The sequence below is a fragment of the Chelonoidis abingdonii genome, chromosome 8 (assembly GCF_003597395.2).
Source record: "Chelonoidis abingdonii isolate Lonesome George chromosome 8, CheloAbing_2.0, whole genome shotgun sequence".
In the NCBI taxonomy this organism is placed as follows: domain Eukaryota; kingdom Metazoa; phylum Chordata; order Testudines; family Testudinidae; genus Chelonoidis; species Chelonoidis abingdonii.
In genome coordinates, this window is record NC_133776.1 from 84,383,588 (window position 1) to 84,450,618 (window position 67,031).

At 40.5% G+C, this 67,031-nt stretch overlaps 2 protein-coding genes across 2 annotated transcripts in view; both read left to right on the forward strand.

The window, feature by feature from the left end:
- The first annotated feature begins 33,676 nt into the window (after nucleotides 1-33,676).
- Nucleotides 33,677-49,338, forward strand: LOC116819803 (homeobox protein CDX-1-like). Its single transcript, XM_032771814.1, has 3 exons — nucleotides 33,677-34,124; nucleotides 44,447-44,592; nucleotides 49,090-49,338. The coding sequence occupies exons 1-3, from the start codon at nucleotides 33,677-33,679 to the stop codon at nucleotides 49,336-49,338; spliced, it is 843 nt and encodes a 280-aa protein (XP_032627705.1).
- Nucleotides 49,339-58,103: 8,765 nt separating this feature from the next.
- The window catches only part of CDX4 (caudal type homeobox 4), a 9,364-nt gene continuing 436 nt past the window's right edge, over nucleotides 58,104-67,031 (forward strand). The window contains exons 1-2 of the mRNA XM_032771813.1: nucleotides 58,104-58,559; nucleotides 64,224-64,369. Of these exons, the coding sequence (XP_032627704.1) occupies nucleotides 58,133-58,559; nucleotides 64,224-64,369 (573 nt within the window). The 5' untranslated portion in view covers nucleotides 58,104-58,132. The remainder of the gene's footprint in view (nucleotides 58,560-64,223; nucleotides 64,370-67,031) is intronic.

The following is a 67,031-nucleotide window of genomic DNA, read 5'->3' on the forward strand; positions in this document are numbered from 1 at the left end:
AGTATCCTGGCTCCTGATTGGTCCTCTGGTCAGGAGACAGCCAGGCTACTGAACTTGTTAACCCTTTATAGTCAAGGGTTAGATTCTAATGCCACTGCCCCCCAAGTGGGCACAGGGTGAGACTGCAAGGAAGCCCTGTGTTGCAGTATGACTACAGCTATTGATTGTCTTTATCTGCCCTGTCCAGCTGCTACTATTGCATCCTATAGAGGAAGTTGCATACTCCAGTAGGACTAAAGAAGCACATAGGTGCTGGAACTAGAGGTGCTGGGGATGCTGCCACACCTCCTGGCTTGAAGTGGTTTCCATCATAAACAGGGTTTACAGTTTGGTTCAATGGCTCTCAGCACCGCCATTATACAAATTGTTCCAGCACTCCTGTACACACTCCTGTATTTTCTTTTCTGCTCTGAACAATTGCATTGTCCCTGCCATTAATTGAACTGCCTTGTAGCTGAAACCTTACAGCATTGTTGCTTTGGATGAAGCACAGTGCCCAGTGAGCATAGCAAAGGGAACTATTCTTCAGATGTGTCACACAGTAGAAAGGGAGCTAAAGGAAGTCACATGACCCATTGCAAGCCCCTCCTCCTGCTCCCCCTTTGTTAAAGGACAACTGCAAAGCTAATGAGAACAAGGGTGGTACTGCCAGTGACTCACTAATTCCGGCAACAACCAGCTGCCACCCGGTTGTGGAGATAGGAGTGGGTGGATGTGGAGGTGACTCAAAGCTGACGGGGAGAGTGAGCAGCTCAGGCTGAAGCTCCCAACATGGTGAGCTTGGGGGAATGAGGTTTAAATCACAATCTATAAAACTGCTGCCTTGGAAATGTTAAAGCTGAAATGTGTTTGCAAAATAGAGTCTGTCTTTGCCCTTTTAGACACATTGGTCTATGTATTAGTGCCTGTGCCTGAGACAGGGAAATTTGTTTGTACCTAGCTCATGACCACACAGATGCTTGCAATCCTGTTTTGGCAGCTTATAAGGGATGTGCTTGTTGTACACAGGGCCGTCCTTAGCCATAGGCAGAACAGGCAGCCACCTAGGGCACCACTAGGTCTGGGGGCACCACTCTGCTGGGAGCCTGGACAGACATACCTGGCAGGGGAGATACCATGATCACGGGAAGCAGTGGAGCATGTAAGAGCAGGGCTGCAGGGTCCTAGAGAGAGCAGAATGCAGCACAGTCTGAGGGAGGGGATTGGCTGCTGAGGTCTCTGGGAAGGGGTGGGGGAAGGAAATCACCTGTGAGTGTGACTCTTTCCCCCTGCGTGAAGTGAGGCAAGTCGGTGGCTTTGGCACCGGTATCCTTTGTTGTCTACCATAACGTCCATTCTTCTCCCCTCTGCCTCACGGACCACCCCCCTTTCTCCCTCCCCCCACACGGAGCACCCCTCTCTCTCCCCTCCCCTCTGTCAGGGATGGGTTGGATGAGGTGCTGGGAGGGGGTTGTCTGGCTGCCTGCTGAGGAATGAAAGTGAAAGTAACTCACTTCCTCCGCAGGCAGCCAGGATTGGAATGGTCACACAGGGCTGGGCTGGGGATAGCCAGATAGCATGTGCGAAAAATCAGAACAGGGAGTTGGGGTAGGGTGAGCAGATGTCCCAGTTTTATAGGGACAGCCCCAATTTTGGGGCCTTTTTCTTATATAGGTTCCTATTCCCCCCCACTCCCCATCCTGATTTTTCACACTTGCTGTCTGGTCACCCTAGGTGAGGGTAACTGGTGCCTATATAAGACAAAGCCCCAAATACTGGAACTGGCCCTATAAAATCAGGACATCTGGATCTGGTCACCCTAGCTAGGGAGCGTGTCTCTCCCCAGGGCTGGCAGTGATCCATCTCATCCAGGGGGAGCTGCACAGGGCAGGGTGAGCTGCTGTGGCTCCATCAGTGCCCCGTCCCTGAGATCAGATGCTGTGCTAACTTCACCATGGTCCATTGGCCTGGCGGTGGTGCCCATTGGCGTGTGATCGGACCTGAGGGTTTGCTGCTGCTGTTACCACTGCTGCACCTCAAGAGGTGGATTTTGGTTCTGCAGTTTTCCACCTATCTCTCCTCTACTGCCAGCTGCTGGACGCAGGCTGGGGCGGTGGCCAAGCATGGAACAGCAGTGCTGTGTTAACCATTTTAGATTGTCCATTTAACAAATTTGTTTGCCAAAAATGCTTGCTAACCAATCTCTGAATTAAATTTCAATTTTTTTTTAAAAAAATCATGTATCTAGCCAAAACAAAAATTAAGTTAGTTGAACAATGTATTTGTTGACAGTTTGATATGGGGGAAGGGTGGGCCATTTTCATCAGAAGAAACAAAGAATGTTACTGCTTTCCTTATACCCTGTTACAGCTAAATAGAGCCCTCCAACAATTGTAATATGCTCATTTCCTTACTAGTGTATAGAGCAGGGGTCAGCAACCTATGGCACATGTGCCAAAGGTGGCACGCGAGCTGATTTTTGATGGCATGCAGCGGTGGGCTGAGCTGCTCAGTCTGCCAGTGCTGTGGGGTTCCGGCTGCTGCCTCATTGCCATCCGGGGTCCTGGCCGCCAGCCCCACTCAGCACCCACTGATGGCCTGGGGACCCCTAAGGAATCCCAGGCTGGCAGCAGGCTGAGAAGACCAGCGGCTGAGACCCCAGCTGAGCCACTCAACCTGCTGTCGGCTTTGGGTTCCATTCACTCAGCTGATAGGCGGGCTGAGCAGGACTAAATTCAATGAAATAGGAAAGCAAGAGCAACTAATGACAAAGTGCAAGAACCTAGACCAGTGGTCCCAACCTTTTTCTTCTGGCGAGTGCCAGACAAAGGACCGTGGTGGCGGACGAGCATCCGCTGAAATGCTGCTGAAATTTGGCGGCATTTCGGTGGCGACACCTCTGGATGACACTGCTTTCGGCGGCAAACAGTGTCATCCAGAAGCGTCAGCACCAAAATGCCGCCAAAATTCAGCAGATGCTGAATTTCAGCAGATGCTCGTCCTCTGGCCAGTACACGGGTGTACTGAGAGGCCCCTGCAGGCGCCATGGCGTCTGCTGGCACTATGTTGGAGACCCCTGACCTAGAGAGCCTCCTGAAGCACGGTGATCGTTTTGATTTAAATGGACTTGAACTGTACGAAGAATTAAGTTGTTGCCACATGCAAAATCGATAATGGAGATTGTACAGTTTATTCATACCAGCAAACTTGTTGACATATATCCTAATATGTATATTGCCACTCGTATTCTACTGACAATTCCTGTAAACAGTATCTTCAGGAGAACGGAGTTTCTCAAAACTAAAGCTCTTTAAAAACTATCTCCGCTCTACAAGGAGTCAGGAACACTTGACTGGTCTTGTTGTTCTTTCAATTGAACAAGACATCACTTTGTCTTTGTCATACAATGACATTATCACTGATTTTGCAGCCAAAAAAGCCAGAAAGATTGCTTTTAATTAAAAACAAATCCTTGTTTCAAAACCTCTTAATATAAATTTCCAGTAAAACTGCTGATAAATTTTAAAAAATATATTATTTGCATCATTCTGTCAAATCAGAATTTTTTCTATAGTGCTACTTCTTTAGTGCTAGTCCATCAACATTACAGTGTGCTTAATTAAGTTAAACTGGTTTTAATAACATGCATGTGGCAAGTTTTCCAATACTGTAAGCTTATGTTTGTGTTAAGAGCAAGACAGGCACAGGGACACCAGTATAATAATCCTGCCTAGGGCACCATAAATCCTAAGGACGGCCCTGGTTGTACAGTACCTTCAGGAACCTATATTTCTTTTGCGACTCCTCTGTCTTCATCAGAAAGGTGCCTGTAAATAAATGCATGTCCCAGTAATAGTCTCCATTTCTCCTCTAGTTTGTATTACTCCTTATTACATACATCAATAATGCTGACTGTTCACACTTACATAACCCTTGTCATCCAAAGAGCTCAAAGAACTTTTTGGAGGAATGTAAGATCATTATCCTCATTTTATAGATGGAAAAATTAAGGCACAGAGAGGTTAAGTGTCTTGTGTAAGGTTGCAGAATGAGCCAGTGCCAGAGTCAGGACTAGAAGAGAGGTCTCCTGGCTCCCAATCTTGTGCTCTGACTACTTAACCACACTACTGATCATCCACTGTATCTCAACTAGAAAATACTTCCAATCTCACCCTAATTATCAGGAGATCTGGACACCATTTCTTGTCCCTACCCCCTACACACAATGAAAATGATTCCATCCCAAACCTTTGGGGAAAACAAAACCAACAACAGGGACCCTTGTTTCATCCCTCTGATCCTAAATATCAACCTTTCTATGACCTACAAAGCCACCAGAGGACTATCTCAGACTCTTGCTACCTGCCAAGTTGTGTCCAGACAGAGTAAACTTAGCAGAAATCCTACTCTATGGTCCTACTTATATAGTGTATGTTGCTATGTACTAATATCTATAGGGGAGCTATGCCAAGCTAGTCTCCAGCTAGAAGCCAATCTTTCTGTATGCTACAGGTGCTACAGGTCACCCTCTTATGTCCAGAAAGTCAGGTTACTCATGCTACGCACACGATCACCAGAGGGGAGTAAAAATAATACCCATATCTTCCATGATACATTGAATGTGCAAAGAAATAAATTCTACCTATCCAACCCCACCATTAAAATCTTCTCACCACAGAGACCTCAGGGAATACTGAGAATCCGTCTTCCTTGCTGATAATCACATGTGCTTACTAAACAAAAACAGACAAGGTAAAATAATTACAGTTAAAAATAGTCTAGTCACATGATGAGGTTTTATTTTCTCCTCACATCCCAAACACCATCTGTATGCCCTTAAAAAAAAGGAACATGCAGCCTAAAGCAGCTCATACTTATTTATATTTAATTTTTTTAAGGAAACTTGTCAAGTTAAAAAAATGGTTTAAAAATATTCTTTGCACAGACTGTACAATTTCAGATACTAAAAAAGAAATATTTTTAAAAAATCTGATTACTGTTAGCCAGCTGTTGTTTACTTTCTACAGCACTTTAATGGTCTAGTTTCATTTTTGTTCCTAGTCTGTTTCCATACACTTGTACAATGCTGTTGAGTTTGGGTTGCAAACTTTGCATGCAGGAGGATGTTTACATTTAAAAAAATACTCTCCTTTGTATTGATTATTATTAATTTCATGATACAACTTCTATTTGTATTACAAAACCTAGGTATAAGGGCTGAATTTGTTCAAAAACCCAGACCAGGAACCTTCTTCAGTGTTTGAACCTCATCTCGACTAGAAGTCAAGTATCATTCGTCCTTCCCTTAGCTCAGCTGGAGTTGGTGTGCAGAGGGGAAGCGCAAAAGGGATACAGCTTTTCCATTGCATGATGCCACCAAGCCATCAGTTGTTTTTCTGTAATTTACAATTAACCCGTAGAACTCTCTGCTGCAAGATATTTATTTATTCAAATTTGTTTACTACACTTATCGCAGGACGTAAGCACATTCTAAAACATACGAGTCAATGGCATACGAGTCAATGTAATATCCACCAAATTGTATAAAGAGTTAAACCTCACATTAGCTCTTACAACCACTCCCCAGGTTTTGTTATAGAAATGAGCCACTGGATGTAGAAACAGATACACTGTAATATCTGAGCATGAGGATGCAACATGTCTAAAATTCTCCATTGTAAACACAGAGGCACCACCAGCAGCTGGTCTCAAAGTTTGGTAGGATCTTCACATGATCACACTGGTAATGACAGTAGGAAACATTACACTAACACTTGCTAAACCAGATGACCTAATGAGAGAATACGAAGCTACATTTCATGGATTAGAGCTGTTTCCTGAGGAGTACAAGAACAAAGTGAGTACAACTGTGGATATCATAGTACGCATTCCATGGACAATGCCAGTTGTTCTGTGAGACCAAATGATGAAAAATATTTTGAGAATGGAAAAGTTAATGATAATTACTAAGGTATATATTCCTATAGAGCAGACAAACTCCATGATAGTAGTGGTGAAACCATGGCACAGGAGAGTTGTGACTGTAGCTCGATCTATGAGACATGAACAAGAGAATCAAGCAAGAATATTACCAGGTACATCCCTGATACAGTAACAAGTAAATTGGCTAACGTGCAGTGTATACCAGGATCTGAATACTGGAAAATAAATATAGGTAGAAATGTCAGTGCTTACTACATTTAATACCCAACATGGAACAGCATAAACATATGCCAGGATACATGAAGTTGTAGCCATTGCAGATGATATGCTGGTGTTTGGAGCACTATGGAACAAACTCTCAAGCTGGTATAAAGGCAACACAAATTAGTGCATATGGAGTCTTTACACTTTCCTCTGAAGCATCTAATACTGTCCAGAGTTGGAGACAGGATGCCAGTCTCAAAGAACTATTGATCTCTAGTGACACAGCAGTTCCTGTGACCCTAGGCCAGCCTGAGGTCTCTTTGCTTTTGCACATCACATATGGGGACTTCAGTGGAAGCATTCATAAACAGAGGAACATCTTTGTTTCCTGACTTTCAGGTCTTTGCACACAGGTTCCTTTCTCTCAGCACCATGAGTACTGCATGATGACCTGTCCAAATTCCAGGAATTCTGTGCCATACACAATCCACTTAGTCCCTGGAGGAGATTCTTTTATTCTGCTGCTCAGGAGTATAATTATTGTTCAGGGATCCACATCAACAGACAAAGCCAATTCTTCTCATTTCCACAGGCAATGCAATGGAAAATAAATCACTGTAATAAGTCTTTCAACAGGTGCTCTCAGTGCTCGGAGACCTGCTATCACCTTGGGGCATGCCAGCTGGCAATGAGAAAGCCACTTTGCTGAGTTTGGATTGAGTTGTGTGAGTGTGAATAGCTGGGATTCCCTGTTGCCTCGCTCAGTGACAGGATTGTCTGCTGAAAAGGCAGTAGTGGGTGCCAGCTGGAACTTTTCGCTTTTTGTGTCACTTATTCATCAGGCAAATCCAAATGCTTTCAGCAATCCCAGAAAGGCACTCTGGCATGTCCTGAAATCTCATTGCATCTCTTTCCAGCAATATGTTTGCAAATTAGTTAGCGGTTGGTTGTTTATATTAGGCTCAGTATATACATTGCACTGATCCAGAACCACAAGAAGGTGAACTTTTCCACTTGTATTCCCCAGGACTACCTAGGCCTTCCAACAAATCTTTGCTGCATCCTTCCAATCAGTTACTTGACCCAAGTTATATTGCACCATGATGGAATTTTGTGTTATACCCAACAAACAGAAGTGGTGAGTTTTGCCTAAAACCCAGTTTGGGAGCTACCGCTACCTAAGAGCAGCAAAGGGATTGAATCATAAGGAATGCCATGTTTGTACGAATGTTCCCCACTCCTTTCTCTTTAGAGTATCCTCACCAAGCAGTCATCCAGCTGATGCTGATGTTAAGCTGCCTGATGTGACTCAAGAGCACAAGTGCCTACCTCAGGGCAGATTGTTAGGAAGCAAGGGGAGGGATAGCTTAGTGGTTTGAGCATTGGCCTGCAAAACCCAGGGTTGTGAGCTCAATCCTTGAGGGGTCCATTTGGGGATTGGTCCTGCTTTGAGCAGAGGGTTGGACTAGATCATATACTGAGGGCCCTTCCAACCCTAATAATCTATGATCTAAGGCATAAACCCCAAATTGGTTGTGAGTTCTGAACTTAGATTTCACCAACCAATTATCAAGTGTAGACTCCTCAGGCACTGTAACAGCTTTAACATGGAGTCACAGACAGTCCCTTCAGGCACTCCAATCTATCTCACCACTCAGGTTAGCACACCTTTGTGATAGATGGTCCCTTACCCCAAGAATTACAGCAATGTTCAGGTTACTCCTAGTTCCAATAGCCGACTCGCTTACCCCAGGTCAATTGTACTTGAGATTTCAAACCAAAAACATTTGTAGCTAATCCTATAATAAACTACATAAAGATTTATTAAATAGGAAAAGAGAACGAGAGTTATTTACAAGGTTAAAGCAGGTAAACATATACACAAATGAGTTACAATCTTAAGTTTCAAAAAGTAATAGAAGCTTCTATAATAAGCAAGATCTGTATCTCCTTTAGGGCTAACCCAGGCTACCGGAGAACTCTTGCTTATGCCTAGCAAACCTTGTCCCCAGAGTCCAAACAGCATAGGGATACCCCTTTTTGTAAGGGGCTTTTACCCCCCCGCCCCTTTTCACTTTTGCTCTGAGCTGCAAATTCAGCTAAGAACAGGAATCATTTACATGACTCATCTTTGTGACAGGGAAGGCAGAACAACCAACATCTACTGTCTTCTTTAACGTCCCACCACTTTTCCTGTTGGACAAGACATAACACTTTTGGTTGGAGATCACCATTTCACACTAGTTAATGTCTCTCTCCTATCTGGTGATTTGCACAGTCACAGAGACTCACAGTACAAGTGCTCATAATTTACCTTACAATAAGGGATATAGATGTTATAAGTGAGATTAATGCATGTAACGGCAATAAAGTCTCAACACTGAGCACATTCTTATAATTCTAATACCTATTTTAACAATACTAATGCATAGATGAGCCAGACTGATTCCATCTATGTATTTGTCAGAGTTCCATTGAGACATGGGGTCTTTGGCATGAGCTAACACCTGGCCTGCTGGAGTCACTGTTGATATTTCCCAAAGGAAGATCCCCCTTCCCCTCAAATTCAATTCTCTGCTAAGGACTCCTGCATATTCTGCATGCATGGAAATCTTACCAGGCCATCTCATCTCTTCTAGGGACATGTGTGGTACTACTCTTAATCTGTCTTACGAAGTCAACTGATGTTATTGGGGTTTGTGTGTTGGAGCAGCCAGTGCATGTGCACTCACAGAGAGAGAGATAGGTGGCACTTACTACTGTGTTTAATTCCTCCGCCGTTAGTTCCCAGGCACTATGACATACGTACTCTAGGCATCTTCCTACTCCATACCCCAACTTTAGGGTCAAATGCTCCACACCCCTCCATTCTTGTGTAAGATCTGAGTAAGTAGGTTTGTGTGGGGGGATCTAACCAGAGCTAGGGTGGAAAGTATCTTCTGCCCTAACCTGGTGTCTTGCGCATGATTAGGTATGTGCCCTACTGTTGTTATATTGGCTCGTGGCTGTAGTAGTATCAGAGGCCTGTAAAGGGATGGTTTAGGGCCAGAGATCTGTTTAGTGGTGGATCCACTTGCTACTTCCTCATCATACTTCCTAACATCACTTTTTCAGAGAATCCTCAGTGGCCTTTCCCTGTGCTCTCCATACTCAAAACTCAGTAGACATGGATGGAGTCATGGATGGGACAGGAAATTAAAAGGGAAAAAGTATCCAGAACAAGACTCCTCTTTTTTTTTTTTTTGAAGGAGGAGCTAGGGAGAAGGGTCTGGAAAGGGGTCTCAAAAATATTTTACATACAAAAGCCCCCTCCTGCGACGAGACTTGATGTATCAAATGCCAGCTCCAAATTCCACTGATGATCCATGAAGTAGTACGGAATCCAGTCATAATTTCATTGGTGATACTGGAGGCAGAATGGAATCTATATCCCTCTTCAATAACTGTGCAAAGGTAATAGGGACAAAAAAAGTAGTAACTGCTGGCGTACGTCACTAACATGAGCAGATAGCTTTCTTGAGGAAGAGGCTGCTATTTTTAGTCAATTGTCAGAGAAGAACCGCACTTTAGCATATGCCTGGAACTTGACAGACCTACCAAGAGTTGATATTATAAGCTATAGATGGCTCATTAAACTTTTGCACCAAGACTATAGTAGTTTTGGTTTGGGTTGGATTTTTTTCATAAGATTTATTTATCTTTCAAAGCAGGAGCGGATGCACGGGTTGGTCACTGCATAATGAAAACTTTGTTTTATTTGTATTTGTGCATCGGTCAGCAGAGTTAATATCTAAAAGTGGTTTATAAAAAGAATTGTCCTGATGCTTAGAACTTAGTCTGCATTTGAAGTGCCAATGTTAGTGGATGATAAGATAAATCCTTAGACAAAGGAAAGAAAACAGGTTCCTTTTAACATTTCCTGCTAGGGCTTCCTTTTCTTGCAAACCTTCAAAAGACAAGGTTTTGTTATTACGGCTTTTGATAACGTTTCAGATCCAGGTTCAGAAATCTCAGTAACAATCTTTATTGCCATCCAGTCCATGACCTGCCCTTCCTGTTTTCCAAAAACAAAATGTTATGTTTATTTTGATAAAAGGGATATCCTGTTTTAAGGCTTTTATAAAGAGAGACACACACACAGACTGGGGCCTCAAATACTATTTCCTGTGCCCTAAATGAAATAAAGAAACTGTTCTAAACAAAGAAGGAAATATGGCAGAAGAAAAACATTTGAGAGTTAAGATCAATGAAGTTCCTGAAGAATGAATATTACATAGATGATTATGGCTATTCTTTTAAAGGGAAGGTTATAAATATTATATATGAGAGCCCCTTTTCTGTATTAGACCTGGACTACTATTATTATTTTTTATCACAGTAGCACCTAGGAGCCTCAGTCATGGACAGGGACCTCATTATGCTAGGTGCTGCACAAACACAGAACAAAAACACAGTCCCAGATCCAAACAGCTGATATAATTTAGGACCACTTAAATAAATATTGAAAATGTTCTTGTCCCTAATGGTGATCCTCTTGGATAGGCTTTTTTCTCATCATCAGAAACATTAACTTTGTAAAACCTATTTATTTATTTTGGAAGTTTTAACAGGTTTACAAGTCGTTATCACACATTATCACAAATAACCTTACAACAGAAAGCTTTTTTTAAGAGGAACATTCAATGATAGGATCATCAGGTTATTTAACAGGGTGGTACTAACTTACAGTGTGTGCCTCTTTACACTACCCATAACATGCCGTTTCTGGTGATTTTATTAAATAGTGAGAACTCTCTGAATGCACATCTATATCGGATCACGTTATATCGAGGTAGAGGTTTATTTAATAAATCAGGCATGTCTATCACATGTTAATTTTCAAAAAAGTTGGGTGGGTGTGCTAGTTTGAGTTATTTGCTGGCGGTATACTTTGAGTATTGAATCAATGGATTTTTTTTTTTTTGGTAGATTTGTCAGATGTCATTTGTTGTTAATAGCCAAAGTAATCTCCATAATAGTCGATATCTAAGAGCTTTTGAATGAAGGGCTATAATTGACCCTGAGAACAGGATAGAGAGGTTAAAAGAACAGTTCTCTCAAAAGTGATTTGTTAAAAATGGCTTTGTGGGGTGCTAACTTTGTCTCTGAATGTTTCCTGTATTAATTGTGCTCAGTTTCCCCCCTAAAAAATTTTTTTCTGACCAAGAGCCCTGCAAACTCAGCTCAGGCCCACAGAGTAAAGTTGGGTCCTTTTCTGTTCACTCCAATATCACCAGCAATAGAGATTCTGCAGGAAAAATAAGGACCTTAGCTGCACCTATGCAATCCCATCATCTTCAGATTAGGTCCTCATTGTCACTTCAGAAGCCCCATTGCTTTGTGAACATTTGCACAGGTGTGACTGACGAACTTAAAAAACAATTTGGATGGTAATATCCAAGAAGGAACAGACTCTGGCTCCCTCTCCCTCAGCTAAATTGGCTCTGCAAGACTAGGACAAAAAACATCAAACCATAATTTTTATTTTATTTTATTTTTGAGTGACTAAAATCAGTAGGTATGATCCTGAACTCACATGAGGAGCAGATCTGGTAGAGATTCATTTTTCAGATTGGAATCGTTATGTATCATTTGTATTACAGTAGCTTCCTGAGGCCCCATTCAGAATCAGGCCTCCACTGTCCTGGGAGTTGTTCACACGTAAAATAAAAGAGAGTGTAACAAGTAGGAGAAGGAGAAACAGAGTATGATGGCAGGAACACATGGCTGCACATATTAGAGGCCTATATGGTATGGGGGCTTCCAATCTTTGTATTTAATAAATAAAGTAAGTGATTAATAATCTCCAAGAACTACATTTTATGGATTCAGCCTAGTTGCTGAGAACAGTAGCTGGCTGCAGTGTTGGGAATCTGCTAAGGCCTATGTTCCCAGTGTTCAAGAAGGAGCCCAGTATGTCAGATGATGGGAAGCTGGACTACAAGAAAGAGCCCGTGGGGGTCACAAAAGAGCTCATTTACTCACTCAAAGGGAATATGTTCTAAATCAAAGCAGGCCTGTTTACTTGGGCATCTGAATTGCAGCACTGAACTGATGCTAAGATATTCATAATCCATTTTTAATAATGTTCAATGATAGATCATTATGGATGGAGCTTCTGTGGGATTGGACCTAGCTCTCCCCTCCAGAGAGAGAGAGATGTTAGCATTCTTCTGACCCCACACTAGCTCAGGAAATTTCTCATGATAGCTGAAAGCACAGACTACCTACAAAGAGAGGATAAGAGGAGACATTACACGGCAATTCCTCATTAACTGAAACAGTCTAGTCTGAGAAACAACAAAGGTCAAAAAATCCAGTCATTTGCAATGTGTTAGGAATGAAAACTCTACAGACATGACCCTTCATACAGTGTCAATCCATCCAGCCTGTTTAAATCACAAACAGGCATCAAAGAAGCTCTCCAGTCCAGGCTGGCTTGCTGTACGGATTTGGAATGCTGTTACTAGTGAAGGAATGACATTAGGATATGTTATCTCAAAATTAAACTATTCTGGACTGCAATGTGCTAGATTTCCCAGAAATTCCAAATAACAAGGCCATTAGCTGATGTTCACAGCCGGGTCCTGAGAAGCCCTGCACAGAGAAATAGCTAGGGCATCAATCAGCTGGGAATGGGAGAAGCTTGAATAGTTGCTAGTGTAAAGTAGTGTTGATCTAGTCTAAAGCACATAATAAATCATATAGCAAGGAGCATTGGCTAGTGGAATCAGAGCTCATGGGTTCAATTCCTGGCTCTGTCACAGATTCACTCTGTGCCCTCGGCCAATTCAGTGGGCCCATCTGCAAAATGACACTAAGCTCTATGTCACAAGGGTGTTGTGAGGTTTAATTTACTCATGACTGAAAAGCGCTTTGGACATTTTTGGATCTAAGACAATATGGAGGTGTAAAAGTATTAATGTTTATTGTGTATTTACTCTTTGGAGACGGAAAATATACGCATACGATCTTCTCCATAGGTTCGCAAAGTACTTTGAGATGCTTGGATTTACGGTGCTATATGACTGCAATGTATTAGCATTGTCACTCACATAGTTAACTCTTTGGAGACTGCAGACACACATACATATCCTTCCACACAGATATGCGGCTGCCCACCTACAAAGTACCAGCATTTTGATGCTATGTGAGCATCATAGCAAAAGAATTACATGGTTGTTTTAACACCCGCTGGGCAATTAACTGCATACATGTTCTAGTTTCTATAATTCCCACCAAAGGCTAAAACCCTTAAACCGTCAAGAGCATATCTGGAAAGTTAGCAGTAGGACACCAGAGGTCTCCACTGTGACCTCCAAGCTTGTTTTAGGCTGTGCTGGTTTACGGATAACCAGCTTTTAACACTATACCCATTTTGAGTTGTGATGACTTCTCACTCTCAAACTCGGAATGGAAGTTTTTAATCCCCCTCTGCACTGCACTTTCTCTCTTAAGATTTATGACTCACTGCTAAGTGGTGTCACTGAGGGCGTCTCATGAACTGCGACAACCACGTGCTGCAAATGGCCCTTTCAACCCTGCAGGCTGTGTGGAACTAACGGCACTGGTACAATAATTCTGTTTACTTGGCAATATTCATGAGATTTCCTGCATGAAACTGATGGCTATTGAGAAACGCCTGCCACAGCAACATCAAGTGCTGTTTAGTTACACAATGCCTTTGATATCCTGCCACATTGGCAAGAGCCATATCGTGCTGGTTACAGAGCTGAAATGTATCTCTGTGCTACTTGGCAGGGGACTGAGCCTGACTTGGGGTTATAACATCTAATTTTAAGCCCTTCTGTGGCAAAGAAGCATCAGAGCAGACACACACACCAAGAGAGAAAGAACTTACTGAAAAGCCACTTTGTGCCCCCTAACTGCTGTGATTTATAAACAGCACCTTCTTAAACCTACTCTCAGATGCTGAACTACGGGCCACATTTGGAAATTAATTAAAGAGAATGTAAACTGATGGAATTTACTCCTTCATCTAGCATTCTGTCCATGTAAACTATATTAGTTTTAGACTTTCTTGCACTAAGACTTGAGCTACACTTGGCAATATAGGTATGTTGGTCAGGGATGTGAAAAAACCACACCCCTGACTGACACAGAGATGCCTACTTAACCCCCAGCCTAGGATTATTTACATTGATGGAACAAGGCTTCTGTCGACATAGCTACCATCATTTGGGGAGGTAGTGTGGTGTTCCCATACTGACTGAAAAACCACTTCTGTAGGTGTAGGCTGTGCCTGCACTATACAGTTATGCTGACATAGCTATGCTGACATAGCTAGGCCAATATAGTCTCTGTAGCATAGACATGCCTTCAGGTAGAACTTCTCAGACTCCCAGAAACCACATCACCTTCAAATTCAGCCCACTGAGTCAAACTGGAGTCTAAACTGGCATATTTTACATACTGAGGGGGAACAGAAGAAGGTGTAAGCCATACCATTTAGACTTACCCATGAATTTCATTCCTACATCTTAAGTGGATAAGAACATAACATACTGTGATAAGCATCTGTCTCAAATCTGGACCTTAGCGTCCAAAATCTGGGTGCTTTCTATGAACTCCCCCAAGCTTTTACCAGCTTGGATCTTATCTCGCTGCCACCATCCGAAGTTTTTCCAGGGTTTCGGCCCCCTCTCGGGTTCCCCAACCTTTCCTTGGGGGACCCCCTCTCTGGTCTCCCCAACTTCCCCTGGAGAGACCCCCAAGACCCAGAAGTCTGAGTCTTAACGGCAAGGGAAATACCTTCCTTCCCTTCCCCCTCCCTCTCTGGGCAACCTGAGGGAGTTGATGTAATCTCTTTACATCACAATACCAAGAAAACCTGTCTCCGTCTTCACAAAGAGACAACCTTAAGCACAAGGGAACAGAGCTGATTCTTTCTCTCTTTCCCCGTAGCTTTTTTTCCCGCCCTGGGACAATAGGAGAATTCAACACAGAATGTAATGTTTCCCCTCCCCCTGTCTTCCCTTGAGAGAAGACAGTATACCTGGTACAGAAATTTCTATCCCCTCGCCTAACTAGGAAAAGAAATTCAACCAGTTCCAAAAAAAAAAAAAACTTTATATAAAAAGAAAGAAATTACATAGACTATAAACTAAACTCTGCATTAAGAGATCAATACAGGGATATTGCTTATAAGAAAATATGAATAAACAGTCTGATTCAAAAAATAGCCAATTTAAACCAGTCCAGCAATTACACACATGTAAATACAACTTACAATATCAACCTATTGCTTTCCTTTTGTACCTCACACTTGGTAACAGAAGAGTTAGAAAGAAGCTTGGAGGTAGAAGAAGATGTTCTCACCGTAGCCGGGAGAAACAAAAGACACAGAGTCCCCAATTCCCTCCCTGACTTTTAAAAATCCAGTTTTCTGATTGGTCCTCTGGTCAGGTGTTTGGTTCCCCTTTGTTCACCCTTTACAGGTAAAAGAAAAATTAACCCTTACTATCCATTTATGACACATACACACAGCCGTACGAGTCAGACCAAAGGTCCATCTAGCCCAGTATCTGTCTACCGACAGTAGCCAATGCCAGGTGCCCCAGAGGGAGTAAAGCCAACAGGCAATGATCAAGTGATCTCTCTCCTGCCATCCATCTCCATCCTCTCATGAAGCAGGCTAGGGACACCATTCTTTACCCTTCCTGGCTAATAGCCATTTATGGACTTAGCCACCATGAATTTATCCAGTTCCCTTTTAAACATTGTTATAGTCCCAGCCTTCACAACCTCCTCAGGTAAGGAGTTCCACAAGTTGACTGTGCGCTGTCTCCATATCTCCATTCATGCAATGTCAGGAGTAAAAACTTCCGATCAAAGTAAAATTCCCTAGTCCCTATTCTGGAATTTAAAAGCGTACATCAGGATGGTGGTGTCTGGGTCAAAAGGCTTTGCAGCAAAATGAAAATGGAATACAGTGGAGCAATTCTGACATTTTCTTTTTACTTGTAATGTTGAAACTGCTACTGAATTTTCTCCCACCACAGCCTCTCTGCCTCTCAGGTGTGTAACCCACTAGTGACATAACAAAAAAGTACAATGGGAAGAAAGGGGGCGGGAGAGGAGATGAACAAGGAGGAGAGACTTGTGGTGACAGCATTGGACTCTGGCTTTGGAGATTTGGTTGAGTTCCCTGCTCTGCCACTTAATCTTTCTGTGCCCCAACTGCTCCTCCATAAAAAGTGGATAATGCTTTCATACCTTACATGGGTGTTGTGATGATAAATTAATTAGTGTCTGTGAGGTGCTCATATACTACAGCAAGGGTGGCCATATAAGGAACTAGACAGATTCAGGAAAAGCGGATTTGGGATGTTAAGCACAGAAAATGTACAAACACACTTTGATAGCCATGATTTTTTTATTCCCAAAATACTCTCGCTGTATATTATTATACCAAGTTATTTATAAATGCTGTTTGTAGAGGTGTTTATGCAGGTGATCATCTGTTCCCAAAATATCACATGCTCAATTCATCAGCCATGTCAATTCTGGTGTAACCAATTAGGTTTGAGCAAAATACTCATTTAGGTGATGGAAGTGTAAAGATTAAAATTATTTGTAAAGTACTTTGATATCCTGGAATGTCATGTACTATAAAAGTCTGAGGTATTATTTTATAGTCTATAACTGTGGACACAAGAATTGCCTTGCACAATCAGAATAATGGGCCACTTAGGGTACGTCTGCACTACGGGATTATTCCGATTTTACATAAACCGGTTTTATAAAACAGATAAAACAGATTGTATAAAGTCGAGTGCACGTGGCCACACTAAGCACATTAATTCAGCGGTGTGCATCCATGGTCCAAGGCTAGCGTCGATTTCCGGAGCGTTGCACTGTGGGTAGCTATTCCGTAGCTATCCCATAGTTCCCGCAGTCTCCCCCGCCCCTTAGAATTCTGGGTTGAGAGCCCAGTGGCTGATGGGGCAAAAATCATTGTCGCGGGTGGTTCTGGGTAAATGTCATCGGTCATTCCTCTCGGGATGAAGCAACAGCAGACAATCATTCGTGCCGCTTTCCCTGGATTGCCCTGGCAGACAGCCAATAGCATGGCAACCAATGAAGCCCGTTCCAGTCTTTTTTTTTTTTCTTTAACAGTCACCGGTATGTTACTGGAATGCCGCGACAGAGGCGATACCTCCAGCGCTACAAACAGCAGCATTCATTGCTTTTGCAGATAGCAAGAAGACGATTATCATCCGTTCTGTATACCGTCTCGCTGGCGTAACTGGCAAAATGGAGATGACGGTTATCCCTGTCCTCTGTACCTGTCGGCTGCTATCATGGCCCCTGGCCTGAGATCGGCCGGGGGCGCAAAAAGCAAAACGGGAATGACCCCCGATCAATCGCCTCCTTTAACAGTTTCTAAAAATGAAGAGTCATCCTGCTAGAATATGGGGCAAGTGTAACTAAAGACCATGTATAGAGACACAATTCTCCGTGTCAGATTCCGCAGAAATGGGATGAGCTACATTGCCATTCACGGGGTGCCCTGCCCAAACAACTCCAACCCGTTGCTTCCCTTGCCTCCCCCACCTTCCTGGGCTACCGTGGCAGTGTCCCCTACCATTTGTGTCGTCGATGAAGTAATAAGGAATGCACGGAAATAAAAACACTGAGTTTTTTTAGTTGACATTAAAATGAGGGGGGCAGCTCCCGTGCTTATGACAGTTCGCCAGGCAGGACTATAAGCGTTGCAAGGAGAAAGAAGCCACAGCAATGCCGCTTGTCCTGAACAGTCCAGGCAGGACAGAATCTTTTTCTTTACACAGGAAGGGGGAGGGGGCCTGATGGAGCTTCAGCCCCCAGGTTGCTTATGATTGATGAGACCGGGTAACTCACGTTCTGTACCAATTATGGGAATGAACCAGGAGAGTCACTTCCTATTTTACCACAGCGCCCCCGGTCCAGCCTCACCGAAGCCAGCCAGGAGCACTCACGGAGTTGATAACAAGAGGACGGTTACACAGTCCTAATGCGACCATCTGCCACCGTGCAAGGAGAGAGGAATGGAAGAACTGCTCTTCACCGCTGCAGCATCAACGTCTACCACAGCATTCAGTAGCACCATAAGGTGCACACTGAAGAGAATCAAGAAATGATTTCTTTCCCTTTTTCACGGACGGGGTGTTTAAATCCACGAGCTATTACCGTGAACACACGCTGGACAATTTTGAATTGAAATCTAACAGGGCAGGAGCTCAGCCAAAGAATGCAAATACTTTTCAGAGACTGCTGTGGACTGTGGGATAGCTGGAGTCCTCAGTACTCCCTCCCTCCATCAGCGTCCATTTGAGTCTCTGGCTTCCCGTTACGCTTGTCACGGCGAGCACTGTGTTAGCCTGGAGATTTTTTTTTCAAAACTTTTGCATTTTGGTCTTCGTAACAGAGCTATTGATAGAAACAAGATTTGTTGCCCCATACAAGCCATCAGATCCAGTATCTCCCGTACGGTCCATGCTGGAGCTCTTTTTGGTTTGGGACTGCATTGCCACCCGTGCTGACAGAGCTCCACTCTGGGCAAACAGGAAATGAAATCAAAAATTTCGGGGGCTTTTCCGTTACCTGGCCACCGCATCCGAGTTCAGATTGCTGTCCAGAGCGGTCACAGTGGTGCACTGTGGGATACCGCCCAGAGGCCAATACCGTCAATTTGCAGGCCACACTAACCCTAATCCGATTGGTATACCGATTTTATGCTACTATACTCTCGCAGGCGACTTTAAAGACCCTTTTATATCAATGTAAAGGGCCTCGTAGTGTGGACGGGTACAGCGATAAATCGGTTTAACGCTGCTAAAATCAATTTAAACGCGTAGTGTAGACCAGGCCTTAGTCAAGTATCCTTCACAGCAGTGAGAACGCAGAACTGAATATTCCAGAGGAAATGAGATGTGTACAATAAAATCACACAACACATAGAGAAAATTTCTGCCTAACCCCAGGCAACTTAAAGACTGAAGCATGAGGATTTAGATCCCTTACACTTGTGTTTAACAACAGTGAATATTATTATTCATACAATTATCAAATCTTGTTCTGAATCCTTCTAAGCTCTTTGGTCTCAAGAATATCATGTGGCAGTGACATGCTAATTGTACTTATGCAAAAAAAAAATGCTGCAGCCCCTTCTCTCTGCTCCTCTGAAGCAAAGCAGAGAGCTCTCTGGGACATATCTTTCCAAAAAAATAAAATGTTTTGCCTCTATTTTTTTGCTTGTGTGACACCTGATGTTCTGAGGATTAGATCTAGGTTACTGAACATCTGACTCCCAGCTACCAGAAAATTAGAAAACTTAGGCTGCAACAAAAAGAGGCAGTCGTGTGACGAAGAGAGGTATGGTACCTTCCACAAGAGGCAGATTTTTGTTTCACCACCCACACATTTCTATTTTTAAATCAGGCTTTTGCTTCACTTTGCAGATGCTGTGCAATTTAAGCAACAGCTGTACATTTACAAACCACCTACACAAGACACTTCAGAGTTTCTTCTTTCAGGGTGACACTGGAGGTTTCACTCCAACACTGAACTCACATATGCTTCCAGCTGACACTGGGATTTGCTGAAACCCATTGAACAGATCAGAATGAGTGAAGCAAAAGTATTGGATTTATTTTTAATAATCCTATTCCATTCATAGTGAATTTTTAACCATGTTAATTACTAGCCTGCTAACTCTGAATGGCTTCCTTCAACAAAGAGATTGTCAAAATAAATGGCTTAAAGGCTTTTGTGGCTTCACTGAACAGTTTTGGCTCCTAACATAGGCTGCTCAGTTAGAAGTCTCTTGACTATAGCCCTATGTGAATACAAAATTTGTATCTGCATCCAGTCCACAATCCACAAAAATGGTCCGCAGATATCCGCGGATTTGCACGGCTCTACTCTTCACTCAAAAAGGCCTGGAAATTTAAACAGATGACAATAAATTTTCCCCTGTAACTAGAGCTTGTTGAAAGAGACATAATTCAGCTAATTCTTCTTCGATTGTTGTACAGTAATGTGTGTGGAGTTATCCGTCTGAGTACTTAGATGGACCTCATTACAGTAATCTCTGTGCAGTTCATAATGGATTTTATCCTCCCACCACCACTGTGAAGCAGGGGAGTACTATCCCTATGAGACAGATGGGGAACTGATGCAAAGGGTAAATTAAGTGACTAGCCCAAGTCTGTGGGTTGAACTGGGAATTGAACCCTGCTCTCCTACATTGCTGTTTAGTGCCTTAACCACTAGAGCATCCTTCCTGACCTCATTAAGGTCCCTGTGCAAAGAAAGAATTTAAGAGGCTGAACATCACCAGTAAAGTGCTAAGTGACAGAAGTGAGGTGGTGTATTTATTGGAACAAGAAAGTGATTTAAGATTACCACTAAATCCACTTCAATGAAACTTGACTCCTGGTCTGAGGTGAAAGGGTAGTGCTTTATCTGTCTCCCAGGTTGATCAGCGCCTGTGCTATGGTGGAGACATAGCCTTATTAGGTACTATCCCTACTCTGCTTTTACCCATGTTTGAAAACACTATTTGTCCTCTGGTTAAGCATGGTTCCAACCAAGCTGGTTTCAAACACGGCTTGGCTGGCTAGTGTAGACAAAGCAGGAATCATTCATTGTCCTCACTGATTTTTCTCATAAAATTTCCTACTGGGGCAGGTATCATATATGTCTATTTTGTGGGAGTATTTAGTTTGTAAAGTGCTTTGAAACTGGGATGAAACACACCTGGTAAGTTCAAAACACTACTTTCTAAATGGGCTATTATTATTGGGTTTCCTTTTTACTTTCCTCCTTTCAATCTCCCATTTCTCTTTATGTTGTTTCTTCTCTTTCTCCATTATTTCCCTCTTCACTCTACTCTGTTGCTGTCAGTTTTTGGGAGAGGGCAACATTTTATTTATATCTGCTCTACCTTCCTCCTCTGCTCAGTGGGCAGGTAGAGCCGAGACAGCATGGGAAATGAGCTGGGGCAGGGGGAAGCGGAGGCATGGGGTGTGCCAGTGAAATATCATGCCAGCTCATGTACCCTCCATCATAAAGAATATCAGTCCCCTGATTTGGTTGCTGCTTGGACACATAGCAGAGAATTTGCTGTTTAAACAGTATTACAAACTTTGATTTGTGGAGAAAGAAGGAACATTTTTTTTATTTTATTTTTCCAATAGCAAGATGATTTTCCCCGTTTTTAATGTTTGGGTTAGTTCAACTTTCTGCAACATTGGGTTGGGTATTTAATCTGTGATTCATGTAAAAGATACCAGCAGCTGTAAAAGATGCATCAGAGCCACAGCAAATTGAACCTTCTTTATTTTGGTCACTTACCAGCTGTAATCTACTTAATTCTAATAGCAGGTGATTTAGGGGCCTAATAGGAAGTGCAGTGTTTGCTTCTGCTATGTATTAAAAGTGCCATCTAGTGGAGAACATTATGTTAAGGAGAAGTTATTTCTATGAATGTTCTTTAGTTAAATGAATAACTCTGTAGTATGCAGTGCTGCTGTTGCCATTGGTCCCAGGCTATTAGAGACACAAGGTGAGTAAGATAATATTTTATTGAACCAACTTCTGCTGGTGGAAGAGCCAAGCTTTCAAGTTTACACAGAGCTCTTCTTAAGGTCTGGGAAACTTACCCAGGGGGCAAGTCTACACTTAAAATACTGTATCAGCACAGCTGCATCTGTGCAGCTGTATCGCTGTAGTGCTTTAATGAAGACTCTCTATGCCACCAGGAGAGAGCTCTCCCGTTGGTTTAGTTAATCCACATCTCTGAGGGGTGATAGGTATGCTGGTGGGAGAAGCTCTCCTGTGGACATAGCACTGTCTACATGGGGGATTAAGTCATTTGATGGGGTGGATCTTTCACACATCTGAGTGACATAGTTATACCGATATAGGTCTGTAGTGTAGACCGGACCTCAGTGTCACAGACAAATACAAGATGGAATAGATTGTTTAGCATAAGCAGTTAACACATATCTCAAGAGACCATTCAAGGTGAAGTGGCTGGGATACACTTTAACAGACTCAAAACCATTTTCACCAAACAAGGACACTTCATCAGAGAAGTAGATCTCATCATGGAACAAGCCACTCAAATATCCTCGAGAGAACCTGCTTCAGTACAGAAATAAAAAACCTCTCCAACCATACACCCCAGTTGTCACCTACCAAACCATACTAGAACTCATATGAGGTATCATCAAACTACTACAACCCATACTCAATGGGGAACCCATCCTGAAAGAAAATTTCCTGAATCCTCTCTTCTGGCCTTCAAACAATCCCACAACCTCACAAAATTAATCATCAGAAGCAAGCTCCCTACAGACCAGGACACACTAACTCATACTGGCATCAGACCCTACCAGAATAACAGGTGCAAAACCTGCAGACATATCTCCACACTACAATGATCAACACTCCCCGCCCCAACACACCTTTTCAAGATCCAAGGGTCCTACACATCTATCACAATGTGATAGTCACCCCTTTTTGTCAACTGTTGAGAATAGACCACTTCCACCTTAACTGAATTAGCCTCGTTAGCACTGACCCCCTACTTGGTAAGGCAACTCTCATCTTTTCATGTGCTGTAATATTTATACTGCTTTCTGTATTTTTCACTCCATGCATCTGATGAAGTGGGTTCTAGCCCATGAAAGTTTATGCCCAAATAAATTTGTTAGTTTCTAAGATGCCACAAGGACTCTTTGTTGTTTTTGCTGATACAGACTAACATGGCTACCACTCTGAAACCTGTCACAATGTGTGATGTATCTCACCCAATGCACTGCATGCCCCACTAGCAACTATGTAAACCAGACAGACAATCATTATGTTCTCCAATGAACTCACACAGGAAAATGATAAAAGACAAAACACCATATCACCTCTGGGTGAACACTTTTCACAAAACCATCACTCTATATCTGACCTATCTGTCCTCATCCTCAAAGGAAACCTGCACAGCACTTTCAAAAGACGAGCCAGGGAGCTTAAATTCAGCACTTTGCTAAACACTAAAAATCATAGAATGAATAGAAACACTGGATTTATGGCTTACTACAACAATCTATAACTCACTAACAACACCCTTTCCTACTGCTTCCCTCTCCCCTTTCCTTTCCTCCCTATTATTGGACAGGTGTTAATGGACCATTTCACCTTGAACGGTCCCTTGAAGTATGTGTTAATTACTTACATTAAACAATCTGTTCCACCTTGTATTTAGCTATGATACTCTGAAGTTTCCCAGACCTGAAGAAGAGCTCTGTATAAGCTCAAAATCTTGTCTCTCTCTCTCTAATACAAGTTGGTCTAATAATAGATATTACCTCACCCACCTTATAACTCTGTAGTGGCCGTGACAGGGAATGTATCTGTAGTTTATCATAGTGGGTCACCTAACTGCAGTCTACATTATTCCCTTAAAAAAAAAAATTACTATCTGATTGTCCTCCATGTGCCAGAGCACTGCAATTGGGAACTAGGTTGTAGAAATCCACATTTGGACCTCAAGGCCAACGTCTAACTGCAAACTGGTACATGTGCCTCAGATGACATAATTCATGGTCTAAGGATACCCCTGTTCCTGAAGAACGCCAACCCATTACTTTGGGCATGAAGTACTTCACCCAGCAGATGGGATTTAAAAGTCAAGGTGTCACTTTCTCATATGTGAAAAAAAATGTGGCTTTTATCCCAATTGGATAAATATGGATGGAGATCTGAGACATTCCCTCTACTCAACAGTAGTGCTACACACATATACACAGGTATGTAAATATGTCAGTCCAACACAATGTTAGGTCACATTTTTCCTAGCTCCACTGGTCACAGAATTCATCCATTAGCCCACCCCAGTGAATGTAGATTCTTCACAGGGAGGAAAGGCCTTCCTTCATGCCTCAGGCTTGTTGGCATTTTAGATACAAAGTCACCTGCATGGAACTCTTGCCTGTGGGCTGGATTTTTCCACCCCTTCCTCTGGGCATCAGATTGATTGGGGGAGGGCTGGCATGACTTCAGAGACACAAACTGACAAGGCCTCAGACACTGGTCACGAATCCTTCTGTACTTTGTTCTGGAAAGTTTATCAGGCAGAGCCCAATGTTTTCGTGTCACACTTGGTAGTGGTTTATCATGTTCAAATGCATGAGTTCCATCACTTTCAATCAAATCACATAAGTAAGTGGCATGACTCACACAGCCTGATGAAATCCAGCCCAGTGTGAGGTGTTAAAAATTCAAAGCATAGCATGTCCTGAAAATAACAGTTAAGGAAAGAGATGGCAATGTTATGACGATGGTTATGTGGTTATTTCTTCCCATTTGCATCCTACCTGCTACATCAGTAAACATTTGTTATACAATTATTACCCATTGTCTCATGCATCGAAAAAGAGAATTACTTACAATAAAATTTCTCTGTCAGCTTTCATCAGAACACTTTATAAACATTTATCAAACTAGACCAACACCCATCTGAAGTGATAAGTATTACTGCCATTTTACAGATGAATACTTTGAAGAAAAACAATTAAATGACAGCCCCAATATCACAAAACAAGTCAGTGGCAAAGGTGGGAAATAGAACCCAGAAATCCTGATGCTCATTCTTGTCTTGCAACCAGTACACCACACTGACTATCCATTCAGAGATTTCAGCTCTCTCTTTACAAAAAAAAGAGAGGCAATGGACTCCTGAAATGTCAATCAATTACACAGCAACAGTAGAGCCTTTTTGAACTGTATGAATATCTATTAATACAGAAGAAAAATGCTTAAAAACCAAAACTTCTTGTTAACAGAATACAGCACTGGCCCAACAGGATTGTGGGTCTCACACACCAGTACTCTGCACCTTGTGTAGCCATTTCCAGCAAAGCACAGTGGCTGTACTAGCATTCTCATCTGATAGCACTTTATACGCATTTTGTACTGTTGTAAATGACTGCATAAGGTGCAGGATAAGAGAGAGTCAGTCCTTACTGCATCACACAGGGCAGATGTCTGGAGCTCAAACAGCTTGACATTATGGATCAGAGAATCTGTCTTGGTACATTTCACACCTGATGACATCTAGTGGAAGAGAAAAGCAGTTATAGACTACGCGCCGTATCGGCGCGTTAAAATCGATTGCTCGGGGATCGATATATCGCGTCTGATCTAGACGAGATATATCGATCCCTGAGCACGCTTATATCGATTCCAGAACTCCACCAAACCCAACGGAGTTCCGGAATCGACATGGTGAGCCGCGGACATCGATCCCGCACGGTGAAGACGGGTGAGTAAATCGATTTTAGATATTCGACTTCAGCTACGCTATTCTCGTAGCTGAAATTGCGTATCTAAAATCGATTTTACCGCGTAGTGTAGACCTGGCCATAGAGACAAACTTGAAAAAGCCTTGCATGTTCTCTGAATGCACTACTTCAGATTTTTAGCACATAGGTGTTCCACTTAGCTGAAGTAGCATGGCAAAAATCACCACAATCAAAAAAAAACAGAACAAAACATTACTGCATATAGTTCTCCCCGCTGGGAGAGGATGAGAGAACAAACAAGTGACAGATGTTAATCACATCACTTAATGTTCTACTTCTAGGTGCTCAGACAATACAATACTAAGCACTTCAGTATAAGAACCTATTGAACAGAATGGAACAATTAGAACAGAATAGAATGCAGCGACCATACCAAGAATTTTGAAATGTAGAATAAGGGATGTATCCACTGAGACTTTCATAGGAAGTATTTCCCTGTGATTCAGACAGTTGACCACTAGCTGTCCCCATTGCTTCACACAAGTCAAAGGACCAATGTCTTGCAGTTAAAAGAAACCCTGACTTTGTTTTCCAGTGCAACATCTGTCTTCAAAATCCATCTTGCTGCTGCTCCTGGGGAAAGTGAACAGCTCATAAGAAAATAAAAGGAGGTGCCATGGTTGTATTTTCCCTTCTACAGCACACCCTGTAACTATTTTTCTCCTTCTTATTCGTCTTAAAAATAAAATGACAGTCACTGCTGCTTTTCCAGGACTACTATAAAATGTTTTATGGAACAAAAAGGCCAAATTCACAGGGCCATCCCAGTTGCATTTATTTGTGCTGCTGTTAAATTTGGCCCCAATGTTTCCAAAATGAAACAGAAGCAAGCTCACCATCTGATGTTAGCCTTATTATACTGGAGCTGCATCAAAGCTCTTCCTTCTTTTACACAGGGCAAGGAGACAGGAGAAAATCTAAATATAAACATTACCAGAAAGAGGGAAAAGTTACACAAATAAATATTTACACCTTAAACCCCAGAATGCTGCCAGTTTCTAGCTAACCAAGTGGATCCCCAGGAGAACAAGTGTGGGTCTGCATTCTCCAGGGACATTTGTGTGGTTAGAGATTTGGAAGAGATCAGCTTCAGAGGTTCAAAAAGTCACTTCTTCAGATCTATTACGCTATGGAATAGCTAAAGAAAGCAGTGGAAGCCCGATCATTTAGGAACAGAGGAACTGCCAGACCTGGATCAGATCAATGCAATGATCTTGTCTGGTATCCTGTCTCTGATAAAGGTCAGTACCAGATGCTGCAAGGAAAAGTAAAACCTAAATAGTGGAAATTTTTTTCAATAAATGCTTCTGGGGAAAGTTTCTTCCTAACCCCAGACTTTTAAAACTATTAGAACTAAGCAGTTGAGAATGTTTTGTAGAGAAGCCATTACTTTGGTCAGAGAAAGGGAAGGAATGACAATGAGAGAGGTGATCAAACGCCAAAATACGGATTTAAGACTTTCCATATTGGGAAGAGTATGGATTTGTGGGTTGTTTGAGATTCATCTCTATGCTTAATATTCCTTTCTTTCTAGTTTCTATGACTATCTGTTATTTCCACCTGCACTTTGGCTGCTTCTTGGCATGACTCCAAAACCCAGGGCTGTTACCCACTTTACTAGAGCTACAAGGCTTCAGTTTTCTCAGAGAAATACAGACTGTCCTTGATACGCTTGGAGATTACATCCACAGATGGAAGAGGAAATAAGTCCTTTTATGCTATAATGCTTAAGAATGCCTTAACAACTCACAAAAAAAGGTCAAACGTTGTTCACTAAATGCAATAACTGGTTAATTTTAAGATTTATTTTTTTCCCATGCTTTTGTGGATCATAACAATCCAGTCCTATTATTGGCTAATCTATCTAGTGATCAAAATTAGTCAACAGCTCTCACAGCCAAACACAAAGGTTTTGGGTGTCAGACCCAGTCACCCAAATATTATAACTCAGGGGGAGGATACATGCATTCTGAGTGAAAGATAAGCATTTGATCCAATCACACAATATAATTCTGGAAGCTTTGCACATACTAAAATGTCAAAGACATTCAGATCAGACATTCAAATTCTCCTCCCTTGTGCTGTTCACATACATGGCCTTGTCTACTATAGTAAAATTAGGACCCATAATTCACAACCAGGGCAGCTACAATGTGGGTGGCAGCACAGTGAAAGCTGTGTTGTAGAGAGGGATCGTGTTTTTTTCCCACTGTGTCACTTAAGGCTATGAGTAGGGAAACAGTGAAACCACTACTTACTACAGTACACATATTAAAGGTAGATGTGATACAGGCTGCCTGTCTGGGTCACTGAAGCGCATGAAATTATTTAGATCAGAGTGTGCCCCTTTGCTAGCAGAGCCAATCAAAGACAACAAACCAAGAGACTACTAGGGTTATATTTTCCCTCAAAACATATTCACGGGGAGTGGAGTGGAGGAAGGGCCTGATCTTGCAAAGGGTTGAGTTTCTTCAGCTTCCATTCAGGAAGGAACTTTCTCCACTCGGCAGCTCTCACTCACATACTTCAAATGATCAAACCCCTGGAAGGTTTCTGGTAAGGAGCATCTATTTGGTCTGGTAATGAAAAATATACCAATAAAGCATCTAGTATACAAGAAAGATTCCCAGACACCCCTCCCCCAGCAAGTGACACACATCTCAGTCCCCCTCTGCTCTCACATTTCCCCTGAATACCCTAGATCAATATCTTCCCCCATACAAAGTATCAGAACAAATACTGCCCACGCAAAAAAGGGATTTTAATGATATATTCCCATTAAATATAACCATGTCTGCTTTGAGGCAGAACAGCAGGCTCTACCAGTGATGAGATATGGCTATGAATAGCTGGAAGGGTCACTATACTAAACAACAGACATGTTTTTTCTTCAGTGGAAAAACCAACTAATGTTTTACTAGATTTTACGAGGCCCAAGTCAGCTTTACTAGACATATATGAAACATCACTGCCTGATTCTTGGTGCAGAAATCTTAGCATCATCTATGGGAGTTTTTCACAATGATGGAGCATAAAATATATCCCTAAAAGGTTTAAGCCTGAGTTCCTGATCCACCAGCTGTGGAAGTAGCATGGTTCAATGCAAAAACCTCATTTATATCTTATGCTGCAGGCACCTCAGAAACCAAACCCAGCTCCGATAGGAATTGTGGATAAATCATCATCTGGTTGGAAAGAGGCTGCACTATATCTGCTTCCCTTAAAGATCCCTCCACAACTGGACAGATAACAGAAATTGCCCAATGCATCAGGTTGGGATTTTCATCCCTTTTTTTGTTTGTTTAATCAAGGTTGGTGGTTTTCAGGTGGGAAACTATAGGGGAAAGGTGCTCTGTTTTCAAGATGAGATACTGAAGCAATCTTCGTTACTGCATACAGTAACGTGGTGACTTACTGCTTGATTAACCAGTCTATTTTGGGTTGAGTGGTATGTGTAGGGGGCAGGAAGCTAGTGCCCTAGGAACAGATGCAATGAAAGCATGATCACCCACCAACACAGAGCACAACAGAGGGACTCCCAGATGGTGTCAGAACAGATGCTCATCAGGAGAAGCCTCAAGAGTCAAATATATCTGAATCAATGCCATTCAGTACCCCAAAACAATATAAAAATCACTGGAACAAAGAAAACTTGAAGCAAACCCCCCCATCCAAATGGTCTCAAATGTGGAGGGGGGGAGTTCAGAATCCACACATGGATCTGAAATTTGCAAGTGGCCTGAACTAAAACCCTGGATCTAAAATTCCCCAAACTTTCAACTGTTCAATTTCCAGATCCCAGTTAGGAGCCTCTTTCTAAATAGCATCAAGTCTTAGGCCTCAGAAACTTTGGCTAACTCAAGTGGGCTAAAAAACCATTATCTGTTGACTCTCTCTGTGAAGTGAATTGAGATTCTTGTTGTTACGAATGTTTAGATGTATTGAATTAGTACAACATAATTAAATAGATTCACATGCTGTTTCATACAGAAACTATGTAGTGGCAGGGAACGCCTTCAGGCTGACTATTTCCTGCATTATCTTTTGTCTTTCTGATTTCCCTTTGATGTTAAGTATTTTTAGTTTTAAAAATTCTTAGCTTAAACCAAAAGTATTTTTCTCAGCATGACAGATTTTCAAGAAGGGTTATACTACGTGTGAGCAATTTTTGGTAAGATAAAAATACACAGATATGTCTACATATCTCTACATAAACTAAAATCCAACAAAAAATAAAAATATAGATGTGTGACACAACAAAGACACAGAAAAATGCAGGAATAAACAATAGGAATGTATTTGTCTAGACACAGGCTGCTCTTTGCTCCTGATTCTGGGAGTCATGTTGCAAAACCAGAACAGAAAGTGGAAAGCCTCATTATTCCCAATTTATAAAACAGGGAGTTTTTATCATAACAGATAAAGTGATTGATTAAAAAAAAACATTATATACAAGTCAATAATCTTTATACTACACCACGTAGGAACTCCACATTTAAGAGTGACCGCAACAGACTGATAGGAAACCTCATTTTTCCTTAACTCTTTTGCTTTAAAAGATTGGCATTGGCTAAAGAATTATATATTTCCTTACTCATAAAAATATAGAAAGATGATAACAAATGGGGCAACAAATAAGCCAGCCATCCTATCACCAGTATGATCCAAAACAACTCTCTCTTACAACATTACAACAGTAGTGTAGAGAATTGTAACATTGCTATAGTCTAGGAAACCAAATAGTCCAGAACACTGGGGAAGAGGAGATCACAATCCAAAGTATGCTGCTGAGGCCAATCTGCCCTGCAGTGTTTTTGGGCCATTACTTTATTATATTCCTAAGGGTTACAGGGCTATAATGCTGAATACACATACTGAAAGCAACTGGGGAGGGCTGGGACGGATGCTACAGTAAATGAGCTCCACTCCAGCTGCGGCTCCTTCCTCTGGCTGATTTATTGTTACCCCTGCATTTGAGGGGGTTATGTTGTGTGAGTGTTTTTAAGGGGAGAGGTACAAAAATAGGTGGGGGGGGGTTAGAAGAACGGAAACTTAAATGACATTCCAGCAAAGAGCAAGCAATCTTTCTGTTAAGCCATTTCACTAAGGGCCCTATCCTAACAGCTATTAAGTGCCCACAACTCTCATTGACTAGATCCTAAAATTGTTTCCAAGGTGCTGGAAGGGGGAGTCAAACACTCTAGAGAAATCCATGAAGGAAGTTAACAGAATCGGGTCCTAATCATGTTTTGGGCTTAAAATATGTTGCTACTATAATGATTGGCACCCTACAAACACTAGAAAGGTAATTAGAAAGATAAATTAATATGGCTTGATCTTGCTGTTAAAGATAAAACCAAACTATATTATAAACATATTCTCTCCCAACAGGAGCCGATTTCTCTGATGGTATAAATTGGCATAGCTCCACTGACTTTATGGAGCTGTGCCAGTCTACAACACCAGAGAAGTATGCCCTAGGACTGTAACATGGTTCCACAATACAGCTTGAACCCATCTATACAAGGAACTCTATGGCCCTAATCCATACAGATGGATTTTATACCAGTGCGCGGAGTCCTGTTGACGTGCCTGCCACCCACATGGATGGATCAAGTGTCATATAACAACATGTTCAAGGCTCTGCCATGTACAGATGAATGACTGACCCATAAGCCATCATTTATTCAACAAGTTTGACTTCTTTTTGTGTTTGTGGATTATCCAGATCCATTTCCTCAAATGTATTCATTATTCATTTCTCTCTGTTTTCCTTTAACTCTGTGGATTGACCAAGAACAGTTCTGTGCAATTATTTGATACCTATTGGTTAAATTTGATTGGCCAAATAAGTCACATGGGTACCTGGGCTAATTGGATGAATTTAAGAGCCATTTTGTTCTGTGATTGTACAGCACCTAGCACAATGGGATCTGGTGTATCACTGGGGCTCCTAGGTGTGATGATAATACAATAAATAAATATGCATGTGAACAAATGCAAAATTTAATTTCTGCAAACATTTGACCCCAGGATTTTATAAATTCCTTTTCAACAAACAGTGATGTGCATACTAACTGGAAGCAAACTGCAAAGGGGCACATGGCTGCCGAAGTGAATGAATTTAACATTTTTAACAAATATTCATAGGAAATAGTTTGCACCGCTCACCCAGCACTACTAACATTTTCTAAAAAGATTCCCACAAACACAGATCCAGGACCTAATGTGGCCAGGGCCTGAGGCTATTGATCTCTCGTAAGAGGAAACTGCAGAGGTGTTGTCAGGTGTGTGATGAGATTCTTTCCTTCTGGGAACCAGAAGGAGGGACCTGTAAGTTTAAACAGTGTCAAAGTGCAAAAGACCCTTAAAGAAAAAATACACCTCTGAACAAAGGAAGAAGTCATTATACTTTGCACCTGTTTAACAGACATATCCCTTTAACATGTCAGCTCATTAATAACGGTGCAATTAAGTATCACATCATTAAAGGGGACACTGCTTTCCCAAAAACTAAAATACAATGCATTTTCATTAGGGACAGTGCCGAGGTGTATCCCTCATTTATAAAAATTTATCCCCTCTCCCCTCACTGTTGACTATAAACAGTCCCTTAGAAGCTTAAAAGTGGGAATTTTTTTAATTGCATTGTTTTCCTCTATTAATACCGTATAGATTTGTTATTGTATGGTTGCTCATGAAAGTGGAGCTGTTCATACAATTTTTTTTCCTCAAAGATAAAGGGCCAGATTCTGCTACACTTATTGATGCTTGTGGGGTAAGGTGCTACTCATTGTGAGTAACAGTATCAGAATATGGCCCAAAGAGCACTAAAAAGGGTTTATTTAGGGAAATTACAGATAAGCAATCACAACTTATGTGGAGGTGATGGTAAATTTGGGGCTCCTCTGAATCTTAACAGAGTGTCTTTCTGTTAAACTTCTGGGTGTGATTACACAATCCTTATTCACAACAGCTAAGCACTTATACCTAGGAATACACTTACTGACATCAAGGGGACTAGTCATGTGAGTAAACACTATGTCTTCTTGTGTATGTCCTTAACAATGTGATACAGGTTAGAATGAATAGAACTGCTGTTGCTTGTGAGTACTCACTAACCTGAGTAAGGATTGAAGTCAATGAGACAGCTTGTGTGAGCCAACTGAGTATAGTTGTATAGTATAGCCCTTAGATTTCAATATAAAAGAGAATTTTTGGCATTGAACATTCTGGCTCTTTACCAGAGAAGGAACTACTGAACTGACAGATATCTGGTTTTAGACAAGTGTAACTTAGGCCATCTCTACACTACCACTTATGTCAGCACTACCACTTATGGGGTGTGAAAAAACACCCACACACGAGTGATATAAGTTTCATTGGCATAAGTGGCAGTGTGGACAGCGCTATGTCAGTGGCCGCTCACTGGGGGTGGTTACATGAGAGATCTTACACCAGCGCAGCTGCACTGGTACAGCTGTGCCACAGTAAGCTCGCTGGTGTAGACATTGCCTTAGAGCCTCAACTCTAATTCTGTTTGTGAGCTCCTTATGGTACGGACCTGTCTTCCCCTGGTGCTGTGTGCTGTTCATACTGTAGGCATGAAACAAATAACAGCAACAGTGGTGAGCATTTCCTTACTCAGATTTTCCTGTATTTTTCGGTGTATTCATATAAAAACTCCTTTAGAAACCACTCAGTGTTCAACCAGCTTATTTCTTTAGCTTTCTAAGAAAGTATTAGGTTAATTATGTGTGCAACACGGCTCCAAGAGTAAGGCAGGTCAGAGTGTATTAAAGGGGATGGGACCAGGATGGATACATAAAAGATCTGTGAGAAAGGAAGCACCAGAACTAGCAGCAAGGTGGGGCTGCCTGGATGGTCAGCCCTTCATTTGAATGCAAATGTAATTTTGGGGCAGGCAGTTATCTGTGACATCAGGCAGAACCTTAGTAAACTGTTACTACCAGCACCTGGTAACACCATTGTTAATCATGTGTAGTAAAGAGACATCAGGGCTAGCATGAGTCATTTATAGAGCCAGTTGGGGCTAGAAAAGAGAGAGAAAGAAAGAGGAAGGCAGGAAGAGATCAAACAAACACTGTGAGGAGCAGGATGTCCTGGCAAGACAAAGCCAGGCTATGAGCATCATGTATGTGAGTTATCTTTTGGATAAAGAAACCAGCATGTATCCAGGATCCGTAAGGTGCAGCAACAACAACAACAACCTGCCAGTGCAAAACTTTGTCTCCACTCCATCCTATTCAGATTACATGGGATATCATCATGTGCCAAGTATGGACAACCAAGGACAGTCTTCGGGAGCTTGGGGATCTCACTATGGCACGCAAAGGGAGGATTGGAATACTTACGGCCCAGGACCCTCCAGCACAGTTACTGCTGCACAAATCAATGGCTCATCTCCTGGGCAGATCTCCTACAGCTCTGCTGATTACAATTCCCTGAATCCTGCTGGATCTGGGGTTTTACCTCCTGTAGGTACAATTAACACAGAGCAAATCTCTCCCAACAGTCAAAGGCACAGCTCTTATGAATGGATGAGGAAAACAGTGCAATCCACTTCCACAGGTATGTGGGTGCTGAGGTTTATGCTGAGAAGAGCTTTCACTTTTTTTGCCCAATTTCTAGTTCATAAGAAGAGCTGGGAAGTATGCAGTGAGACGAAGAATCCTGATCATTTTGATGGATTCTTTTACTATCAGTTAAATATTGATTCTGCTTTTGAATGATGTCTTTGATCACATGCTGATTTATTACATTGCCATACCTAATTTTTAGTATTGGGGCACATGGGAAGCAACCTCTTTGGGCCATAAAAAACTGCTCAGTGTAGGGAAGTTACTCCATTTGTGATAAAATGTGAGATGGAGTAACTGGATCATGTTAAGAATATGATTTCAGTGAGAATCTTAAAGATCATAAGTGTTTTAAAAGCATTGAATTTTTTTCGTAACTTTCCATATTAATTTTCTTCTGGTCTCACAGTAAGCATTAGAAAATGCAGGCCAAAACTATATATTTGGAAATGGGTCAGAAACAGGGATTATAATAGAAATGCTCTCTCCGGCCCTGCAGTCCTTACTCAGGTAAGCAGACCCACTGGAGTAAAAAAGATCTGCAGCATCATGCCTCTAGCACAGAGTCAATACTATAGCTCCTTTAAAAAAATTAGCATTTCAAAAGTGAATAAATGAGAGTGGATGAAAGGGCTTGCTTCATGTTATAGATGGCGTCTCAGAAAAGGCAGGAATACAGACATCCATGGTTACACAGCTAGTCAAATACCTTGACATGTCAATTTCTGATTTATAATAGCGAGCAAGTAAAAGCAATAGGCTGCACTTACCATCTAATGCATAAAAGTAAGTCATGAAGCATTGAGAAAAGCAAAAATGAAGCAAAAAGGCTGCCTGGAAAGAACTAAGGAAAAGTTAATTGTAAAGGCACCTGATCCTGTGAAGTGCTGAGCACCTTTGGCTCCCATTGGCCTCAGTACCTCTTGGAGGCACTCAGTATCTCTTGGAGGTGCTCGGAGTCCTTCAATCAGTTGCAGTTCATGAAATTTCCCTTTTTCCTCTCCTCTCCCAATCTCTGCCCCATGCACTACTGTAAGCAATGTTGAGGTTTTTTAAGTAGGAATTAAAACTGTCAAGTTTGGGGTAAAAACAAAAAAGAAATCTTAAATCACCAGTCAGAAGAAATACAGAAAATCCTACACTGAAACGGTGCATCAGATTTCCTAAAGCCAGATTGTGATATGCTTATTAATGCTGAATAGTTTCTAATGCCATGTGTAATCCCACTAAAATCAATGGGACAATTTGTGGAGAAGGGTACTACTCTGGGTGAGTAAGGACAGCACAGTTCAACCCCTAAAAATAAATATATGCACCAGGGTTTTTTGAAGTCATATTTGCTTCTAACTCACCATTCCCCAACTAAAATGCAAACTGTGGCCTAACCCTGCCATTATGCCTCAGCATAGTGCATCCTATTTGTGAAAAGTCCCAGGAAAGGCAATGAGATTACTCATAAGTGTTTTCAGGATACGGGCTCAAATCTAAAAGTGACACTATGTCTCCCAAAGTAACAACCCAGGTTGCCACAAGCCCCTGTGAGAGGCTAAGAAATGCTATCAAGGATATAGAGCTACAGGGAGTTGGAGCTAACACACCAGATGGTGGGAAAACCTATTCCAAAATAAAATAATCCCCTCTTGCTCCACTCCCAGCCAGAATTGTGGAACTCGCCAGACCCCACACTGCTTTTCCTTTCTTCCCCTGAGCCCCACCTGCATTTTTATTCCTGTCTTTTTAGATGGCAAGTTCTTTGGGACAGGAACTTGTCTCCTTATCTGGCTGCGCAGTGCCTAACATACTGTGGGTCCTGTATTATAACTAACAAACAATAACATTCTGATCACCCATAACTAGCAAACCTTAGGCTTCACACTCATCCTGCCAGGGCTCAATCCTATAAGGTGCATTGCACTCATCTGAGGCATAGGGCACATAGTAGGAATTCAGGGTGCTGCTAAGTGCTAACATCTTTCTCCACTCTACAGTACCTGGTTCTACAGGCCACTGAGCACCCTCAACTTTTATGTGTTCAAAAGGAGTTGAAGGTGTTCAGCACTTTGCAGGATCAGACCTCGCAAAGATACAAATAATTATTATGCAAGGCCCGAATCCTCAAAGGTATTTAGGAGCATAACTCCTATTAAAATAAATGGGAATTAAGTGCCTAAATATCTCTGAGGATCTGATCTAAATGCCTATGGGGATCTAACTCCCACTGATACTCAGTGGGAGCCTTTCTATTGACTTAATGGGTATTGGATCAGGTCCTCAGGTCCTCCACAAAGATTTGCCTCATTCTGAACAATAGTATCAAAACAACAGGTTTTCTTTCCTGCCTCCTCCTCCCTTTACTAATTATTTTTTAAACCAGGAAAGCTCAGCTCAGATAAAACAGCTTTCTACCCAGGGCCCTTATTCTAGCTCTAATCCTGTTTCTTCTTGTCTTTGTTTTCAGAAGAGCAAATTTTTTCCAGTTTTCCAGCAGGATTAAAATTAACAGCAGCAGCACACAATACTTAAAGGCCCTGATTCAATAAAGCATTTCAGCATGTGCTTAATTTTGAGCATGAGTGTTCCTCTTACCCTTGAGCACATGAGTAGTCCTGTTACACATGTTCAAGTGCTTTGCCAGATTGGGATCAGAGAGCTCGGTACTTTATAGGTTCGAATCCATTACACTTTACACCCTCAAAGCCTTGTACACTGATCCTGATCCTGCAGTCTCCCTAGGCTAAAATCAACACTGATTTCAAGAGTTGTCTTGCCTAAGCAAGGACTGCAGGATCAGGCCCATTGTTTAATTAGAAACCTAACACCCTGTGAAGTAGGTAAGCGTATTTCTGTTTTACAGATGGAAAACCTGAGGCTCAGCGGCTGACTTACCTACAGTCCTTCAGCCAGTGGAAGAAATGAATCAGATGAATAAATTACTATTTGCTGTTTAAATGCTGTGAAACTATAACAACATAGTTAAATGCCATGTCCTATAACAATACAATTGAATTATGGAGACAATTATATTAAAGCAAGATGATTTTTGCAAGATGACCTTGCAATCCTGCAAGAATTACTCCTGTTAGTAATTCCCTTTAAAGTCAGCAGAGCTACTTGCATTAGGATCACTCACATGAGCAGTCCACACATGTGAGTAAAGGCTACAAGTGTGGATCCTACAGTGATTTTGTGGTGGGTTTTCCTTGTTGTTGTTTTCTGGACTCACGGCCTGATGAATGTTGAAGGAAAATGTTTAACCTATTCTCTACTCTTCTTTTATCCCCTGGTGGTCTTTCCACCTTTTGTTCTTCATTTCTGTCATTACTATGGACCTGGAAAGGGAAAAAAAGGATGGCAACATACTCTTACCTTAAACCAATTTTTTTAAAGAAATATTAATACCAGATCCTCTGCTGGTGTAAAGTCAAATCAAAGGAACTATGCGCCACCAATGGAAAATCTGGTTTTAGTATTTAATATTAGGGGCCAGCCTATACATCTTTTGGTGCTAGAATGCATTACCATGGGGGAAATAATCTGACTGTGGTCCACCACTCTCAGGCTGGAAGACATGCTTCGTTTTGATCTGTAATGCCTTCTCCTACCAGCTTTAGAACTGGAGGGACTGGGTTCTGAGCCAGCACTCATCAACGCCATGCCAACATTCTCATTGACTGCAGTGGGTGCAGGATTGAGTGTTTGGTCTTTGCATGGATAAAGGTGTTGAGCACGCAGAAGAAAACAAAATGTGTTAGACTTCAAAAAAAGGCTCCAGGGCAATTACAAGGAGAAAATGCTGAATATTAAATATTCAATATTTTATCCAATGATATAGCTGGAGCAAGGCTCCTCTCATTTATCTCCCTGCCCTGCAAAAAATTACCACTCAGAGTGCAGACCAAAGCCAGGCCAACTATCGCTGTAGGATGCTCTATGTGAAAAAATGGAACCTCCCTCCATATTTTCAAAAGTATTCACAGATATGATCAAGGATCAATTTTTGATGGAAGGTGGAAGAAAATCCATCTCGAAAAACATTACAAATCACCACAAGTTGGCTTCACTACTTTCATGAAGATATTTTGCCATTTTCACTGAGGAGGAAGAAAGGTCACTTCTCGTTTTTAGAAAAACAACAACACATTTGCAATGAAACCATACTCCAAAAAAAAGTTTTTCTGTGACACTGGTGAAAACTTGCCTCTCCAGCAGTTTCACCAGCAGAGTGAATTTCTTCACACAGCTGTAGGGTAGAAGAGAAGACCTGACATTAAATAGAAAGGGGGTAAGAAGGGTTTCTGATGGTGTAAAGAAGAAGATGGGAAACTTTGATTATGGACAGAGCTTGTAATTTCCTGCACATGAAGATGCCCATATCTTCCTTGTTCAATTACAGCTTTCTTAAGACACAAGCTACACTTTCTGATGATGAGAGAAATTGATGGCATCATCGGCACATGCACTACAACAGAGATTATCTAATCTTTGAAGGGTATAGAAATCCCATCCCTTACATCTTTAGAAAGGGGGAAATATTGTGGAAAAGAATCACATTCCTTCTAAAAGCCCAGTCTTGTGAGATGCTGAATGTCTAAAGAATATATGTAACACTTGTAGGAATTTCAATTCATCCCTTGCTCCCTTGGCTTTAGAGAACCACAAAAAGCAGATTTCTTCTGATCTGGTCACTTACAAATCTACCCACACCTTCAACAGCTTGTACACTTCTGATATCCAAAAATCAAAATATTGGGTAGGGAACCCACTCAATCAATAGAGCGTAATGATGAAATAATGGAAAGCAATTCTACTTTAGATTCAACTGATTTAATTTAGTTTACCTTAGTGCAGTATCTCCAAGTTTATACTGGCAAAACCAAGAACAAAATGTGGCCCATGAGTTTTAGCATAAAACAACAGATTCAAAGTAGAAAATCCAGGTATTGCAAGTGAGACAGCAGTCAACAAAACATAAAGAAAATTCTGAATTTAAAGTCTCTTGACTCCAGTATGCTGGTCTTCTTCTCCTAGGCATGGATTTCCACAAGCACAGATAGCAAGAAAAAATTACTAGCCTCAAGACCCACCATGCAGATCTGAGACAGAAATTTGTTCATACTTTGAAAACGTGGGGCAAGATCCTGGAAGCATTGAAGCACATAAGTAATTTTACTCAGATGTGTAGTCCCACTTAGCTCAGTGGGACTTCTCCTGGGAGTAAAGTTGCTGAAACACATGTATGAAGGTTTGGAACAATGTACTGCTTCTGAAATGGAACGATGCTGACCCTGTATTTTAACTATTATAGAATGTCATATACAGAATGGGGGAAATTGTTCCTTGTCTTGATTCATTCAAAATTGCTTTGGTTTCATAACTCTGTTGAAGTCAGTAAAGTTACTCCAAGGATGAGTTTGGCCCTTTCTATCACTATTCTATAAAGTAACCCCAGACATATTTAGAGATGGGCTCAAAGCAAAACTCTGGGTCTGAGGGCAAGCAAAATCAAAACTTAGATTTGGATTTGAATTTTGAAAGTGTCTCCTATCTTTGCAATGGACTGAACCAATACTTCCAATCCAGTCCCCCCGCAAATAGTGGCTTACACAAGAATCCAGATGTGAATTGTGTGTCTTGAACATATTTTGTGCCAGAATGTGTCCTCCATTCTACTAATTTCAGTTGCTCTCATGTAATCAGGTACACCCATTATCCCCCTCTGGCACAAGTTGCACCTATGTAACTGAGACCAGAATATGAGCCTCTGTAATTAATATGATACTGTAGTATTGATCTAGCTCTCTCTATAGGCTTAGGTAGATGCTAGATTTTTATGAAGGATGTTAGCTCACATAAGACAGAAGCTCCTAAACAGCTGAGAGAGGAGGCAATGAAAAAGGGGCCCAGGCCAGTTCTAATGCTAATTTATTTTGCTTTGTAAACTAGTTGTGAGGTCTGAGAGTATTTTTTTTTCTTCTCTGGGCTACATTGTCTTGGGTTTTGAGGCCTATCTGTCATATTGAGGCAACAGACCCTTTTAACACTTCTCTCTGCTTTGATATGCAGCCTTGTCTCTTCCTTCTCCCTCTTTTCTTCAGGAGTTATATTGCCGGAAAGGGTGATGATTTTCACAGCAAATAAAGAGGCCTTCTCCTAGCTTTATTGTCTTCAGAAGAAATGCTCTCTGAATTTTATGACCAATGGGAAAGCTCTTCCCTTCCCCCCACTTGGATTCTGGCCAGAGTCACAAAAATTGCTAGAGTAATTAGCCTTCCCTCTGTGGAATTGTTAAAAACCCTTTTGCAAGGTGCAGTTTAAGTCGTAAATGTCAGGTGAACCCCATTTTTCCACAGCCATTTTCAAATGAATTTCAGGCAAACTTCCATATACTTAAGCTGCTTTTCAGAACCAGGCTATCCATGTATTACTGCTAGGAGGACATATTACAATGCAAGTTAGACCTCTGACTTCTGGTAGCCTATTAGATCAAGTCTAAACACTTGCAATTCCATGACAGGGTCCTCCAGGAGAGAACATCTCTAGTTAAACTGATACCATACATTGACGACATCAGTCCGGCATCAGGAAAAGACTCAGAAAAAAAAGCCTAATAGGGCAAATTTTGCTCACTTAACTCACCTGTGTAGTTCCATAGACTCCAATGAAATTATTCACCTGAGTAAAATGAGGAGGGTTGGCTAAAGGTTGGATTTAAAGTTTACTTTTCAGCTTTAGAGGGGGAAATTGTAATTATTGTCCCCAAAAGGAAAAAGCCAACAGCATCTTCTTTGCTATTTATTGGCCAAATCCTCACAGCCTTGGAATTTTGGCTGTGTAAAAACGAAGCAAGATCCTCAGGATCTGGCCCAGACACGTCATTAAGTTTAATGAATGGAATTGCAGGGCTATCGTAATCTTGCAAATAGTGTGGGGTTAACTTTTAGTTTGGGAAGTTTGTTTTGATTTAGCTTTGGCAAATGTATGAAAAATGTATTCCTTCACCCTCAATATAAAATGCTGTATGAATAATGGGGGTTCGACCCAGCTCCCAATAAAGGCATTGGAAGGAGTCCCATTGACTTAAATGGACAATAAAGCATTCTCTTCTTAGATCCATCCAGCAGCCCTCAGCTCTGATATTTTCCTCTCCCAATGGGTGAGTAAGGATTCTGAACATGTAGGAAAAGCAGAATATTTAAGTCAAGAGCCACATCAGGCAAAGCATAGAGAATTTTGCTCTTATCATTTACTTTTTTAAAAATCAACCTTTCCCAACTAGTTTTGTAAATTTCTCCAGCCTTCAATAAAGGAACCACAAAGTTCTATCATATTTAAAAAGAAACAGAAGTGTATTTGCATGATAATAAACAAGCAAGACATGTATAGACAAATAGGAGCTGAGTTCTGCAAATACATTTAGCTTCTATTTCAGTTTAAAAAGCAAATAAAAATTCCTCCTGATGGATAATAAGGGTCAGCCATGCTTATTCTAATTCTCTTCAACCTACATAGATATCAAGTACATTTGGAGATAAAAGGGGATCTGATATTTGTTTATGGCTTCTGAATGTGAATAGACTTCATGATAAGATCACCTTGTAGCTCTTTTGTGTACTTCATCTTAACACCACAATGGAGAGTTTAGGCATTTTGTTCCACTGAATGACCCCGAATTCACATTTAAAGGGAAAAAAACCTAAACAAAAACACAGGCTAGAGAGATCAAAAGAAGTTTTAAAAATATCAAGTAAGGCATTAAAGCACCACAGGTGACCACGTGTTAAATAAACAATTTACACTTCCCATGAATGAAAACAAATGTACTTGATATCTATGTAGGCTAAAGAGCATTACTGCTGTTTTTCAGGACCTCTCTAAATTTTTTGTCAGTAGTATTTTGGACTTGACATCACAGCTAACTTGACTATTGGAATAAGAATGATTGAGTTGACTATGCTTTCAGTCCAGCATAACACTTGTGTTATCTACATTGTCTTCAGTGCAGTTACTACAGATTTATCCCAATGTAACTCAGAGCTGAATCAGTGGGACTCTTTCCTGGGGAAGGTGTCAGACTTGGTTTAAAGTATTCTTGGCTTTATGGACAAAGTGGTTCTTAAACAAACATGAATAAGAAGTATAAACATGGACAAAAATATTTTTCCACACCAAAATGTTCAGGCCTGTCTTCAAATTTTACAGATTTGATGAGAAATGTCCAGATAACTTAAAGCCCACTATGAATACATAGGTTTCAGAGTATTAGCCGTGTTAGTCTGTATCCACAAAAAGAATAGGAGTACTTGTGGCACCTTAGAGACTAACAAATTTATTGTAGCAAAAGCTTATGCTACAATAAATTTGTTAGTCTCTAAGGTTCCACAAGTACTCCTATTTTATTAATACATAGAGCTTGACCAAGGCTGAGCTATATGTATCATGGAGGCTACTAGTCCAAGTTCAAAGAGTAGGGCCTTGTGTTCTTCAATCTTGGTGAACAGAGACCCCCAGAAGAAATCAAGTCTATCACACTCATTAGATCAGATATCATCCATAGGCATAGGCAGAATATTATTTATTAATTATTTGTAATGCGGTAGCACCTAGGAGTTCCAGTCACGGACCAGGATCCCATTGTGATTGGTTCTAGGGCCATGATGATCTGGACTTCAGCATTAACAAAGGGAGAAGACCAGTGACAAAGGGAGCATCTATGGTCTTCTCCCTTTTTACTGCTACTAGGACTGGCTGCCCCAAGAAGCTGGGTATGGCTACACTTGAAATTTCAAAGCTCTGCCGCGGCAGTGCTGCGGCAGCGCTTTAAAGTGTGAGTGTGGTCGGAGCACCAGCGCTGGGAGAGAGCTCTCCCAGTGCTGCACGTAAACCACATCCTCTACGGGTGTAGCTTGCAGCGCTGGGAGCCATGCTCCCACTGCTGCGGCACTGATTACACTGAGGCTTTACAGCGCTGTATCTTGCAGCACTCAGGGGGGTGTTTTTTCACACCCCTGAGCGCGAAAGTTGCAGCGCTGTAAAGTGCCAGTGTAGCCATACCCGCTGTCTTGTTATTGAATTAATAAAGTTGCAGCTTTTGGGGTGATTTTAGGGAAGTGCCCCTTTTCCCTGAGAATCAGGCATTAACAGACCTTTCTCATGAAAAGGGTTTGTGAGTAAGCATGAGCCATATCAGGCAAGTGCATTCTCCAGACAGTAGGCTGATCTGGGTTGCAGGCCATAATGGGCCTTGAGAGTAATGCAGGCTCTGAGATGATCTTAGTTTTAAGCAGCCGTTTAGTGTTGGGGTAATGCAGACTCTGATAAGGCCTTAGTTTTAAACTGCTGTTAATAATCCCTAGGGCTGTGATGCTCTGACTGGATTGGGGAGGGAGGTGACAAAAGCAGCATCTATGGTCCTCTCCTTTTCACTGCTAATAGGACTGGTTACCCCGAGAAGTTATCCTGATGGAATTAATAAAGTAGCACCCACATGGACAGAAATTCCATATGTCTAGATCTGTCCTCAATGGCTGCTGACAATCACAATGACTTTTTAATAATCCCCTGTTCAGCCATGTCATGGACCCAGACTTGAAATTATGTAACAAGATTAGTAAAACATTTGATGCTGCAACTTTAGCATGGTCTACATCAAGCATTATCATTCTCTCAATCTCTTATCTATTTTCAACTGAAAATCTTTCATACTTCCATTCCTTGTGCTGATGTCCAGGCAGAGATAGTTTGTCTCCACCTTTTAACCCAAGGGACCAAAAAAGCCACCTATCAAATTATAGTAATAGAATTCTGCACATATCAATCATTATCATTATTGTTTTTACAGCACCAAGAATATTAGACAGACAGTGTGCTTTACAGACAGTGAAAGAAGCCTCACAAATCCCATTTTGAGGCAGGTATCATCTCTGTTTAGAGAAACCAAGCAATAGAGATGTTTTGTGACTTACCTAAGGTCACAGAGGAAGTCTCTGTCAGAGCTAGGACTAGAAATCAGATTTCCTAACTACCAGTCCTTAACCACAAAACCACACTTCCTCCCCAAAATGTGTTGATAAAGAAATCTGAGCATCCATTTGTCATCTGTTTACTTAGGAACAAAAGTAAAGTCTATGGGTCAGATTCAACTGTGGTGTAAATCAACACTAACTCTACTGAAGTCAATGGATTTACCCTGGAGTAAGTGAAAGAAGAATCAGGCCTGGAATTTTTAGGAACATTTTTTCAAATGTAAAACAGGTATTTTATGCTATTGAAGTTAAAAACTTTTGCTTGAAGCTATGTCTTTTTCTTTCAAAACAGGTAAAACAAGAACAAGAGAGAAGTACCGGGTGGTTTACACAGATCATCAGAGATTAGAACTGGAGAAGGAATTTCATTACAACAGATACATTACAATCAGGAGGAAGTCTGAACTTGCAGCAAACCTAAGACTTTCTGAGAGACAGGTAGAGTATGGCTCACATACTCGGATTTCCCATGCATTGTTATTGTTGATCAGGAGATGACAAGACCGGTTAAAAACACAAGCATCCTAATATCTCTAAGCACCAAACAACATGGCTGGACTCTGTTTGCAATGTACAAACCAATAACTTATTCAGCAAAGTGTGATTACTCCCACTAGCCTTATCTCCACATTTCCCACCATTGTTAACATGGACTCAGCTGTACCAGCGGTAGCAATGGTGCTAGTGCAAGTGCAGACAAGGCATTGGCAGCTGGCAGCCTTTTAAGCAGTGTTGTTTAGACCTGCTTTAGTGTCTGAATAGGGACAGATGAGATGGTCTTAAAACACCAGCAGCTGCCTGGGGCTTGTCTACCCTGGTGAGAAATTTTAGCAAAAAATCCTAGGGTGAAATCTTGGACCCACTGAAGTCAGTGGGAGTTTTGCTATTGATTTCAATGGGGCCAGGATTTCATCTTTAGTTTAGACCAGTGGTTCCCAAACTTGTTCCACTGCTTGTGCAGGGAAAGCCCCTGGCGGGCCGGTTTGTGTACCTGCCGCATCCGCAAGTTTGGCCAACCACAGCTCCCAGGGGCCACGGTTCGCTGCTCCAGGCCAATGGGAGATGCTGGAAGTGGCGCGGGACGAGGGATGCACTGGCCACCGCTTCCAGCAGCTCCCATTGGCCTGGAGCAGCGAACCGCGGCCACTGGGCGCTGCGATCAGCCGAACCTGCGGACTTGGCAGGTATACAAACTGACCCAGCCCGCCAGAGGCTTTCCCTGCACAAGCAGCAGAACAAGTTTGGGAACCACTGGTTTAGACACAGTAAGTCCAGTTGGCAAGCTCAAGTATATTTAGGAAGGTACTTCTTTATCCCCTGGGTTCCTCTATACATTTACTTGAGGATTCCCTCCTCACTCAGTATTTCCTCCATTCTATCCTCTAATCTTGAGGTTCTATATTCTAGCCAAGAGCTGAATAAAGTTTGCTCTGGAATCCATCAATGTCACATTCCTAAATCAGGTGTTTGCAATGCCTGCTCACTGCTCCTGCAGTGCTTCCAGCTCTTCCTCCTACTAGCTGAGCTGGAAACATGGCCTCTAGCTCTAAAACACCTCCAACCCCAGCTGGCCTAGGAAGCAAGACACTGAGATAAGAAGTCTAGCTGGATCACCCACAGAGCAATGCACATAATTATTCCTTGGGCTAACATAATATGTTCTATTTCATGTTACCTGGGAGATCCTTTAATCATTGCACTGAAACTAGAGAATGAAATACAGAATTATGAGTTTTATTGATTGAGCTGTATGAATAATTCTTGTTGGATAATATATTCAACAATTTCACCTTGTTTTGTTTGCAAATTGTCTGCAAACACATCAAGATTTCTCCAGTTATGCAATGAATAATGTGCCTGACTCTCCACTTTTTTACACCTTGTGATGTGCAAAGTGGATATAAAAGCTGTCAAATCAGATTGGTAGCATTATACATCCATTCTGCCCTCAGTTTACAAAGGTGTAAATAGCAACATACGGTGGAGTGGAGAAACAGGCCTAAATTTCATTAATAAGTATAGCGCTGCATCAAGTTAGCAAGTAATTCATTACAAGTCTTTGACTACCAGAAATTTGAGTTGTTTTAACTGGACATTTGATACATTATATGCATTATATACATTTGTTCCTTGATTGAATAAACAAATTATTCAGATCTGGATTTAGGTATGCCCATGATTACTAATTCAAGATTCACTTTCTGTGAATATTTAGCCCAGTCATGTAATGTTTGCATTACCAAGTGTTGCATCTTAGACCTGCTCTAATCACAAAAGCTGTATGCATGGCTTTAACTATGTCATTATGGTTACAGTGTTACAACACCTCACCCCCACCCCACTGTGGATGTAGTTATACTCATATAGCTTATTGTCATTCAGGAAGGGGTATCAACAATGCCAATATAAGGCATCTGTTATACAATTAAAACTGTGTCTAGATTAAAGGTTATATTTTTGGTTTTAAAAAAAATCACATACCTAACCTAACCTAATTATACCAGTGCAAAAACTGTGTATACAACAGACCTTAGATTAGTATCAGTGATAACACTGATGGGTTTTGGACAAGCTGTTGTGCCTGTGAGAAAAATATCCATGCAAGTTGCTACATGGTGTAAAGTGACCGTGGGCAAGATTATGTAGTTTTGGTACAGTAGGTGCTGATAATCTGGGAAGCAGGGAAATTCATTCACCCCTGTGAGAAATGGATCCTCTTATAACCCCAGAAATATCTCATATGGATGGGAGGAGGGGTTCTTTCCAGCATATTAAAAATTAAAATACAAAAAGGTGATTGTGATTGGTTGAAGACACTACTAACATTAATGAATGATAATGACCAACATATATATAGAGAGAGCATACACACAACTTTTTGCCCTGATGGATCTCAAAATACTTTACAAACTTTACCACAGATCTATATGTATTGTTTTACTCACATCTCAAATATAGCCACTGTTGAAGTGAACACAGCAATTATTTACCTAGGGAAAACAACACTACAGAACAGTGTTTGGAAAAGAAAAATTAATATTAAATCCAACTGAAATTGCTTTTGGAAATGTAGTAAGCAAAATGGGCCCTTTGTTAGGGGAAGACAGAAACAAGCGAGTAGGGATGGAGGGTGTTGAGGGGTATGGTGGAGAGCAAGGAAGAAGAGGGGGAGAATTAGGCTAGGAGAAAGAAAATTATTTGTAGAGCAACTCAACAAGGGGAAAACAGCCCCACAGCCCGTGCCCCACAAGTCTGAGTCAGCTGGTATGGGCCAGCCGCAGGTGTCTAAATATAATTTAGACATATCCTTAGACAGCATGGTAATGAAGGGGCTATAGCATTATCTAAAAATGAACAAGTATCTTATTTGGGTTTTGCCACCATATAATTTTTTTTTTAAACAAAGAAATTTGGAATTTTTAAAATTCTTCAGCATAGCACCTATGGAGAACACCCATTTTTACTGCTTGGCTTTCTCTCAGCTCACCACAGGCTGCGTCTTTCCATGACCCTGGCAAAAAAGTAATTGCTTAGTGAATCTCATTTCTCATTAATTCACGGATTTCTCCTAGGATTATAAAAACTGCTTGCAACTCTGTTTCTGATCTGAACATCAACAGGATGGCAGTTTTTTTAAAATTATCATGATACTTCTGCCTCAGTAAACAGATTATACTTCATACAGAACTACTTATGCAGTTCCTCAGCTGGTATAAATTGGACTCAGTTTACACTAGCTAAGGATCTGCCCCATGATCATTATAGATGCAATAGAACTTTTCACAAGAATAATGAGTTAATCCTAGATTCCTGATCAAATTCCATTACATTCTGCAGCCTCAAAATAGCCCCTCCCCCATAGTTTCAACTGGACACAATATTCTTCATTACCTATCCTACATTGTTGCTGATTCTTTATTGCCTACCCTAAAAGAACTGTATGCGTTATTGCAGCATGCTCTTCAACCATTGCTTTATCTCACCAAGAAGGTGGCTGCATTTCAGTTGTGAGTGAAGTAATGAATTTAGTAGGTAGTTATTATTCTGCCCTTCAATGTGTGTGGACATTGCCCACTGACTTCAATAGACTGTCTGCACATATCTATTGAAGGGCAGAATTTGGCCCATACCTGTTTGTAAAGCACTTCAGGGTCCTTCTGTTTGAGAGATACAACAGAAATGTCAACCATTAGCATTATTCTGGAACACAGCAGAATACTATGCAAATCCTGTGGTGGGCCTCAGCCTAGCACTCCTTACCTAACAGGTGAGGTCAACCCAGTGTAGAGAAACTTATTAAAAGATATATTTCTGAGTTAAACTGGAATATAGGTCACTGAAAATGATTTTTAATAAGAAAGGAGGTTGAAAGATAAGTTTCAAAAAGGGCTGTTTTCTCTGTCCAAAGTGGAAGAGCTGGGGTCATTTTACTAAATGATGAGCAAACTTTTCAAATGTGTGTGCCTAAACAGACCGCTAAATCCATATTGAGGCACTGGTATAAATCAGGACCAACTCCACTGAAGTCAGAGTTACACTGCTGTATATTTGATGAATGTGAGAAGAGAAAAATGCCCTGGGTAAATTGGCCCTGATCCTCTGATTTGGCCAAACTGGACTCAGTGCACAACCAAGGCAGGGGCTCAGGTGGCTGTAACACTACTTGTATGCTCCCCTGGTCTCTGGGGCTATTGATGCCGGTTCAGTCCACACCATTAATTAGAGCAGTCTCCTGGCATTTGGATATCACAGTGATGCACACAACGTAAGAACTTAAGTAAGATTTTGTACACACAACCTAAATATGTTACATATAAAAGAGCCAAAAAATAAGACTCTAAAAAAAAAATAAAAAATCTCACAACACTGAGAAGCTGACTTATCAGTCTGCATTCTGTTAGCTCTTGAAACACCTTTTCCTTTATTCCTCTGCAGGTGAAAATCTGGTTCCAGAATCGCAGAGCCAAAGAAAGAAAATTAATGAAGAAGAAAATGACTCATTTTGATGGTACCAGCCTTGGCTCTATGCAGAGTGACTCTGGCTCAGTGAGCCCCATCCCAGTACATAACCCACAGACTCATTCGGAAATGTCCAGTTCTTTATTTCCTCCACCACCTCCTCCACTTCCAATGAATAGCTTACAGCACAATGGGAACCTTCAGCAGGTTGTGGCCTCTCAGTAAGGCCATTCAAAGAGTTATTTTATAAAGACCATTATAAACCAACAGTACATGGAGCACTACCATTCAAAAGGGGACAGGACAGCCAGAGCTGTTTTGCAAGAGATCTCAGCATCACAACAGCCTTGTGCGCAGAGGCTCCACTTACAATCAACTAAGGGCCAAATCCCCAAGGCCTGTGAAAGGACAGTGGAAAACCCTCAAACCAATGGAACTATTGTGTGAAAAGGGTCCTGGATGGATGCTACAAGGGGATGCCAGGCCCTCTCTGGACCACAAAGCAGGCATTTCCCATGGCAGTGCAAAGGGTGGGCTGGGAACAAGGGGTGTCCAGTTGTTCTGCTACTAGGTGGATCCACTAGCTAAAAGATGTATGAAGAGGACCACAGGCAATGCTGCATTCCTGAGAGCAAAACAGGGACTGAGCATGTGCTCTGTGCCCTGCCACTGGATTAAGAGGGAAGATTCCTCCCCCTTCTCATCCTTATGCAGGCCCCATGTGCTAATTTCACTTTCTCAAACTTTGCACATGGGTCCAGGTTTTGGCCCTGAAAAACTAGTTCATGCTTTGGGCTACTTGATTGAAAACCTAGATCAAGGTGGCAGACTGCTGAGTTATTGTTGGGGAGGGGTCCAGCTTGATTTTTTTTTTTAAACAGAAATCACTTCCAAGGCTAAATAATACTAGAACAAACACGTGCTCTTCAAATCATCCCATAAATGTTTCTGGAAAAACATTATGGAACTGTGAGCGTTGGCCCATTTTCACTCATGGTGGAAGAGATCATTTCAGTCCATTTTGTTTCTTAAAGAAATAGTGAAGGGAGAAAAATTCTTAAAACTTAGATATAATTAAGGGAACAATTGCATTTTGTGAGACAACAAAACCATAGATAAAGACACATATAATGCATCCAAGTAATGTTTAAATTCCTTGAAATTTAGTCTGGTTTTCAGACATATTAATATTAAAAAATTGAAAGGCCAAATTAATGGAAGACTAAGCAAACCAATACCTTCGCTGAATATAACCTCTGGCCAATATTTTAAATGGGTCCCTAATACTGAGGAGCCAAATCCATATTTAGGCACCTAAATAAGTAGCCTGATTTTGAAAAGTGGTGCCATCCCATTGACTTCAGTGGGAGTTGCTGGGTACTCAGCATTTTTGAAAGTGTGGCTACTTATTTAGATAGTTATCTATAGATTTAGGGGCCTAGCTTTAGGCACCAAGGGTAAAATTTTCAAAAGCACCTAAATTGCTCTGTCCCATTGTTAAAAGTGACAGGCACCTAAGTCCCATTGACTTTCATTAAGACAAAGCCTATTAAGTACCTGTCACTTTTGAAAATGGGACATAGATTCCCAAATCACACAGGCACTTTTGAAAATTTGACCCCAAATCTTGGCCTATGCCTATGTACATTCTTGTTTTCCTTTTAATTATATATCATAATATTATTTTGATGATCTAATGTGGGTAATGAAAAATTACTTTGTATATAAAGAACTCTAAAATAAAGTGACTTTTCAGTAAGTGTTTCCAATGTGGTTTAAACCCACTGCAGAAAATGGTAATGCAGAAAGGATTTTCACCATCAGTCTGTTATTTAAAATAATTATGATATAAAGTTTAAATATATATAGTATAGGTGGAGGGGTTATGGTGAGAACAAGACGGCTGAGGGGGCTGGTAATGTCATTTTTAAATCACCAATTTTAGTGCAGCTCAGATCATTAAGGATCAAAGGTTTTTTTTTTTAATATCTCGTGGTCGTGCAATGGCCTAAGTGAAATAAGGTTAGAGGTCCCAGTCTAGCTCCAATGGGCATGTGTTTGTACCACAATGCCCTCAAAAATTGCCTTCCTGGTTGGCAGTAGCCGCATAAGGTGCTGAGACCAAACTCAGCCTTAGAGGTGGCCCTTCCATATCAAGGTTCAGGCAGATTGGCTAGTCTGCACTGCCGCTGCTGTTCTGAGCAGTACAGCACACAAAGAGGAAGTCATTCACCACGGCAATTGGTGTTACAAAGTCACTGTATCAACACCTAGAGATGGTTTGGAAGCGCCAACTGCCATGACGGGGAGGGCTCTGAGTTACTACAGAGAATTCTTTCCCAGGAGTCTGGCTAGCGGGTCTTGCCCACATGCTCAAGGTCTGATTGCCAAATTTGGGGTCAGGAAGGAATTGTCCACTGGGTCAGATTGGCACAGATCCTGCCTTCCTCTATAGCAGGCAGCATTAGTTACCCACAGATTTAAACTAGTACAAAGTTTCTCAAACTGGGGACTGCAGACCCAGGATACTCCAGGGGGTCCATGGGCCCCCCGATCAACTGCTCCCCCTCCCTCCCCGTGCCTCCTGCATGCTGGGGAACAGCTGTTCCGCAGCAAGCAGGAGGCACTGAAGGGAGGAGGAGGAGCAGGGATGGGGCGTGCTCAGGGGAGGGGGTGAAAAGAGGCGGAGAAGAGGAGGGGCCAGGGTGGAGCGGGAGTGGGAAAAGGTGGAAAGGGGTGGGGTCTTGTGGAAAGGACTAGAGTGGGGGCAGGGCATGGGGCTAAGTGGGGGTCTTTGGGGTCTGCGAAAAATTTTAAATCAAAATGGGGGTCCTCGGGTTGCTAAAATTTGATAACCACTGAACTAGTATAAATAGTGGATTCTCTGTAATCTGAAGTCTTAGGGATCTATTACAAAGTTGGTGGGTGAGGTTTGTGGCCTGCAAAATGCAGAAGGTCAGACTAGATGATCATTATGGTCCTTTCTGACCTTAAAGTCTGAGAATTATGGAGAAAAAGTTCCATAATGGTCAGAATTGGGCACAAATGAGCCACAGAATGAAGACACATATACTTCTAGCAAAATTATGTGTAATGTATTTTATTATCTGGATTTGCATTTCATATCCAATATTTGGTACCTGAAAATGGTGTATTTATCACTTACCATTGAAATATGTAAGAAGGTACTCTAATCAGTCTATACTGGCATACTGAGACAGGTTTCAAAGTCCACTGAGGTCAGTGGAAAGAATCCTACTGATTTCAATGTGCTTTGGATACAGGCTCTTGATTACAGCATTTTGCTACCAAAGTGATTTATCATTTGCATTGCTAACCATGTCAACCATATCAAGACATATTATCTTCCAGACATGCCCATCAGAAATGCAAACAACAGCCATCCTACTTTGAATTAAAGGAAAATTGTACATACACTGTGTACAGATGCCCCTGTATCTGGTATTTCTTCTTTATATTTTAAGCTTGAGCTCACTTCATTTCCAACAGACAGAGAAAAGAGGACACTTCTAAAGAAAAGGGGGACACGCACAAGTAAACTCTAGAGATCAAAACAGTAAAACATTTTGAAATTCTAAATCTGAAAATTCTAACATTGTGTAAAGGAAAAGAATCTGCCTATTGTGCCTCCATACAGTAACTTCGGGACCAATCATATGAGATGCTCAGATACTTAGGCAAGGTCTTAACTGCCCTCAACTATTATTGATACTAACAGAACATGAAGGTGTTCAGCATCACGCAAAAAGGTGCCCCACTCCCTGCAGGATCAAGTTCATAGTTACCTACTCTTTCTTCACATCTCCGTGAAGTGCTTTAAAATTCCATTGCAGGATTAAAGGAAGAGAAACTCAAGCCTCTAACTCAAAGACTCCTGTATGAAAGGAAAAATATACCCAAGCACAATCGCTTGTTCTTTATAACTAGACAAACATGCCATTCAAAGAATGAGGGATCTGGCAAAACAGCCTGTTTTATCTTGTTTACATGCAGAAGAGTTATTGAGGAAGATAAGTGAACACTTTGAAGACCTACCTCATTTCTGTTCCAGTTTGCTGAAAGCTTGCTTGCTATAGGTTGCTATGTGTTTCCAATCAGAGGTTGTTAAGTACACAAAATGAGGCTGAATTTTATTTGCAGAAGCAAATGTTCAAAGGTTAACATTTATTGCCCCAAATGCAGTATCTATAAACCAGGATAATACTTTAGGGATCATTAACCTTCTAGTTATGCCAGCGATAAACATTTTGTAAAACATACAGGTAATCAACTCAAACTAAATATCTGAAGTGTGCTTTTGTTCATTATAACATGGATTGCCCACAAATGCACAAGGATTAATATTTCTCATGAAGAAATCTGTCAAGTATATTTGTCTACATAATATGTGATCGGCACAATTAGAAATAAAAAGAGAGAGATAAACTCGGTGCCAATGAGCAATAGAAGTGGTTTGATCCAGTCGACTGAGTACAGAACCAGAAACCAGGAACTGCTGGTACTAATCTTAGCTCTGACATCAACTTCCATTGTGGTTTTGGGCAGATGACTCAACTGCCTCTCATTTTCCTCATATCTATAAAAATGTGGATACCACCACAAGATCGTTGTGAAGATCTAGTTGCTAGCAAAGTGTCTTGAAGAAAAGTACAATGTAGGCATTATCATCACACACCAGATTGTTTCACAAAGGTATTGAAGCTCTTCATCTTTATTGTGATTGGACTGTATAAATTCAATTTCAGATAATTCACTACAACCTTGAATTCTCACTGCTCAACAGGAAGCATAAATGATATCAGACAGGGAAGATCTGGTACAAATGAGCAAGACATGCAAATTCAAAACCATCAAACTTCAATGATTTTCAAAAACTAAGCTGTGCAATCTCTGCAATAAACTGGACATTATCCAATGCATAAGGCACAAACACGGTTGAATTTCAGGCATGTGCCACCTTCTATTCCAGCTGTTTTTTCCTTGGGCAAATATATTTACTCTTGGCATAGAGGCAGAAGTCTTAGTCCCAGTTAGATCCCTTATTCAATTTTCAAAGATATTAATGCAGTACAGGCTTGTTCCAAACCAAAGTCTCTACATTTGTAATTCACAATGAAATGCTGAAGCCCCATTTGTCCTAACTGGCCAAATAGTGACCATCACCAGTAGTCTCATTTTCTAGGTACTGAAAATAGCTGTAACTATCTGGATACAGGGTCATATGTGCCTGATTGCTTGACAGCATGTGCATTGACACCAACATCAATGACATGAATGCAGAACAGGGATAGCAGAAGTAGTTATCAAAGCATCATGACCAAAAAGCATTCCAGCTCCTTTCCTTCAGTATTTAAAGAGTGCAATTAGTTCCCTGTGCACTCTGCAGTGAAGAAGACTCCTTTCCTACTGGATGTCACAAAAAATGGAGCAGTAACTTTTGGACATATTATGCATATTCCATTCCAGGGTTAAACATCTCCTTTGCCAAAGTGACCTACACTCACTCAGTTACATGGTGGACCCCATGCTGCCTGGATGTACTTTAAAGCATCCACACACTCTAGAATGGTGTGACTCTCCTTCACTCCTGAACCACTGCCTCCTGCCCTTTATATAACTCCATTCTGGGTTGCATGAATTATGTACGTGCCATTGATTTATGAAAAGCCAAGGAGGGTTACCATGGCCTTTAGACTCACTCTCTCTCCTCTCACAAGTAATTGATAGTTTCAAACATTCTTTTGAAATGTTGTTAAAAAACGAAGTATATAGAATTCAAAATGGCCACCTTTAGGAAGTCTGCATAGACAGCTGACATGCTGATTTCCATCATCTTTCTCTTTGATAACAAAGATTTTACATGCTAAAATTCCCGATGCAAAGTTTCATCACCTGATGCATCCATTCTTTTCCAGAAAGGTCCAACGCTAAAAGTGAGCAAATAGTTCAGACTGCATGTTAAAGTTAAGCACATGCTTAAGTGCTTTGCTAGGTCTGAGCTGGAAAGCCATAGTTCTCACTAGGGACACGCTGAGTTAACAAAGACAGCAAGCTAACCAGCAGTCTGCCCTATACCACTGAGCGAGGTAGCTGCCTCACTGTCCCATGACCAGGACATGACTCATGGAAGGTTTGTGTCTGTTCTTGTTAATTTCCTACCAATCCAATCAAGATTAACAGCAAGTTAACCTTCTAGTAAAGGCAAACTAAAACTTTGATGGCTTCAAGCTACTAGCCTGTTGGCTGAGCCTTTAGTTTCACTTTTACTGCATGCTCATCACTTAGCCGTGAAACGTTGGAGACACAAGAACCAGTGTGTGGAACAATAGTATGTTGGCAATTTAGTTATCTTATGTTGGTATACACGCTAAAAATTTGCAGTACCACCCAGAAATCTAATCCTTTATGTAAATCTGTTTAAGCAAAATGCCTTATCTAGAGCTGCTATTGTAACCTGATATCAAATCAGTACAGCAATCTGCCATGGGCATATCCTGATCTAATTAAGAAGATGATGTTCTGGAGAGGACTGAAAGATCTGAAGAAAATTCAGATAATAGAACAGGCAAAAACAAGAAAGGGAAAGGAGGAGCAAAAACAAGAGATAAAAGAAGAACAGAGAAAGAAGCGTAAAGCTCTGTGATACAAAAATATAAGATTAGCTAATAGTGAAATTGTGGGAAAGGGAGAATAGAGCCACTTAGATGAAAAAGGCCAGGAATGAAAAATCATATGTAGGTACAATTCATGCTATAAAAATAAATGGCATTGATTTATATATGAGTATGAAAATTCCTTTTTTTAGGAGGAACAGGCTTCGCATAATGTGTTTGACTTGAATTTTGTAAACAGTCCATTTAGACTGGAAGTCTATGGACATGGTGCTAATTGAGTTGACAGAGCTGAAATTTTATCCACACCTAATTACAACTACTTGGATTTGTCTAAGTTGATAGCACAGCATGGCACACGTAGCAGTGTATAGAAACGTAACAACTCGCACAATGCTCACGCATAGAGCAAAAATGTGGACGATCGTATTTCCAGTCTGATCAACATTTAATGTTTCATCTGAATGATGTTCACAAACATCCATGAAAATCCCTTTTGTGCCCCATTGAACACCAGCCATCATCAGCACACAGTACTTGAAAGTGAAGGATTATGTTGTAATATTTCTTTCTTACAGCTAAAGAGAACAGGATTCCCATCTGACCCCATCATCGCCATTCTTTAGTAGGAAGAGGGGATGCTCTAGTGACATAAGGCCCTATTTTCTTCCATCCCTCCTATGACGCTGCTTTCCACAGTATTTTCCGCTGGCCTGAGAAGCAAAGAAAAATGTAATATTACAAAATCATTGATAAAGAAGTGGACACATTTTCCACTAAAGCCTTTAAATATTTTATTCTCCTTTTCCTTCATTTGTTGGGAAAATAACCCTTTTTTCCCTCCTTCCCCCTACCCAACTATCTATTAAGTACACAGGTAGGTTGCTGGAATTAGAAGGGATGTGTGAGTCTGAATGGTGTCAAAGTGCAAAGGGCTCTGAATGAAAAGCCACACCTCTAAAAAGGAAAAGATCTCATTATAATTTGCACCTCTTTTGCAAGCATATATCTCGACAAATAGCTCGTTGTTTAGGCATGCATCTGAGCTAAACATGTGAAATGGAAGCCACTGCACAGAAATCTAACATATACAAACATACCGTGATTATTTTCAACTAGTAAGACATGGTTTATCCCCTTCGTTTAACAAGGGGATAAGCCTTATCAAAACATTTGTAAAATTCCCTTTCTTGTTATTACTACTACTATTTACTTTTATAGCATCCAGTGTATACAAGGTGCTCTACATACAGGTATGAAGTCAAATCCAGAGGGCTGACAATTAAGATGTGTCTCACCAAGTTCACCTGCAAAGAAAATTTTAACTTCAAAAATCACATTTGTCTCAGAATTATACATTTCCTGTAAGTAACACCCAAGAAGACTAGAACTGAAAGAAATTTGGAGAAATTTTTTTTTTACTCCACTTATTTCATTTGGTTGTTTTTGATACCATCTGTGTCTGATCAGTTGCACTGCTTACCCTGAAAAGTTAGTCAGTTAGCTCCTGATCTAGCAGTGGACTCTACATGGGTAAATCCCTTTAAACCCCAATGAAGTCAGTGGAGCTCCATATAGGGGCAAAAGTCTAGTCATGTTCATTGCAAGGTTAGGGCATTAACATCTCCCATGCTGAAAAGACTAATAAATATCACCAGGAAAGAAAAAAAACACTATTAGAAAAGATTTTTAAAGAATTATCTTTTAAAAATTCAAGACATACTACTTAAAAGGTTGGTCTATACAAACTGGACATCTTTGAAACTGGACAGTTACAAAATAGTCAAGTGGGCGGTGTCCCTTTAAAAAGAGTTGAAAAATAAACAAGTAATTTGTGAAGTTCAAAATATAAAGGTTTAATAAATGTATTTACCAGTATATGTTATCCCCCTTAAAACTATATAAATAAGTGCTTTAGACAAAAGTCCTCATTTTAAAAGAGCCGAGGCAAAATCCTTTTGGCAACTTCTAAATTGCAAGTATAGTTACCTATACAGATTTAAAAAAAAAAATTTCTAGAAGCACAAGCAATTTCAACACCATTGTGCTGTGGTGGAATTGTTCTAGGAGAGTGGGAATGGGGATAGGATACATAAAAGATCTGTGAAAAAGGAAGCACTAGAACTAGCAGCAAGGTGGGGTTGCCTGGATGGTCAGCCCTTCATTTGAATGCAAATGTAATTATGAAGCAGGCAGTTACCCTGACGTCAGACTAGATCTTGGTAAACCATTACCACCAGCACCTGGTAAAAACAGTTGTTGATAATACAGGATGAGGTAGAAGATTCCAGGTATAATATCATTTATTAAGATCAGGAATACAATTAAAAAAAAAGTGAAAGAAAATAGGATGTCTTAACAAGGTTCTTTCACTAGTTGCAACCATCATGTACGTGAGTTATCTTTTGGATAAAGAAACCAGCATGTATCCGGGATCCGTAAGGTGCAACAACAACCTACCAGTGCAAAATTTTGTCTCGACTCCATCCTATTCAGATTACATGGGATATCATCATGTGCCAAGTATGGACAACCATGGACAGTCTATGGGAGCTTGGGGATCTCACTATGGCACGCAAAGGGAAGACTGGAATACTTATGGCCCAGGACCCTCCAGCGTAGTTACTGCTGCACAAATCAATGGCTCGTCTCCTGGGCAGATCTCGTATAGCTCTGCTGATTACAATTCCCTGCATCCTGCTGGATCTGGAGTTTTACCTCCTGTAGATACTATTAACACAGAGCAAATCTCTCCCAACAGTCAAAGGCACAGCTCTTATGAATGGATGAGAAAAACGCAATCTACCAGCTCAGGTAAGTGATCTTTCAACCCTCTAAAACATTTTCTATTATCTTGCATTGGTCTCATTTATAAAGAGTCTTAATTGGATCTCATACATAACTGGATTGCTCATTATATTTAATATAACGCTTTATAACTACAGTTTGAACTAAATTCGTACTAGTTTCACTTTTCTCTTATAAATGTTTAATAATGTTGTTTGTGTGGAATGGCTGCTGTGTTCTACCTTAGATATGGCTGCATTTCACAAACTATAAAGTGCTCTTTGCACATACAGTCTGTAATGCACTTTAAGATCCTTTCAAATGAAAGGTATTGTAGACAAAATAGTATTAATGTTACATGCAGGAAACAGTATTCATAACAAAAATTATTTATCTAAAAGAAAAACTATTTAATAAGTTTTATGAGAAAGTGTTAAATGTACTTACTTTTAATAGTTATATTTGCAAAAATACTATGTTACTATCTTGCTAGCTATTCAGCAATAAATGTTTCGACATCTTCAGTTTGGCTTTATTCTTTCAACAATTCTTTAAAAGAGAATTCAGTTCAGGCCTCTCAAACTATGATGATTAAAATATTTTCTCTTGGTGTTCATATATTTTTTATTTCACCTACTGTATTTATCAATTGGGTAGATACATTCCCTGGCAAGCGATCAGCCTCAATTATGATTTTATTGACAGTATAAATTTTACTGGAGACATGACAGGTCCCAATGAAAGGGAGAGCTTCTCATTTCGGTTTAGTTTTCTTTTTAGTTGTCTTTAAAAGCATCTCCTTGTTCAGCAAGATTTTGTTATGTGTTACAGTTAGACATTTAAAAACTTCCCTTGTTCAAACTGTCAGAGCTTGATGTGCTTGATTTTGTGACAAACTGCATGCCAGAAGAACCTTTCTGTGTAGATCAGCTGGATGTAGATTATGTGTAGCAAGGCCTGTCAGTTGCTAAATCTATTGTTAAGGTTAAAAATAGTAAGTGTGTGTTACACATCATCAAAGAAAATGGCCTAAGGAAAGAAGGGCAGTTACAACTGGAACAATCTTAAAGGGTAGATAAATTCAGTTACAGATGGCTACTAATCACTCAAGAATGAGGTTAGTTTTGCAATTGTTTTTCAGCCAAAATGTCCATGTTTATATTTCATTTTATTAAAAAATAAAAAATAAAACTAAGCCAGTCTTCAGATATCACAGAGTGTCCATTTGGAGCCTGTACATGTCCATACGTACATGGCTCCTCAAAACCAGGCATATTAATAGGGCCTGGTTTTCCCCTCACATTCTCTTGTGCAAATCAACAGTTCATTCGTGTAAAACTGATGTAAGAGTTGGATGAGACTCAAAAGGGCTGTTGTGACTGAATTAAAGGACAATGGGACAAAATTCATCCTTGATGTAATTCCACTGAACTCTAATTGGACTAGTATGTTTAAGGAATAAAATAGATACAAAAAATCAGGAAGCCTAGTTTCACACAGTACTTAAAAGTTTACCAACATCGGAAGCCACTAATAGGCCCAGACCTTGTAAAGACTTATACACAGGCTTAAATTAGTGCACTGAAGCCCTAATTCAGCCAAGCATTTAAGCAGATGCATAAGGCCATCCTTATTCAGCAAAGTACCTAACACATGCTTTGTGAACAGAAATGGATTGTTGAATTGAGGCCTGTGAATAGACTCAATTTAAGGGACAGTTAAGCTGGTACGTTTTTGCCTGATCAGGGCTTTAGTTTCCCAGGGCCCAATCTTTTGAGGTGTTCAGCACCTTCAGCTCTCCCATTTGACTTCAATAGTTTGAGTTTACTCAGAACCCCACAGGATCAGGTCCAAAAATGTCTTAATCTTGTGAAAAATAAATTCCATTTGGGAAAATAAAATATATCATGTGAGATGTATATAACACAGTCAAAGCAAGATTCCAGAGAGCTTGATTTTAAAAAAAAGAAAAAAAGAAAGAAAATATTGAGTGTAAAAGGTAGTTAATGTTATTAGTGCCACACGTCACTAGTAATAGTCCAAATGTAAATGCAGTTTTAACAATTTGCTAAAATGTCTCTACATTAAAAAAAAAATGAAACACAAAAAAGATAAAATTAAATAAGGATAATATATGCTAACTGCTCAATGCTTTCTCTAGAAGATATTGCAATAAGAATAACTTAAAACATTCTCTCTCCAATAGAATTAAAGAAATCTAAGATGGAAAAAAACTGTCGGGTCATCGTATCCACCTTCTACCAGGGTAGAACTGCTCCCTCATATGTACTAACTAGAGCTCTGTCCAGTCTAATTTTACATGACTCTAGGAATAAGATTTCTATCACTATTCTTGCAAGACTACTTCATTGTTAGGAAACTAGATCTGAAATATGGCCCTGATTCTACAAAGATTTCATATGTACTTAATTTTACTCATTGTGAATAGTCTGATATAGCTCAAATTTATATAAGCATATGTAAGTCTTTGCATGATTTGGGCCAAAATGTATTAAATTAAATGCGGGAACTTTCCTAAATGCAGTGCTGAAGATAGCAGCAGAGATTACAAAAATAATGTTGAAGTCTTTTCTCATACTTAATGCATTAAATTTTGACAATATATTTTGTACAGTACATCAAAAATACTATATTTTGCTGGATAGATTTTAAATTCAGTTGCATCCAAAGCAAAACCATTAAAAGTGATAACTCAGCAAACCAATTCTCAGGAAGAAAATGCTGTAATAAAAAAAGAATATTATGATTTGATATTTTCCAATATAATGGACTCTTTGAAATTTAATGATTTATAATTTTTTGTATAAACAATTACATATTATATAGTCCTCTAAAACTGTATTTTCAAAGAAAATGCTAAATTCCATTCTTCAAAAACTCCAGTGCAATTATGCTGGGTTTTTAAAAATAAGAAACACATTATGCAACAAGAATTTTTTAAAAATGCAAATCAAATCAAGCTGGATGCCTTTCAAGACAGGGTGCCACAAGTAGAAAGGAGCGCATCCCTATTTCCCCAAGATTTGATCCTGTTCTCATTGGAGTCAAAAACAAAATCCCCATTGATTTTAATGGTGTAGGATCAGACCGTAAATCCAATTCATTTTTAAACCAATTCAAGTAATGCTATAAAATGATACTCAGTATTTCCTTCTCTTGTATCATATTCTGCGAGGGGTGGAAGGGAAATGGAGGGAGGAAGGAAAACACATTTGTATAGAGGTTCAGAGAATGTATTTCAAACTGCCTAAGAAGTGCATGTGGGAATTGTAAGGGGAGCAATCTGGCAAACCACACTCACAAAGATATCAGCATGGAGTTCAGTGGGACTATTAAGAGTAAAGATTATTCATGCATGGCTTGCAGAAACAGGCCTTGGACATGTTTTCTGTTGCGATATATTACACACATTTTATATACATGTGTTTGTTTAGATAGACCACGATATACAATTAGCTCAGATGTCATCATAATAAAAATCTGTTGGAAAATGAAATAGGAAAGAAGCCATGAGGAAAAGGGCCAGGTCCCAGTTCGAATGTTAATTTATTTAACTTTGTAATCTAGTTGTGACATCTATTTTTTCCCTGGGCTACATTGTCTTGGGTTTTGAGGCCTATCTGTCATATTGAGGCAACAGACCCTTTTAACACTTCTCTCTGCTTTGATATGCAGCCTTGTCTCTTCCTTCTCCCTCTTTTCTTCAGGAGTTATATTGCCGGAAAGGGTGATGATTTTCACAGCAAATAAAGAGGCCTTCTCCTAGCTTTATTGTCTTCAGAAGAAATACTCTCTGAATTTTATGGCCAAGCGGAATGGGATAAACTGTTCCCTCTATGATACCCCCTCGAATCTTGGTTATATTTACTGATTATGGAAAAGCTAGAATAACCCTGTTGAAACTCTTGTTCTCACAAGTTAGATTAATGGCTTAAAATGTAATTGGAACATAATATTTAGACTACTGTTAACAGAACACTCATCACTTAAGGCAAATATTTCAAAGCCAGGACTTTAGCCATCCTCAGAAAAGCAAAATATGGGTTGAAATATTCAACAAATAACATCACCAATAAATATAACTTTCAGTGATAGAAACATTTCCTATTTAAAGTAATATTGGTTTAGGAAATTGCCCTAAATTGTGTAGCTTCAGACTTCAGATAAACCACCAGGTACAAATCAGCTGTGCTGTAGTCTACAAATTAAAAAGTCATGAGCAAAAGAAATATTCCTTCATCTAGTTCTGTCCCTTTCTTTTTTTCCTGAGATGAAAGAGAGTCTGACATTTGTTTAGGGCTTGTAAATTCCAAACCAATTGGCTGTGTTTCTGAATGTGAAAGAGGTTCTTGATAAGATCTTCTTGTAGCTCTTTTGTGTGGCGTGTGCTTCATCTTAACACCTCAATGGAGTTTAGGGAACCACTTTAAAGGAGTCTTTGTCCTACAGTTTGTCCCAAAAAAAACTCACATCAAAAACAACTTGGGAAGATCAGAAGGATTTTACAAAAAAACAAAACAAAAACAAAACACCACACCACACACCAAACACACCACCCTTCCCAATCAACTTTGGAAAGTGCTAAAGAGAACAAATACAGTACAGAATGACCTCTCTGTATTAACTAATCTTACCAACAGAAAATGTTCAAATATGAAAACTTAACTTCCAAACACCAAGTAATAGTCATGGTAATATTATTAATCCAGCATATTTATGAGCATCTTCTGTCTGATTTTGTTCTGGAATGGAGTGACATTGAGATCGTTTTTGTATACTAATGTTAGGGCCTGGTCCAATTCCAAAAGCAATTTAAGGCACTCTGTACCCCATAATATTAAGCTGAAGAGGCATTCCATACACTGCAAACCTGGGCCTTTATTTTGCAGGTAATTCTAATTAAATGTTATTGAATTGGTATTTGTGTCCTAGAACTGAACAAGGTCATCGATAAACATTTTTACTATCTGTGTTTTAGTAGAACATTTCTTTAATTCTATGTTTGGAAGAGATGTGAAATCAGTATCTTTATTTCTTATGATACCTTGGTTGTACATCTCAACCAGACATGGAATTAGAGCATGTTTCTAAAAAAAACAAATGGTGGCTGAATTTTAGTGCTGGGGAGGTTACTCCTGTGATGTATATGTATGCATATGCACACACAAAGACCACAGGCTCAACGCACCTGGCAGCGAAACAGAGGAACCTCTGGGGAAGAAGATAGCAAACATCAACAATTTATACACTCACATCACATAATTTGTATAAAGTGCATTAGAATCCTCTCAGAAGAAAGGTGGCATAGGATATTTACTTTGAAAAACAATTTTGATTGCAGATTCTTTTACATGTATTAGTAACAAAAAGTAATTAGGGAAAATTATTAAGAAATGAATCCCTAGAGCAATAATGGAAGAGAAAGTGTTAGTAAAAGCATAAATATAAGGCGATCTGGATTCTGCTTTACAGCTGTGCTATAGTCACACTGTGTGACTCTGGGTAAGTCACTTAACTTCTCTGCACCTCAGTTTCCAAGTCTGTAACAGAGAAAATAATCCCATATGGGTAATGTGAGGCTGAATTCATTAATGTCTATAAAATTCTTTGAGATCCTCAGATGGAAGATGCCATAGTCAAAGTATTAAAATACATGTTTTTCTTAAACAGGTAAAACAAGAACAAAAGAAAAGTACCGAGTTGTTTACACAGATCACCAGAGACTAGAATTAGAGAAGGAGTTTCATTGCAACAGATATATTACAATAAGGAGGAAGTCTGAACTTGCAGCAAACCTGGGACTATCTGAGAGACAGGTAAACAGAGCAAATACAAGATTTTCTATATATTTCATATTTACAGGCTAGATCCTATTAACGGTAATATCAGAGATGATAAGCCAATTAATTCAGTGCTGATGTTCTATAAGTATCATAGAACCAAGACACAGTTGATTGGTTGCGGCAATGTAGTTGCCATGGCTATAGGAGCTATTGATTATGCTAAATACAAATAAATAACAGCCAATTTAACATAAAAACCTGCAGTCATATGTATTTAATCTGGTTACTATGTGGGCAAAGTTTGAATAACTGAACATAAGAAATTAACCTCAAACTACAGGCATGGAAAAGCACTCTCTTACTTTCTTACACACCAGCTAACAACACATACACAGCTGAAATTTTAAAAAGACCCAGCTTAACATAACATAGTATTGTTTTAGTTCTGTCCGTAATAACTATGGCATTCTCCATTTTGCTTCATTCTTGCAGTCGCAACAAAATGGTGACCCAGAAGAGATCTACAGCATCATGCTCAGTTCAGCTATCAGCAGCCAGAATGAAAATGGAGAATGCAAATAGCAATAAATCATAATGTCTATATATTTTTTGTCTTTGATTTATTAATATTATTTTTATGGGCCATATCTGCCTTTGATCTATGTGAATACAGTGCCTGGACTGAGGGTCTTTTATACCCCTGGATAGTCAGCAGTTTTTTCACCACTGCTTTACATTCCACAGGTAGCGAACAACATTTGTCCCTGTGCATAGGGACAAATTCTTATCCCTATGCATAGCTCAGGGCCCTGTTTCAGAAAACCACTCAGGCCAGGAGTGGCTCCAGGCACCAGCGCAGCAAGTGCGTGCCTGGAATGGCAAGCCAGGGGGGCGTGGCATGAGGGCGGTAGTCAGGGAGCCTTCGGTGATGTTTCTGTGGGAGGTCCCCCAGTCCTGCGGTTTCGGCAGCAATTCAGTGGCGGATATGCTGAAGGCATGGGACCAGCAGATCACCCGCAGAACCGCTGCCGAATCCGCATGGCTGGTGGACGTCTCGCAGAAACACTGCCGAAGGCCGCCTGACTGCCGTGCTTGGGGCCGCAAAAAGCATAAGAGCCGCCCCTGACTCAAGCACACACCTAAATCTCTCTCTAACATTAAGCATATGATTAAATGCTGTCCTGAATATGGATGTTTCCCTGCAATGGGGCCAAAGTATGCAGACACTGTTCAGGGGAAATCTATAGGGATTTAGGGTGGTGAATTCCCCCCAGAAATCACTAGATTGGATACAGCACCTGTGGTGTGTGGGAGATATAAACTAGCGTATGGAGTCCCAGAATCCCACCCCTCCTTGCACAACAGAACCTCACCGGTTCTGCTGATGTCAGTAGGAGGAGACAGGATTTGGTAATATTGAAAAAACTATCACCTCTTCAATATTTCAGTGACGAGAGTGCCTCTTCCCTGCCCGGGCAGATCTAGAGATTTTTCTTTTTAGTTCTCTTCTGAGTAAACATATTCAGCTCTTTAGAATGGTCTCCTTCCTTAGTTGCCTCCTCTTCCTCCACATGCAGGCTAAGGCTAAGAGAAAACATGAAGTAGAGTGAGATCACTAGAGAAAAAAAGGGGTAATGATGCATAGATGTTCAATTTTAAAACCAGGTGTTGGATTTTGAGGAATACACAGTGTAAACCAGCCTACCTACATTACACTAAGGAGATTTCTGAAGTAATCAGTGCCACTGCCTAGACCCAGCAATTAGTTCTCTATTATGTTCAGTTACTTTTCTCCTGTATAAAGGAGCCCTGTTTGTGAATGGCAAACTGTGCTTTTTATTAATGTGGCCTTTAATTTTATTGCTAGTAAACTTCTGGCAAAATTTGTAATTATCTGCCAACATTTCTAAAACACACATCACATACATATCTAAATGCTGCTTGTCTCTTTGATTCAGTTTCTCCACTTCTGTATATAATGGTGATAATGTGAGTGACTTCCTTTGTAAAGCGTTTTGAGATCTACCAATGAAAAACATTATATGAGCTGGTGTTATCATCATCAATATCTATAAAGGAAGAGAAATGGTAGAATGCATAAGGAATGTCATGGAAAATATTGAAATTATTATAATGCCACTATATCAATGTTACATGCTTACATGCAATACAGTGTTCAGCTCTGGTCACCTGACCTATCTAAAGGAATGTAGCAAAAACACAGGAGGCTCTGAAATGAATCAGTGGGGACATAAGAGCATTATTCAAGATAACAAATGATATGGTGAAGGTAGGCTGGAGATTCCTATTTATCCCTTCTCATAATACAAGTTTGTGGTGATACACAATTACATTGAAAAGGCAGCAGATTTGAAACTGATAAAAGTAAAAAAATTTTATATGCATCATTAGACTGCGGAACTCACTGCCACTAGATATCATTGAAGTCAAGAGCAGAGCAAGATTAAAAAAAAACATGAACATCCACCATTATGTTAAATAGTTTTGGAGGGTTTTTTTAAGTGTGGAAGCTAATAATCTCTCAAGCTTCAGGACATAAATCAACCTCTAATTAACAGAATAGAAAGAAACTTTTCATATGGGAATATTCCATAACTGCACCTTCCTCAAAAACGTCTACTGCTGGCCACTGTCAGAGAAAAGATGGTGGAGTAGAGGGACCTCTGGTCTTTTC

Excerpts from the sequence above, each read along its gene's own strand:
- LOC116819803 (XM_032771814.1), top strand. The coding sequence starts at position 33,677 with ATGAGCATCATGTATGTGAGTTATCTTTTGGATAAAGAAACCAGCATG. Across the intron at positions 34,125-44,446 it reads AGTGCAATCCACTTCCACAG|GTAAAACAAGAACAAGAGAG; the intron begins GTATGTGGGTGC and ends CTTTCAAAACAG. Across the intron at positions 44,593-49,089 it reads TAAGACTTTCTGAGAGACAG|GTGAAAATCTGGTTCCAGAA; the intron begins GTAGAGTATGGC and ends ATTCCTCTGCAG.